At 47.1% G+C, this 63,053-nt stretch overlaps 1 protein-coding gene across 1 annotated transcript; it reads left to right on the forward strand.

Moving 5' to 3' along the window:
* The first annotated feature begins 18,455 nt into the window (after window positions 1-18,455).
* Window positions 18,456-52,386, forward strand: LOC142572722 (uncharacterized). The gene is made up of 5 exons (XM_075682025.1): window positions 18,456-18,968; window positions 22,545-22,684; window positions 31,391-31,817; window positions 37,868-38,238; window positions 52,076-52,386. Exons 1-5 carry the CDS (start codon window positions 18,531-18,533, stop codon window positions 52,164-52,166), a joined length of 1,467 nt encoding a protein of 488 aa, XP_075538140.1. The 5' UTR covers window positions 18,456-18,530; the 3' UTR covers window positions 52,167-52,386.
* Window positions 52,387-63,053: the final 10,667 nt, after the last annotated feature.

A 63,053-nucleotide genomic window follows, 5' to 3' on the forward strand; every position in this document is an offset into this window, starting at 1 on the left:
GATGAGAATAAAGTCAGCACGGCGCTAGAAACAGGTTGCTGCTCTTATGAAACTCGACGTTCCCAAAGCCTATGGCAGTGTAGTGTAGGTAATTTTATTGGACATAGATTAGACAATCTGGAATTTCTAAATTATCTTCTAACATAGTTGCGCGAATTTTTTAAGCGGGGAAGAATTTAGTGCTCTCTAAGGAGCTTTTCTTCGGGCATACGTAGGTAATCATGGGGTGTTCCTCAAAGAGCGGTCGCTTCGCATTATGATTTAATAGCCTGATGAGTTCCATTCATCGTCATCAAGAAGTACATACGTATGCATACGCCGATTGATATTGCGCTTTTCATGTCAGACAGTGATATTCACTTCCGGTATAATCTATAGATTATTACAAAGCTATCCTGTACACCCATAGTATCCAGGTTTGTAGATATTCGTTTCTTTCTTAACGTTAGAAAATGCTCGACATTGGTTTTTCATCTTGATAATCCTGTTAACATGTCGTTCTGCTACCGTCTCGAGGCTATTCTTCAAGTGAAATCAGGGAAACATTTGGGCGTAGTCTATGACGTTTCCCTCAGCTGGCTTGAGCATAATAACCATGCAGTAAAAAGAATGAGCGAGAGCTGTCGGTACGCTACGTAAACTATGCAAGTCTGTCGGAGATGCGAACATATACTTATTTAATGGTCTACATAGTGTAAGCGGGCCCCGTCTCAGAATTTTTCTGGTCCGCCATATTATAATTACACCCTAGCTGGAACGGGGGGTCTGGCGATTGTACTGCTGGTTACCAAAATTTATATATATATATATATATATATATATATATATATATATATATATATATAAATATATAAATATAATATATATATATATATATATATATATAAATATATATCTATATATATATATATTTATATATATATATATATATATATATATATATATATATATATATATATATATATATATATATATATATATATATATATATATATATATATATATATATATATATATATATTTATATATATATATTCCTGTGCTCTATACAGCTTTGCAGTAGCAACAACTTGGTTTGGCTTAGTTGGTTGTTAATATACTAGTCCTTTCGCGCAGCTTCAAGTTATATACATCCTTGTTACAGCCACTGCAATTCATTTGTCCATTGTCCACTCATGACCTCTTGCTTGGCGCTCTACGGCTAGACCTGGTCATTGCGCTACTAAACTATACCCATTATAGTTTGGTTTGGTTTGGTTTACCTTCTTCTTCTTCTCCTTCTTTTCTTTCTTTTTCATGAAAGCATCTCCTCGCGTTTATTTCCTCTGGCATAAAAAATAATGGTGTGGGGGAACGGCGATTGTGAGAGGGTACAGAGCGCGGATGTGCAAGAACTAACAAGGCGACGCCATTGTCAAAGACCATTGTCGCCGGTACTATGGCAGACACGCCGCGGAGCCTTAGCGAGCAAGGTCTGTGCGACAGGGTTACGGTTTTTTTTATTTGTGTCTTTTTTTTTAACGCAGACCTGCAAGGAACTGCAACCTGCAAGGTAAAGGTTCGTGTGCGTCAACACACCACTGCTATCACTTTCAACAAATTCTCGAAGAGTGCTAGCACGTACGAAGGCGCACACGCCCTGTGCAGTGAAAGATAATAAAATTATCCGAAAGAAACAAAATTTCTCGCGTGATTTATGCCCAGGCATTCCTTCGCGCTCTTCGTAAGCGTTTGCTGCCCAGAAAGCAGCACAGATGATGTCAACGATAGTCCTGCGATCTCGTTCTCTGCATAACGTGAAGCCTTCAGTTATGGACTCAAAAAACCGGCTGCTTGCACGTTTCCAAAGTTTGCGAGCCAGGAAACCTCACAGTATGTAGTTTTCAGAAACGATACACGCGGCGCTGCTCAGCCGAGGCGCATTCGTTTTGCCGAAATATAACCTGCGGCGTGGCACCTGAACGGGCCCAAGTGCGACGGGCAGCCCGAGCGCAGAGCCAGGCTGGAACCCTGGCACGAGTCATACCACCACTTCTCCCTCTGACCCAGAACACGGTCGTTCACGGGGTCGGTCGTAAGCGCGTCCAATGAAGGTACGAATAAAACACGTTTTCGAGGAAAAAAAGCCTAAGTAACGTGTACAGCTTTAGTCTCACGCGTTTCATTTGAGACAGTTGAGACGGTTTTGTACCTTGCAATATACAACAAAAATTGTCTAGCAACCTTGTTTGAGTCACCCACTTTGTGTACAACAAAATGAGTAAAATTCCTACTTGTCATCTTTCTTTCTGCGTGTGTATACTTTTCGTAACAAAGAAAAATCTGGTATTAGTAGCTATAGCATATCGAAACATTAAAATCATCACGTTGGGAGGTCAAGAACTTCGATGCTTGTTGTACGTAGTGAAGAAAATGAAGCACGTTTTGTAGGGCCATCAATGCGAATCACCCCCTACCATCCAGGAATTTTTGACGAAGGAGTGTTGATAACGGCCTCCATATACGCGCTATTAAAAAGCAGCAAAGTGTAATTAAAGGTTCAATGAAATTAGCAGCGCCGCTCACCTAAATAACACCTTCATACCCAGTAATTATGAAAGTGTCTTGCATATGTATATACTAAATACAAAATCATTCGTGTCAGAGGCATCGCGAAAATAATTGTGGGGTGTTACTAGCCTTTCGAAACGTCGAAAACAGCCCATGCGCGTACCTCCATCGCAGGCAGTGCCGAGCTAGAATACCACCTCGTGCAACTTTCTTCTATATAGTATATAAGATGCAAACGCACTCTTTTCCAGGGGCACCGCATCAAACAATCCGGCGTTACAACACAGTGCGTACCTCAGTGGCAGCGAAGAGCGCAACCCCGATTCTTGCAGAGGCAGCAACGACCGCAGGAGCTGACCGCAACTCTTCGGCGCAATGTCACGATGTGCGTCCGGGCGCCTTCTCAAATTTGCTCCTCGACAGAAGGCCACCACTCCACGAATGAGATGCATCGCGACCTCGTCCAGTTGCACACGCGCGCGCGCGTGTGTGCGAGCTATAAAAGTGAGGAGACAGCTCCTACGCGAAAACCGCGCTTCCCTTTGTTGTTCGCAAGCCGAGTGCTCGGAGTGGCCTCGAGGGCGTGCCATCCGAATCAGCATTTGGCGCCCCGAGTGCGTATAAAACGCTTCGTCAGGGCAACGCGCCTGCATACAGCGGTCGTGGGAGGGAAGGCAAATGCAATCATCTCTCCCTCGAGGCTATAGAGTGCAAGACTTACTTTGGATTAATTCTGCACAACGAACCAGCCTCGCTCGACGAAAAAAAAAAAGCAGACTCTGCCGGCCGGCATGAGGGCGCGAAACGGTGATAACTCGACCGGTGCATGGTCGCGGTGTTCAAGCGCAGGCACAGTTGTGGTTTGTAAGACTCGCTTTGCGAAGCTTCCGGACTGTATAAGACGCAGCCGGTGAACCCCGATATGGAAGGCACCCTCGCAGACGTACGCCCCCGCGCTGCAATCGTCCAGCCCTCTCTACCCCCGCCGTCTCATCTGACTATATGCAAAGTGGAAAGCTCTGGGGCCACGTCGCTGGGACGAACTGCGAGCCTTTTGTGACTGCTAATGATATCCCTCTTTCACGCTTGTTGTTATACGCGAGTGAGTTATAAAAAGGCGGCCTCGTTTTACAAAGGCACAACTACATGCGCCGCTTAGCATGTCGTTGCAGAAATGGACGCGAAAGCGTGGGCGGGAACAGAAAAAACAACACGGCGAGGTGGAATATAGGATTTTCGTCGAAGAGTTCCCCATGCGGCTATTTTCGGTACGTTGTCGTAAAGCAAGGAATTCGAGCAGCCTATGAGAGTTCTAAATTGGAATCAGACTGACGAATGTTGGTTTGGCTACGGAAATGTCGTCTCGGATTCAATCTCATGTATTCTTATCGGCCAGTCCTGTGGACAAGCCCACCTACGACATGCTGCGACTAAAGAGTATACGGTCTATAGACCGTATTATGTTTTCTTGCAGAAACCCCGCTGCGGAGAAAGGTTAGTGTCTATACGAAGGCTGGAAGGTGACTCGGATGTAGGATCCTTCATTTAAAACTTACGGTATACCTGCAGTATGGTATGAAACAAGGCTATAGTTGGCGTACGAAATCAGACAAAGAATGCAAAGTGCTCTAGCGGTTAAGCAGGGTCGGGTTCACTGGGTCAGATATTTAAGAGAAGAATCAGTAGAATTCAGCTATTTTATGCAGCTATGAACCAATTTATCGCGACAGTAGCACGTTCTCAAAGCGAACACCACCATCTTCTCAAGTACAACTTGTTTGCGATACACACGGCGTCGTTTACGTCTGCTAGAGTATCGCCCCTCAGGACCCCCGAAATTATAAACACACAAACATAAAATTATGAAATTCCAGAATATATACAAATACAAATTATCAAGAACCTATAAAAGCGCCACATTGGGTAGGGTGGAACTATTCCAAGAATTATCAAATCTCAGGAAAACTAAAATTTCTTACCGTTTCCGATATCAACCGCCATACTACGTTCCCTTCTCGAGCACCCATTATGGGAAAGAACGACTTGACTACGCACTGACAACTACTCCAAATGAACTAGACCGGAAAAATGTGGACGTTCTGACCATTACTAACAAAACCTTATTTGACCTGTTTGTTTGACTGTATTGAAACTGCTTATGTTTCTAATTGTTCATTGAAATATGTATGCTGTGTAATTGTTCTTGTAGCTGCCATTTGTGATGGAAGTGTCTGATCGTTTCTTTATTGCTGATGTTTATATAACTGAATCCATATAACAAGTCATCGTGTCACTGCAGCTGTACGGGTGGCTAGAGCTTAGTCAAGCTGCACAGATGCAGCTTTTTTTCTCTGGCCCCCTATTTTCGCAGTAACAATGTATCGTCTGTGGCGAAAATAAAAATTGATTGATTGATTGATTGATTGATTGATTGATTGATTGATTGATTGATTGATTGATTGATTGATTGATTGATTGATTGATTGATTGATTGATTGATTGATTGAAATACGTGCAAGAACGACGAAGCTCTCGAGAGTGTTCGAGCCGCATAAAGCCCAGAACCAATTTTTAAAGGTGGAAAGCAACGTGATGCAGCGTAGTGGTTGGCGCTCTTGGCCGGCTCTCAACTGCGCGTTGCCGCAGGATCATGAGTGGCATCCACAGTGGGTGGGTGTGTAGCGAGCAAAGTTTTCTTTTTCTGCGCCACGTGGCGAGAGTGAAGCCGAGTGTGAGAAAGCGACGTCGATAGCAGGACTCGAGCGCAACGGAAACAACGGACGGAATCCGCGTTTCGAGCTTTTTAGCTGCAGTTGCAGTAAACGGATTATTTTGCTCACCCTACTTCGGCGCAATTGTCAAGTGCGCGGAGATGTACGCGTTTCTCGCTGAGTGTAAAATTTCCACCCGACTGAATTCGCCGCACAAGTGATAGGTAATCTTGGTAGGCAGTATGCAATGCCGAGCCAAAAAAAGAAAAAAAAAAACACGGGGTTTCGGTTGACGAAACGATGCAGTGGGTTATGACTCATGAATAACACACAACGGAGGGATCCAGGTTAACTTCGACTGCACCATGTGCACTCAAAACGTGGCACACAAGTGTTCTTTTTTTTTCACTCCTGCCTTAACGGAATGCGCCCGCCACGGCCGGGGATCGAACCAGTGGCCTGCTGCTCCACAAGCTAAACGCCATAGCCGCTAAGCCACCGCGGCGGGCGGGTGCAATGCCGAGCTGCAGCGCAGTAAAATAACTCAAGAAATCAAAGGACCAATACCGTTAACGTGGCCTATTACTGCGTACATTGCACACTAAGGCAAGTTAATATTTACCGCACACCGTAATAAACATACCACGCAAGTGCTGCAGAACGTGTGGTATAATGTACTCTTAAGCTGCTATGTTATTCTTGAAAAAAAAAAAATGGCGACAACGAATTGGAAGCGAAAAGTATAGGGAAAGGACACTGCAGTCGAAGCTTCTAGAATTAAAATATTGCAGCCTTCGACTACCGATTCATTTCCCCGTTCTCTACCACCGCTGGGGTGCCGGACGTCGCGGTGTAACACACGTCGCGCGTATAATATTGATTTACTTGCGGCCGTGAAATGGCGTCGATATCTTCGCGAACCGGTTCCGTTCCAGGTGGCCCCTTGACCGTGGCTATACGATTGCGTCCAAGAAAAAAAAAACGCGAGAAAATAAACTTGGATATAAAATACCCATTGCAAGATGCAAGCTCATTTGTGATCGCTTACTCGGTCGTCTCGACCAAGTGCTTTTTTTATGCGGAAGCAAACATATAAATAGCGGAATGGCTCGCTACTTGCGCCTCAAGTTGGCTGCTGACTGGCGTCTCAGTTTGGCCGTCTTTTTATCGCGAAGCTACCGTCGCGGTTCGAGCAGTAGATCAGCAGCAGAGATGGTGTAGAAGCGACCGAGATCACAGTTTAGATTTTGTAGAACCAGCGCTTTAGACGGAAGCTTGTCCGTTTAAACGATGGTGCTGACTTTGAACCTGCGGCCGCATAGCAACTGTTCCCTTTCACGCAGGTTCACCTTCTTTTTGACGTCCCTCCTAAACCATTTGTTATTTTATTCCCTCGGGTTTTAGGGGAGGAGACGTCGCGGTGTCTCCACTTCGTGCTTCAACAAGCAAAGCCATAATTATGGCCGTCTCTGTCATTGATGTTATAATGACTGACTTCGCCATCTTGGTTGCTGCAAAAGTCCCTGGTAAATAAAAATGAAAGAGTCCCAGCTAAATTTGAATCTTTCTCACAATCCATCGTATCTTTGTAGCGCTGTTAATTTTTCTTCTCTTACTTTATTTATTCCTTTTTTCTCTCTCTCAAACGTTCTAGCTTTATCTCTTTCTATGGGTGAATTGTGAAACTGAGACAATGGCAGATACCTGGCGCTTCGAACCAGACCAACTGCGCGGCAAACTTGGAAATGAAGAAAACGCAAACCATCAGTGTTCGACTGCGCACAGAGCAATTCGAAGCAAAAATTGTGCGAACACCTTTTTTGGCTTATAATCTAGCAGGAAGAACGTGGAAAAACGTCGATGTTAGACTGCTAGAAAACTTATCTTTAAATAGGCGAAGGCGGTATATATGCCCGTTTTACACCTCGCTATATACAAGGCGATCATTTAGGTTTTAGAGAATTCTTTTTTTTAATTCACCCGTTGCAGATAACATAATTCTAGTCCTTCAGCTTATTTAGTCAGAAAGGCGGACATTACTCACACGAGAAATCGAATTAGTCAACTAATTGCCTTCCAAATTAATTACTTTACAAAAAGTGTGGCAATTTACTAATTGTAGCCTGTGAGCTTCCAAGGCATATCCACTTGAAGTTAAAGGGGCGGATACATGAAAAATTTCGTTCATGCGTTCTTCACTTCAAGCGTTGCGTACTGCTTCAGGAAGCACGATACACACCGCGGGATTCACATATACCCGATAAATAATTTAATAATAGCATTATTATACCGAGCGATTTCGGTTTCGATTTCTGGGCTCCGGGTGATTCTATGACGTCATAGGAGAGGGAACGCAACACGGCTTGGTCACGTGGGTCACAAAAATAGTGACGTAAAACTATGCTGTGTCGTCTTCTCGCACGCGTGCTCCGCCAGCAGAGGTCAACAACTGGCGATTCGAAGTGCATGTCGCGATTATTATAATTATTGCGAAGAGCGACAACAACGGTAAGAAAATATTGCGGCTTGTGCGAGTCGGTAATTCATTCCGAAGCGCCGTAAGCTTTAGCTTTGAAGTGAACTGGAAAAGGCCTAATGACGATATCGGCGGCGCTGAACGATCAGAGGCGGTGAGGCTGCCGTCGGTGCCAGAGTGACCACTCCTCGGTCGCTGATTGGCCGGTTCGCCGTACGGCTGCCGCACAAATTGTTGGAATCGCACCGCTGGCACGAGTTGTTGGGAACTCGGCGCTGACGCCCGTTGTTGCACCTGGGTCGCAAGCCCCAAGGGTAGCGTTGGCCTGGCGGCCTGGGGTACAACTGGAAGCATCCGAAGGTCCCGGCAAAGCATGAGTCGACTGGTAACAACAAAACAACTTGTTTATTCTAACATCGCAAAGAGTTGGCGGTCAGGTTGACCGAAGTAGAGAGACGGGAGTGCACGTTACTCAACAGAAGAAATCGGAGCCTCCTCTTGGCGTCCGGGGGCAGCTGCTTTTATACTCTCGCAGTTGAGGGCAAGAAGGAACCCCTCTATAGACGAGCACGTGACTGTGCCGCTCGGGAACAATGGGATAAGGTGGCGCAGCCGTCGTACCGGCGCCGCTGGGGCACAATGGGAAGAGAAGGTGGCTCATACGTCGTGTCGGCGCCGGTCAGACCCCCTCGCTTCACAGTTGGGGGGAGCTCCTCTCCCCGGCTGCCGCGCTTCGACAAGCGTGGGCACCAACATGCACATACACACACACACGCACCTGAAGACACGTGGCATTAGAACAGGCCTGGACGCGCTTGGCGGGGAGGCGTAGCGGCGGCGCCGAACGGGCCAAAATGTCTGCCGCTTTGAACGAAGCCCCGGCGTCCGTTGCATCCGCGCCGGCTTTACCGCGCGTCGTAGGCGAAACGTAACAGACCGCCCCGCCGGGGGAAGGAGATCCCGATGGTCAGGGGACTGCATCCGCTGTCCGGAGGGATGTCGCTCGATGATGCTCATAACCGAAGTCGGGCGTCCCTCGACGTTTCTTGAGCGCAGCGCACAGAGAAGGCCTCGTTCTCTCGTTCAGGTTCGCACGGGACACTGCAAAGTGACTTCGGGAGAGTTCACATTTTTGTTCTCGTTCCCGGCAAGCGTTAGAACTACGCTGAAACTCAACCGCTCAGTCAGCAAGCACGGCACAACCCTCACTAAGCCCTGCCAGGCTCTTTCCCCTTCTATACCACTGCCTAGTTCCTTACAGTAGTCTAGCAGCACTCAGAACGCGTCCACAAATTGGAAAATTGCACTAGAAAGCATGTCATCACTTTGAAACACTAAACAAAAGCAATATGTTAAAAATCCTGCCTCAGGAAGAAAAACATCAGTAACAAACAATTTTGAGGCTGATTCCTACGTTAGGGGCTTCGACTTAAGCCATCGGCGTTACCGTTGAGACTCCCCTTTTTGTAACGCACCTCAAAGGAATATTGTTGCAAAGCGAGGCTCCAGCGCAGGAGGCGGCCATTTTTGGGAGAGATGGTCTGCAGCCATTGGAGAGGGCAGTGATCCGTCTCAATGATAAACCTTGAGCCGGCTAGATAGCATGACAATTTCTGAACGGCCCACACGAGACATGCACACTCTTTCTCGGTGGCGCTGTACGCCTGCTCACGACTGGTCAGCTTACGACTAGCATACAGGACGGGGTGTTCTACTTCTCCATTTTCCCGTTGGCACAGTACAACGCCCATGCCTCGCTCACTAGCATCGCACTGAACAACGAACCCTTTTGTATAGTCTGGTGATCGTAGCACAGGCTGGCTTGTTAGGGCACTCTTTAGGGCGCTAAAAGCTCTTTCCTTTGTCTCGTCCCATACGACTGTTTGGGGCTCTGTTTTTCTTAGAGCATCCGTCAGGGGAGCCGCGATATCAGAGTACCTGGGGATGTACCTCTGATAGTAGCCGGCGACACCTAAGAACGACCGAATATCGGTCTTCGTGCGCGGTTGCGGGAAGTCTCGCACAGCGGCCACCTTTATTTCAGAGGGGCGGCGACGACCCTGACCAATCACGTGACCGAGGTAGACAACCTCGGCCTGTGCTAACTGGCACTTAGGAGCCTTGACTGTCAAGCCCGCTTCGCGCAGGCGGGTTAGCACTGGCCGCAAGTGTGCCATATGCTCAGACCAGGATGCGGAGAATATCGCTACGTCGTCTAAATACGGTAAAGCGAATTCTTGCTGTCCCCGCAACACTTTATCCATGAGGCTTGAAAAACAGTATGGCGCGTTCTTCAAACCAAAACTCAACACTTTAGGACGGAATGTTCCCATTGGTGAAATGAACGCCGCATACCTACTAGCCTCTTCTGTAAGTGGAACCTGCCAATAACCCCTGACAAGATCTAGGGTGGAAATAAACTGAGCGCTACTAACTTTCTCAAGGCGCTCCTCGATGTTAGGGATCGGATAAATTTGATCCTTAGTGATGGAATTAAGCCTGCGGTAGTCGACGCAAGGACGAGGTTCCTTGCCCGGTACCTCAACTAAAATCAAAGGGGAGGTATAATCACTCTCACCTGCCTCAATAACACCGAGCTGTAGCATTTTCTTTACCTCAGCCTCCATAATATCGCTCTGGCGGGGTGACACCCGATACGCCTTGGATCGTACTGGCTCTGGGGAGGTAAGTTTTATATCATGAGTAAGGACAGAAGTCCTACCAGGCCTCTCAGAGAATAGACCTTGAAACTCTTGTAAGAGCTGGTGTAGTTCGGTTTTCTGCTCAGGCGACAGCGGTGCTTTACTGATAAGGTCACTAATGACTTGACCGGTGTCTTCCCTGTTCGCCACTGAGCCTAGTCCCGGAAGCTCGACCGGAAGCTCTTCAGGAACGTTTACCATCATGCACACCACTGCTTCCCTTTGTCTATAAGGTTTGAGCAGATTACAGTGGTAAACTTGCTGTGCTTTCCGCTTTCCTGGCAGACCCACCACGTAGTTAACGTCCGACAGTTTCTGAACAATTCGTGCTGGGCCCTCCCACTGCACGTCTAGTTTGTTGTTTAGCGATGTGCGCAATATCATGACCTCATCGCCCACCTCAAAACGACGGGCCCTGGCTGTCCGATCATAATAAACCTTGGCCCTCTGCTGGGCCTTTGCCATTGCTTCACCTGACAACTCCTGTGCCCTTCTTAAGCGTTGGAGGAGCTTGAGCACGTACTCCACCACGACTGGGTCGTCGCCCCTGCCTTCCCACGATTCTCGAAGCATGCGAAGCGGAGATCGCAGCAAGCGACCGTACACCAGCTCAGCTGGCGAAAACCCCGTAGCCGCATGCGGCGCGGTCCTTAATGCAAACATCACCCCAGGCAGACACAGCTCCCAGTCAGTTTGATGTTCAAAACATAATGCTCTCAACACGCGCTTCATGACGGAGTGGAGCTTCTCAACGGAATTCGACTGTGGGTGGTACACTGAGCTGTGTAGCAGCTTTACCCCACACCTTTCGAGAAAAGTTGTCGTCAAAGCGCTAGTAAACACTGTGCCCTGATCTGATTGGATTTCCGCAGGAAAACCAACTCGCGCAAATATGGACAGTAGGTCATTGACTATCTCCACTGAGCTGAGTTCTTTAAGCGGCACTGCTTCAGGGAACTTTGTCGCTGGGCAGATCACAGTCAAAATGTGTCTGTACCCCGTGGCTGTTACCGGCAGAGGTCCCACTGTATCAATAACGAGCCGTCTAAAAGGCTCCGTAATGATAGGTACCAATCTCAACGGCGCCCTCGATTTGTCCCCTGGTTTGCCCACCCGCTGACAGGTGTCACATGTCCTCACGAAATGGTCTGCGTCCCGAAAACACCCTGGCCAATAGTACTCTTGCAAGAGACGATCCTTAGTTTTCTTAACTCCTAGGTGTCCGGACCACGAACCCCCCCGCGACAAGCGCATCATATCCTCACGATAGCATTGAGGCACGATCAGCTGATCGAACTCCACTCCCCTGCGGTCTAGATACTTCCGGTACAGGACCCCACCTCTTTCCACAAAGCGAGCATTTTTCTTGGCGATACCTTCCTTGACAATGCAGCGTATGTTTTCTAGGCTGCCATCCTTTTTTTGCTCGGCTATCAAAGCCGACCGGCTGACTTTTAGCAACCTATTAAGTCCGTCTGACGTAGGCGCGATGAGCAAATCTGCAGATAGCTCTTCTAACTTTCCCGCATCGGGAATTTCCTCTCCAGTATCTGGTGCCTTTAACGTTACAGACTCAAGTTTATTCAGTTCGGGCGTGCTCTGAATATCAGCTTGCTGCGCCTCTGACCCTTTCTCATTGTTCGATAACGTCGGCCCCGCAACTACCGCCTTTGCAGCGAGCTCCCGAACCTTCGATCTGGTTAAGGCCTGAACGCTAGCCTCACCAAACAAAAGCCCCTTCTCGCGAAGGAGGTGATCGGACCTGTTCGAAAATAGGTACGGGTACTGGGGGGGCAGCATAGATGACACTGCGGCCTCCGTCTCAAGCGCTCCGAAAGGTCCTTCAATAAGCACTTTTGCTATCGGCAGACACACGTTATGAGCTTCCACGGCTTGCTTGATCCATGCGCACTCGCCCGTGAACATATGGGGTTCTACGTAAGAGGGGTGAACTACATCCATTGTAGCTGCGGAATCGCGAAGCACTCGGCACTCTTTCCCGTTCACGAGGAGGTCTCGCATGTAAGGCTCGAGAAGCTTCATGTTCTCGTCAGTGCTGCATAATGACAAAAACACAACTTTTGGTGTTGTTTCCGGACACTGCGCCGCAAAGTGACCCGGCTTCTGGCACGTATAACAAACGCGCGCTTGCCTCGTCTCGAACCGCTTTCTGCGTTCGGCTTCGGCTGCCGCCGTCTCCTTAGGTTCGGTCGCACTGCTTTCACTCGCATCCGCACTACGTGTGTTCCCCTTGGCTCTCATGGGTGTGAACTTCGGCCTCTCAAACTTCGAGCCAAATTCACCCTTTTGTCCGTCCTTAGCTCCGCGAGCCCGACGCGTCACAAACTCCTCGGCTAGCTCAGCGGCTTTAGCCACTGTACAAACGTCTGGCCTATCCAAGACCCAGTACCGCACGTTCTCAGGTAACCGACTATAAAACTGTTCTAGCCCGAAACACTGCAGAACTTTCTCGTGGTCACCAAACGCTTTCTCTTCTTTGAGCCACTCCTGCATGTTTGACATAAGCCTGTACGCAAACTCTGTGTATGACTCACTTCTGCCTTTCTCATTTTCCCGAAACTTCCGACGGAACGCCTCCGCTGACAGCCTGTACTTTTTTAGCAGACTCGATTTCACTTTGTCGAAATCCTCTGCCTCCTCTCTATCCAAGCGAGCGACTACGTCGGCCGCCTCGCCGGGTAACAAAGTGAGCAAGCGCTGTGGCCACGTTTCCCGAGAGAACCCCTGCTTCTCGCACGTTCGCTCAAAGTTAACCAGGAACAAACCAATGTCCTCTCCAAGCTTAAACGGCCGCATCAGGTCAGTCATATTGAACAATACGCGTTCTCCTGCACCGTGTGCCTGACTTCCATTACGAGCGCGTTCCATCTCTACCTCGAGACGCTTCATTTCCAAAGCGTGTTGACGCTCTTCTTTTTCTTTCTGCTCTTTAAGTTCGCGCTCCTGTCTCTCTTTTTGCTCTTTAAGTTCGCACTCATGTCTTTTTGACCTCTCCTCAATAGTCTCAAGGCATTCCGACAGCTCGTCATCCTCAGCTTCTAACTCAAGAATAGCCCTTAGCAGTTCAGGTTTTCTGAGTTTGTCTGAGACATCCAGACCCAACTCTCTTGCAAGCTCCAGCAATTTCGGTTTGCGCAACGACTTCAAATCCATGGCTGCTCTGAATGCTGCTTTCTCTACTGCCTATTATTGTCTTGCCGCAATCTAACCCGGCAGCAACGATAACCACAATTACCAGCTCTGTTTCTGACACTAACAAAAGCCTGGCAAAGCTCAGAAGAAGAAAGTCCCGCACTCACCAAACCTCGCAGCCAAGAATTCAGCGCAGTCGTTCCGCTGCAGGCAACCAGTCATCACACAGGGCTCGTTGCACTGCTCCCGGATGGTCGTTGTGCTGCTCAGCATACAGTCAACTGCATATCTTCGCTGCTGGCCTCCGTTGTCGCGATCTCACCGCTGGCAGACAGTTGTTGGAATCGCACCGCTGGCACGAGTTGTTGGGAACTCGGCGCTGACGCCCGTTGTTGCACCTGGGTCGCAAGCCCCAAGGGTAGCGTTGGCCTGGCGGCCTGGGGTACAACTGGAAGCATCCGAAGGTCCCGGCAAAGCATGAGTCGACTCGTAACAACAAAACAACTTGTTTATTCTAACATCGCAAAGAGTTGGCGGTCAGGTTGACCGAAGTAGAGAGACGGGAGTGCACGTTACTCAACAGAAGAAATCGGAGCCTCCTCTTGGCGTCCGGGGGCAGCTGCTTTTATACTCTCGCAGTTGAGGGCAAGAAGGAACCCCTCTATAGACGAGCACGTGACTGTGCCGCTCGGGCACAATGGGATAAGGTGGCGCAGCCGTCGTACCGGCGCCGCTGGGGCACAATGGGAAGAGAAGGTGGCTCATACGTCGTGTCGGCGCCGGTCAGACCCCCTCGCTTCACAGTTGGGGGGAGCTCCTCTCCCCGGCTGCCGCGCTTCGACAAGCGTGGGCACCAACATGCACATACACACACACACGCACCTGAAGGCACGTGGCATTAGAACAGGCCTGGACGCGCTTGGCGGGGAGGCGTAGCGGCGGCGCCGAACGGGCCAAAATGTCTGCCGCTTTGAACGAAGCCCCGGCGTCCGTTGCATCCGCGCCGGCTTTACCGCGCGTCGTAGGCGAAACGTAACAAAATGGATCCCGGGCCCGTCCTCTCTACGGGAAGGAAATCTCGCCGTTCGCGAGCAAAACCACCGTCGCACGGGGGCCCGCGAACGGCAAACGGCGTGCGGCGAGTTTCCGTGCCGGTAACGTGGACGGGCCCTCACATTGAGAAAGGCCAAGCGAACGAGAGACCGCTCCGAGCTGTCGAACTATATGCGACTATGCGAGGAGAGAAGCGGACAACACGAACGCCGCATAAAGGCCTGTCCGCATGCAGTTTGCCGTTCGCGGGCCGTGTTGTCCACTTCTCTCCTCTTGTGTCCGTGTCTGCACGCCTTACCCCTTCTTTGCATTAAGAAAGGATTTCTATATGCCTGTAGCTCGGTCATAGCGGAGGCTATGCTCGGTCGCTCGGCTCAGCAGGCTCCGTAATCGGCATTTCATCGCTACTCATCAAACGTCACGTTTTCTGCTAGCGTGCTATGACGTCAATATTTTCGTTCCTCCTCTGTGACGTATACCGCGCTAGCGATGGGTCTCGACCACGATAAGGAGTTTTTAATGACTTTTTGGAGCTGAATTAAAATTATTTTGAAATGTTCGCAGCGTCCAGTACCTCGTTCTGGGTGTCCTTGAATATGGAAGCAGCCTACAACATGCTTTTTTTTGGTGTCCCAACCCCTCTAATTTCAAGAATGACACCATGTTCGGAGATACGCGCTATCGAACTCGCCGTAAGAATGCACTGCTGTTGCACTTACTTTTTTAACAGGACGCTCTTTCTTGCATTGAAGCACGAAAGTAACTGGAACGCCCGTGTATTTCGTTCCACGTCCTGAAATCTCACCGGCTACAATTCGTAAATTGCATCATGTCCTGTAATCTAAATAATTAAAATAAGTAATTAGAGCATTTTCGTCAATTAGTTGAATGTGTATTTGCGATTTCTCGTGCTATTAACGTCCGCCTCTTGGAATAATTCAGCTCAACGACAATATTTATGCTTTAGCATAAATACTGGATAATAAATAAGAACGATCGCCTTTGGCAGACATAACTGCCACCAGACTATATTTAAAAATTCCGTAAAATTCAAAAGTGATCACCCCGTGTATTCTTACTGGCCGCAAACGCCTGGCAGCGGAAACTAGCTGTTTCGTCGGGCGTTTACGAAACGGGCACCCTCACCCAAGGGTCAGTTCGGACATCGTAAAGAGCGTGGACCACGTGAATTCCGTTCTTTCTTTCTTTTTCCCCATGCATGGGAAATCGACAGACCGATGCAACGCCGTTGCATGTGAGCCAACGTAGTCCTTGTTGCCTCCCCACCATCAGCAGTGGTGGGCGCCATGCTGGACAATAATGACTACTGTTCGCTTTGTTTCTCAAGCCATAGGTGGTCCTTTACATGCAGCCTTTATCCTTTTTCTTTCGCGAAATTCCGTACATCTGTGTCCGTCGTGTGATAGAACGGCTGTGTGTGAAATGTGAAAAAAGAAAGAGAATTCGGGTGGGGGTGGGGGGGGGGGGCGCTGTGCCGAGGACGCAGCCGCATGTGGGGTACGAAAAACGTCTTGTGCGTGGTGCTGAGGATGTGTGGGCACTATACAGGGTACCGAAATGATGCAACCAAATACGCAAGCGACATCTATTCACGCATTAGAAAGGCTACATGCTTAACTCGTCATACAGCTAGTGGTGGTCCTACAGTCTAATCTTGCATTCCTTCTCGATGCCTTTTCGTAGAGGGCCCGCCGTGGTCAAAGTTGGTGGGCGCGGATTGGCATCCTTCCGTGCCCAAGCCTCTTCACGCCATTTATGGACCCTGCGTGTCGGACGAGGGGGCGCCATATAGCCGAGCAAGCGCCAAATTCCTGCAACAAATTGCCCACTTGTAAGCCGCATGTAACTCCTGATGAACACGGGTTTCAGTTTGATGCATTATCTACTATGTATGGGCTGACTGAGCTTCCTCAGACGCGACCACTCCCGCTGGGATCCACAGACTTACTGCCGAGCTGTGCCGCTTTGTCTCCCTGAACGCTGAGCGAGAGGGTAAATTTAACTCGCACTGCGTCATGCGCGACACGACAAGGATGCCCTCTGTGCACGCGACTGAAGCTAGTCTAATACACCCTGCCCATGCATGGTCGAGTAGCGATATCTTGCCTCTGCACAAGTAAGGCGGTGTAGCAAGCGGCCCCTTATATGCTGAACGAACTGAACTGAAAGACGTTGTATGTAAAAAAAAAAAAAAAGAAGGGGGGGGGGGGATACAGCTTAACGCTGACGCTGTTATCTGTGTGCTGCTGAGCGTCATTTTGTCATCTTTCTGTTTCATTCATTTCAGTTTCCTTCTCCTTGCGTTAGCTGAGCGTTTCAGGTTGTTTTTAAGTTCAAGCGGATTGCCACGCGTATATTGTAATTATATCAGCAGCAGCCCATCCTAAAAAGCCACTGAAGCACTTTTTGAAGTTGTAAGGTAACGTTCGCGGTCTCTCATGGACCGTCATGTCTGTCATAAATGCTGCCATGAACATGCAAGCTAAAAGCTAAAACTTCACGCAGCTGGAATATGCATGACGCGTTGACATACCATGGGCGCTAAAACTTAAAGCTATTACCGAACTTTTATATTCTAAACTTTTATATTACAATTCTGCAATCAGTCCTCGAAGACTGCTCAAAAAATTTGCGGGCCACACCCCCCCCCCCCCCCACCCTTTGCCTGCCTGTCACGCGACGTCACGAAAACCGCGAGACGTCCCATCTGATATGATATGTGCACACTAATTACGCATGACTAGACCTAACGAAAAAATAATAATTTCTGAATAGACGCATTTTTCGCTATTAGCTAAAATGGCGTCATTTGAGCAATGCCTATTGGTCAAACGTTTTCTGGGAGCGCCCACTTTTTGTGACGTCGCGCGGGCGCGACGTCACAAAACTGCGAAAACTCACCGCGTCAAAGCGACGTGTACGCGTTAAAGACGCATTATTATGCCGAACAAAACAATTTTTTTCTGAATAGCCAGAGACTGCCCCGTTCCGAAAGGAATAGAAGATTCTACATCAGTCGAGGCAGGGAATATATATATATATATATATATATATATATATATATATATATATATATATATATATAGTTGGAACTCCATCTTCTGCGAAGGAATCGTACACTCTCATGCCAGATTCACAAACCCGTCATCCGTATACCTTCCCGTCACCGGGACGGCAGCGGTTTCTGCCCCGAGAGCGAGTTTTCTGACCGGTTTCTCCTCAGAATACTCCCTTCTCTGCATGCAAGAACTTTGGGTCGGGATGGGAGTAAATTTTTCACTCCGACGGTTACGGACTATAAAGAACCCAGAAAGAAAAGTGCGATACTGGACGAGCGGAGGAGTAGAATTTAATGAAGCGAAAGGAGGAGAAGTCGGCCTGGAGAATGTGTCTCTGGTTTGCATGCTGCTGCTGACTGGGGTAACAAGAAGTGAGAGCGGATTTTTTCAGCAGTGTACAGCCGCTTCGCAGCTGCGCCGTAGGAAAGACGGCGGATAGATTGAAATACGGCAGAACGATATGCACTATGATTATCTCTTATGCTTCAATAAGAGTCTTTTGAATAATCTCCGCAGCCTCACTTTTTGTTTGTTATAATAAACGCACTGTCGCCATAGTAAAACACGTTAGCTTATTTTGAAGGTATGACCAGCATGGTGCCGTTACGTGGTCCTGTCTTGTCTTGTCTTGTCTTGTCTTGTGTCCACAACAGTGGCGCGTACCCACTATATGGGGGATTGGCCAAGAAGCAGGCGGTTTTCCGTATGGTTAGAAGTAGAGAGAAACTAGATTTGTATAGTGTTCTAAATTGCCAGAAAGGCATCCCTGTGGCTGGATCCCAGTGAAGTCGCCCCAAAAGAAAGAATGCTCGGCGTGTCACGCAGAGAGACGAACAAGAGGATAAAGAAGCAGCTCGTTCCACCTCACGCGCCTCACGGGGTACGTGGAACGAGCCGTTCGCGAAGCGCGTTCGACTCGGTGCTATCTCCAGCGTCTCGCCCAACCTCACTGACCGCCAATCCGAGGGGCCTTCTCGCGGCCATGTCGACGGCCAGCGACACGTCTTCGAAAGGCCGCTCTTCGTCGGACTCGCAGAAGACCGAGCCGGCCGCTGCGGAAAGCGTAACCGCCGCGGAAGTCCCAGTCTCTGCCAGCGCACTGCCGACCACTGAGAGCAAGCCCGCCGGCGGCGGGAAGAAGCGCAAGCAGCGGAGTGCCGGCCCACGACGGTTAAAGCGCACCAAGTCCAAGAAGCAACCGCGGGATGGCACCGGCGCTGACGCCGGGTCCGCGCAGTCCCAGGTACGTTGCGTCCTGTGCCAGCGTCGCTGCGACGCTCTACTGTCCCCGTTACTCCCAGAAAACCACGGTATACGCGTGCAGCCGTATACATAACGTCTTATCAGCGCTAATCGCCAGAATCAAAGATGCCGGATTTACAGAGGGCTTTTACGCTACACTTGTTCGTAAGAGAAAGTTTCAGCCAATTCCGATGCCGGACATGTCATTCGCTATAAGGCGACCGGCCAATGGCAAAGAGTACTTGCGAACGAAAAGCTTTGCGAATATGGCCCCAGATTATTCTGTACTCTGCCTTCCTAATGGCTCTTTCGAGATGGTGAAAGCAACACTAAAAATTTGGAGGACGCTTAAGTTTCGCATTTAGAAGTGGAGCGCGATAGCATTCAAAGATCCCTGGCTGCTTCTAACGTTTCCCAGCAACGGGAGCGTATGTAACCGTAATGTTTAGTGGAAAACGCTGGCCGCAAACGCTATGCACGAAGGCGAGCTTTCTGATAGAAACGCGGCCTCTTGCGCGGGCCGCGATGCGGAGGAGGCGAGCGCTATCTGTAGGTGTTGCAAGGAACCGGGCGCGCCCCTTTATGGCCTTTGAGATTTGCGCGTGCCGACGCGCGCGAATGTCGGATGCCATGGCCGCTCTATGAATGATAGAAACGCTGGAAAAAGGGTTTGTGTTTTGAGTTTCCGCGAAACAGAATTATGTTTCCTCGTATATTCAAATTACATTCCGACGCTATCATGTCTGTAGGTTATGTGTAAGTGGTACTCTACCATATTTCTGACGTATTTTACCTTGATAAACTCAATTAGTTCAGTAACTTTCTTGTGCTATATGGAGGGCCTGCGTGGTTTGATATTATATTAGCGATGGTCGACGCCGGACGCCGGGTTTTGTGCGACACGGCGCCCTTAACACTTTCGCGTTAATATCAGCTTTGAACGTGCTTTTGTGCGCCAGTCTTGGTGCTGTGCGCCAGCCTTGGTGCTGCCGCCAAGAGTTTCGCGAGCCCACTCTCTTGCAGCAGAATTCAGGATGCCCGTGCACACCGGCCGGCTACTATAGTGCACGCCACGAGACAGCAGGCTGCGAGTTCGGTCCCAACTTATTTATTACGTCCCAACGCACGCGCGGAACCAATTTCATGCGCTATATAACAGACGTGGATCTGTTCCCTGACGTTGAAATTCACTGTTGCAGAGGAGATTATGCGTTTGTCCTCTTCGGTGGCTATTCAGCGTATCTGACGCGACCGAGTGCGAATGTCACTGTCAACTCGGTGAAGTAAACAAAGCACGTTTATATTTGGTTTATAGAGGAATTATGTTGATGGTCGTAATGTACATGTATAATGTTTTAATTGTTTAAATTAATTAGCATTTCGTTCAGATTACTCGTACAAGCGTCCCATTGCTTAACGAGCGTATTTTACCAACCCTAAAGGAATTTTGTGCGTTTGTGTGCGTGTCCTGAAATAAGTCGACGTGCAAAAAAGCTAATTTTGAGGGAATTGGGATCATTTCATGGGCTTTTGTTTGGGCAAAGTTTCATCAGCATAACTTAATTGAACGATTTGCAAGAAAAAATATCATTGTGCTCTTTATGCATATCTTTCCCTGTTTGATTCCTACACACATTTAATTTCGCATGGAAATCAGCCGTAATATTCCGCAATTTTCACTTAATTTATTCCTGCTCACCTATCCTTGCCACATCATTTCTCTGTACTGCACTCTTAAGCAAAATTACACCCTTTTGCCACACGACGGTAATCGTCATCTGTCTTTTCCGCATTTTCTTTCTTTAACGCGGCGAGCCCGGTACTTTCCAGTAACGAACGGCATGCGCGTTATCAGCGTGGCATAGCATTCCCGACAAGAAAGTAGCGGGCGCGGCGTTTTCAAGAAAGGAAACGCAACCAAGGTAGATGACGATTATTGTTGTGTGGCAGAGATACACCCCAAAGGGTGTAACTTTGACTAAGAGTGTAGGACGAAACCATCATTTGCGTCATTAAAAACCACAAAGCTTGATTTGTCTACAGGAACGTTAAAACCTGGAGCCTTAATTGTCCCCCTCGGTACAAGTGTTTGCGGTGCAAGCTTAATTTCGAACGCAGTCTAAAGGCCAACGAGTGTTTAGTGAACCCGAGACTCTTGGAAGTATATGTCTGTAATGGTAGCTTATATTGACTTCTAGCATTTGCGTGTCTGCTTTGAGATAACATTTTTAAGAGAAAAGCTATTTGAATTGAATTTGAAAAGCTATGGAAATTGAATTGAGCTATCATTTTTAAGAGAAAAGCTATTTGAATTTCTTGAGCTAACATTTTTAAGAGAAAAGCTATTTGAATTGTATTAGTAAATTACGCATCTACAATGCCAAAGACAACACTGCTCTTACCATACGAGGACACCTTATAGGCCAGAAATAAGCGCAAGTGACACGTAGCCACGCCGCTTCTGAGTTCTCGCACCAGGCCGCAGTGAAGTGGCAGATTTTGAGTGCATATGCTGCGGCGTATAGTTAATTATTGTGGGTAACGGTTGACCGAACTGCATTCCAGAAGGGCCACAGACTGAACTTAGCGAGTTTCAAGGAAACTTACTGGCCACAATGACCGAAACGCGAAAAAGAAAACATTTTGAAATCCGTGACGTCACACCGACGCATTGGCTCGAGCGTTTCGGCGCGAAATATCTGGCCTCCATTTTTTTTCTCCGAATAATCAACCGACTACCGCAAAATAAGCGACAGAAGAGTTTTGAGAGAATACTTTTTATTAGTTATTGATCCGGTGTTTTTGATTAAGTGGAAGCTTTAGCTCAATTCCGACTCCGATGCCGCCTATTCAAATGCATGTACAACGCCGAAACGCTTTTGTGAGACAAGCCCTGGAACAATTTGGATGAAATTTGTTGCATTTGAGAAAAAAAAGGGTAATTTCAAGCAGCTCTAGGAACTAGAATTTTGATTTAGGAGATTAAACATTTTGACAAGGTTGCCGAAAATTGGTAAGTTTAAAAATAATGGCAGCACGAAGTTTACAAATCCGCAACTCTGCAGCAAAAAGATACCGCAAATCTGTTATCTGCATCTAAAGCGGACAAACATGATGTGCTAATTTATAGCTTACGCAAATCTTAGAATGTTTACAAGTGTTAAAACTCCTACTCACATATTAGTGGCATATTCCAGAGCGCTGTATAATACATCAACCTTGTCCGCCTTAGATGCACTATAATATGCAGTTTGCAGGATCGCGATACCCTTTTACATTGCTGAATTATAAAGTTAATAGTTTCGTTTGCGGAATCTTACCAATTTTAGGCAATTCTTATACAAACATTCACGGCCTACATCAAGATACTGCCTTCTATAGAGTCACTAGTTTTAACTCGCTCTCTTCAAATGCAACAAACCTCTTAAAATTCAGTGCCGCGGTTGCCGAGAGAAGCAATTTCTCAGTTCCCAATGCATTTAGATATAGGAGCCCCCAAGTCAAAAGCTTCCTGCTAAATCCCCCTTCCCCTTTGCCGGGGCTGTCATAATCTCCCTGCCTCGACTTGGCTTTGCAGGCGGCGCAGCGGCAAGCTGGCGATCTCGCTTTGCAATCTTTAGCGCTCACTCCGCTGTCGGTGTTAACCGCCAGCGACGACCCTACCGCGCAGCTACGGACCAGCGACTGCAGTTCCGTCCAGAAGGAGCTCTCCAAAAGGTGAACCTCGCTGCGGCAAAGAACTACGTGCCTGTCACGTGTGCACGTATAGTGCACGGCATCGTAGTCCTCGGGTACGATTCGTTGACTCAGGATGATCCTTTCAAACGAGCCAACGGTGCTCGCGGATTTGGTCGACCTATGTCCATTGGTTTCATCGATAGTCTGAAACACACTTTGCCGAGTTGATATTCGGGTTTCGCTTTGAAGGAAAGCTCCTTGACGATACATACCAGGGGTCTGTTTTGGGCAAGCTTTCGTGTGGTGGCGTTTCCGCGCTCGCGTCGTCGTCTTTGCTATTGAACGTCATTTAGCGCATGCTATAAGTTGGACGCAAAATTCCGCAAGCATGCAGGCTTTTTAACGCGCGCCTAACACGCTCTAACCAACATGGCCGACCTGCCTCTAGTAAGCAGATGGTGCGAGGAACGAAGCACACCAGGGTTGGCAGCACCAGGGCGAACGCTGACACCTTACTTACGATTCTACTCTTATGTCCGCCATCTTATTGAGGTCATACAACACGTGCGAAGAAGTATACGCTTGCACATTTGCCTGTCGTCTATTACTACAGCACGCCCTCGCGGCCATCGCTTTCTTTTATTTCCGTCATAGCGGCGTGCGAAAACGGACGCAAATGAGGGGGAGGTGGGAGAGGGGGGAGTTAACATTTCTTGAGCCGCAGGCTGGCGCCTGACTTTGACCTCGCTAGGCTTCTTGCATATTGGAGTACATGAGCCGCAGCTGACCGCTGACCGCCATCTTATAGCTGCCTGAAAAATTTGCTTTCGCTTACTCTTTTCGGTTAAAACAGCATTCCATAAAAAAGATTAGGCATACTTATCGCACTTTTATTTTTATTTTTTTACACCGAGAACTCGGGATCCTGCTTATAGTGAATTCCACGGCAAGCGATCGATTCGTATTTCACTGCTCAACTGCGGCGGGTTCGCGCGTGGCAGTCTCGATCGAGCCAACTGGATTCGCCGTCGCCGCAGGGGTTCGACTGGAAATTCAAGGGCACCTCGCGTCACACCGTCTGTCCAGCAGGGAAGAAGTGTTCAGGTTATTTCAATCGACAGAAACGGCTTCTCTCTAAAGAAGAGTATTCTCGCTGGTAATAGTCGGTAATACCAAAGGCTTACGCTACGCGCATATGTTCGTTGACTGAGGTAAGGCGTGTGATTGTTTAAATTGTACACTGTATTACGGGGAACATTACCTGGCTACGGTGTTCAATGGTACGGAGTGCGATGGGTTGATATATAATACATCCGCCGAGTGCAATGTGTATTTTATGCTGATGACATCAGCCTTCTCTGACCATGATGTTAAAGATGTCGCACAGAAAGTCGACACTGCACGTTGCGAGTTCTTCAGTTTGGTCTGGTGCCAAAATATATCGTAACAAATATAAAGCCACGCTGTCCGAAGCCAGAGGCAAACGGTGCCCGTTTAGAACAATAGTTGTTTTTTAGACGGTGTGCTCATTTAGGCGGTCTTTTTTTTTTAAGTTTTATCTGTGGCCTAATGTTAACATTAATTGCAACGCTATGCAGTGCTTCGCGTGGTGCCTTCATTACCTTGCTAATCTGAAGCTCCGTCAACCAATCGGGCACTATCGGTCCAGAACGACAGACGCCCAGTCGAATTCAGCTTCTTAGAAATTCTGAACACAGCCCCAGAAACACCACTGCGTGCCCCTTAAACAGCTATGTGCACTGCATGATGACTGAGCGAACTTGAGGTAATCAGTCAATTCAGTTTGATCCATTCAATCAATTTTTATGACCCACTCCTGCCTTAAAGGGAAGCTGAAAGGTTTTCCAGAAAAAATGAGTGAAGATGTGTACATAATGGTTTTCAACCCTCCGAATTCGAATATCGTATCGAAATTGAGCGAAAGAAAGCGCAAATATATTTTATTTCGACGAAAAGTGCAGCAGCGGACACGCCCAGCTCGCGCGTCTCGTTTCCACCTGTGATTGGTCGGGCGCCTCGTGACGTCAACTCTAGTGACCGACCGCTGCCGCTACACATGAAGCGTGGTGCCAGGTAGTTTGGTGCTGTAATGGAAAATTAAGAGGTAATGGAAAATTTAGAGAGACTGCGTTTTTCTGAGGAGTTCGGCGTTACTCCCTACATGTACGAGCCGATTGCGAAGAGCCGGCCTCTCGAAGAAGCAAACGATGCTGGTGCGAGCATTGCTTACCACGCGAACGAAAGCGAAGTCTTGGGATCTCCTTGTGTTGGAAATGCTCTTTGGTGAGTATGTTTTTTGCAAAGCGATCTAGTGATCTCGCCGACCTTTCGCCGATCTAGTGAGTTAGTTTCCGGTCAAACAACTGTAGTGTTGTGTACCTGCATGCATCCTCGTGGAACGTAAGCGGGGATGCGATCGTCGACGTTTGTGCGCTGTCCAAAGCTGTCGGCAATCTAAAAAGACGGTTTAAACGCGTGAAAAGCTTCCCGGTGTGCCATCCGCACACTACTCGTAACCGAAGTCGTAAAGGCGGCGAATTTCGTCGGCTACGTGAGACGGTCGGTTTCTCGCTGTGCGCGAGAGAAGAGGGGAGCGTAGCGTCCTGGCGTGCGCCGGCTTTCCAGCACATGCAAACTCTACATTTGCACTGCGTTATGGTAGCTGCATGCAGGCTGTTTTACAACACACGTGCAAATAGAAAATTCGCGGCGCTTTGCGACGAAACCTGCGTCAAGGGCGGGAGATAAACATGCACCGTCCGTTCAGCGTGCTAACACGAAGGAGCTCGCAGTAAATCAAAATCCAGGTTTGGGCGAGTTCGTGTGTAAGCTCTTTGTGTACGCGAACACTGACGGCACTGCGCCGGGCCTTAGACGAGCCGACTTGACTGGCAAACCCAACGCACGGTTTAATGATAAATTCTCGTGATAATCGTCGTCACGGAAGTGGTTGGAGCACAGCACTGTTGTTTTTGAGGGCTTGAAATTCTTTCGCTTCACAGCAGCCTCCCACTTCGTTAAGAGCTTGTTGTCTTGTGGGAAGCAATGGAAGACATCGTCGCAGCCGCTGGTGCTCGTGCAACCGTAGGCTGCACAGAAAGCTGGCATGATCGGCCCACCACTTCAGTTGATGCTGGGTACGTTGACTACCACTCTACATACACGCAGACGCACCAACAAAGGAATGCAGGGTCGATCGAAGCAGATTACGATGGCACGCACGCAGAAACAAGCACGGTCAGGCACGGTCGCGCAGGCTGCGAAGGGACAAAATACTAGAGTTGACGTCACAACACCGCGGTTTCCGGTCTCCGCTCGCATCGTAAGCGTCAGCAGCAGCGCGCGGCATTCGACGGGGGGCGGAGCTACAGCGCAATTTTAACCGACGATTACGTCGCTCCTAATTGAAAAAAAAAACCAAATTTTACCTACATGGTTCATAAGGTTCCCGCATCCGTATATGAGCGTCTTATTGAATTCGACAGACTCTTCAGCGTCCCTTTAAGGCCTCGCGTATAGCAAAGGTCGGCAGTATTTCTGAAATGAATAAAATCAATCAATCAATCGGTCAATCTTTATTTCCGCTTCTATCAGCGGAGAGCTATACAGGAGAAAAAGCCATAGCATCACTGGCGCCTAAGCCCTGCACGATTCGATAGCGATGTGATCGTGGCAATTAATGGCAAGGAAACTGACCACAATCAAAATTACATGCTGGCTACTGGCTTGTCAAAACTATGCATAACAATATCGCTTAGCAAGAAGAGAACTTGCCTTAACACCCCCCGCAAATATATATATATATATATAGCCTCTCTACCAACAGGACTGCTGAAGCCGCCGATTTCTTTCTATGCAAAATTTTTCTTACGCCATGGCGCTCCTCGCATTCTCCTTAGCGAGTGCGGCAGTCTTCCTCTCTTCTATCCTTAACGAAGTTCTGCCCGCCTCAAGCAACGCTTGTAAGGAACCGCTTTATTACAGACGAGCTCATTCTGCCACCACGAGGACGAAGCTGTGCACCTGATGATGATGATATATACAGATGAAGATTATGTACAATGGATGCTGATATGTAGAGATGATGAAGTTGAAAGTCCGGCATGTGTTGCGCTGAAACTATATATACATATATATTAGTGGCATAGCCAGGAGGGGGGGGGGGCTTATGGGGCTTCAGCACCCCCCTCCCCCCGAAATTTTTTCGTGCTGTCCATGCACCGCCGACAAAAGCAACCCCCGGCGCCGGAAATCATTCTGGATTTTGTCTAGAGCGTCTTTTTCCCGCTCGAAAAGCCATTTCACTGCGAAAATTGCGAACTCGGGCTGAATTTCGCGGCAACACCCATGCACCGGGAGTCACGTAACGCAAGCAGCCCCATCCGAGCACAAAGTTTCAAGGATGTTTTCATGGCGAACGGGCTCGCCGCGGCATCTCGCGGAGGCCGCGGAATCTGCACTCTATCATGTAATTTACAGAGCGCGTGAATATCAATTCCGAAACTTTATGGGTATAAAGTTCTCATAAACTTTTGATGTGAAAGGTGCATTGACATTTCCAAACGTGTGCTTTAGATTTTCAATTGCGGAACTTTGTAAGTTTAATGCTCTCATAAATATTTGACGCCAAAGGTGCGTTGACTTTTCCAAAGTCGCACATCGGGCCATAGAACGAGACAAGCCAAATCAACACGCTATCAGACAAGTTGACAAAGCCCACAGCGAGGCCCGATGAGACGAAGCGTTGTGGTGGTTCATTCGTGCCATCATGTCACATAAAAAAAATATCAACATTTTTTTTCACCTGCGCCAAAGCATCCAGTGATGACACTAAAGCCAGCCAAGGCAACTACGTTCTTATTTATTTTTTCTACTTTGACTTTTAATCGCGAAGACACATTCAGCCTCTTCAATTTTTTTTTTCCTCGCTCCCCTACCCGCGCGCTGCCAGAGCCAGCCAGAGCGCATGCGTTTTTCTCGCGTTGCCCCGACCACCGCGCGACGCACTTCGGTGCGCGTTCGGTTTTCTCTGGCCGAGTACATTTTCGCCTGGCAGAGTTTTGGACGCTTTCTAGCCAGCAGACGAGAAAAAGAAACAATGGTCGCTCGCCGCCATCACTGTGGGGACTCGACGGATTGCACCGCGTTCGCTTGAGCGCAACCTCTGCAGCAAGTCTTGTCTCGCCGGTGTAGGATACCAAGCAGTATTCGCATAGTTCTTGGTGGACCAAGCGTCACGTGTTTTCTTCGATATTCCTTTAATAGCCTTATTAGTTGCCCAAAGTAGGCATTCGATTGTGACCAGCATACTTGTGACAACAAGTATGTTGTGACAACAACATACTTGTTGGTTGTGACAACAACAAAAGAAGCGTTGTTGTGGTGCAGCGAATTGTCGCATGGTGAAAGTGGTATTTTGTTACTTCTTTTGCGGAAAGTAATGGACCATGGGACGCTTCAGCTGCCGGATACTCTTATTATATTATTGCGATAGCAATTATATGGACACTCTAGGCGCATTCCTGCCGTCGCCGTCGCCCTCATGTTCCGCATAAAGTCCAAGTGCGATAATATCGTGACCCCGCACCGCATGCTGTATGTGCTAGTGAAAGCGTGTGGGGGGTGGGGGGGGGCGGCGATAGTGGCTCAGTCTTGTGTGCGCAAGGGAGAAAAGTGAGGAGCAAGCGCGCCGCCTTCCGTCGCGCGCGATACATCGGGGGGAGTGGATGGAATGGGGACAGGATCTAGGATTCTGTGAATCTGTGATTGCGCAACATGTTTATTTGCCTTGTTTGACGCATTATTTACCGTGACTTTTTCTTAGATACGTAGATTTATTGGAGACTTACTTATACGTATTTTTAAATATCTTGTTGCGAGGTTTTGTGTATACGTGCAGTGAACGTTTCCAGTGGCACTTTCTTGCCCTTTATCAAGCTGTATCTTCGCATTTGTATATTCCATTGTATATTCGCAATTCTAATGTACGAAGGCGAGCCAAATGAAAGTGAGCCTACTCCCGCTTCCCCCCCCCCCCCCCCCGCGCAATTATGGTTCTGTTCATTATCTGCAAGCCCTGCGCGTAGCACAGCGGCATCTCTCATTTACAAAAGTGACACGCAGGTGTGAGGATAAATGTTCTTTAATGCCCTCATACACTGGGTTGAACATGGTTGCGTGCCGTAATGGACTCTCCAGAAGTTGAGCAGCGTGGTGCCGTCAGGTTTTTGACAGGTGATGGTGTTTCCCAAAAAGGAATTAGTCGCCGTATGGCTGTCATGTACATGGAACATTTCATTTCATTGGCCAGTGTGAAGCGTTGGAACAAACGGTTCAAAGAAGGACGTGAAAGTTGCAAAAACGATCCCAGACCGGACCAAAGCCATCGTGCACCCCTAACAATATTGCAAAGGTTGATAAGCTGATGAGACAAAAACGGAGGATAAGCATCGATGAACTGGCAGAGTGTGTGAACGTCAGTCACGGTTCGGTTCACGCCGTAATTCATGAACATCTCGGTTATCGGCTCTTGTGTGCGCAATGGATGCGCAAGATTTTGAACCACCGCCAGAATAAGGAGAAGATCGGCGCTGCCTTTACTCATCTGATCCGATATCACAATAAAGGTGACGATTTTTTGTCTGCAATTGTGATCGGAGACGAACCACCATGTCACTACTACGAGCCTGAAACACGACGGCAAAGCTTACAATGGAAACATTCAAATTCACCTCCCCCAAAGAAAGCAAAGGCCGTCATTTCCGCCAGAAAGGTGTTGTTGACTTTTATTTTTTGATCGTCAGGGGCCATTACTGATAGAATTTGCTAAATCTTGAGAGACTATCAATTGACTCCGATATTGTGAAACGCCGCATCGGCTGCGTGTCGCAATCAAGAACAAACTACGTGGAAAATTGACGAATGGGGTCATCTTGTTCCACGACAATGCCCGTTCCCACGTCGCTGATGTGGTTAATACAAAGCTGGCAAAGTTCAAGCGGGAAACGCTGCAACATCCGCCACACAGCTCAGACCTGTCGCCTTGCGACTTCCATATTTTGGGGCAACCGAAAAAACAGCTGAAGGGAAACAGATTCGTCTCGGACGATGTCGTGAAAGTCAGTTGCAGAAGTTTTGAAGCAGCAAGCTTTATGAGACGGGAATTGCGCGACTGTTTAGTCGATGGGACAAATGTCTAAATGCTCATGGGGGCTACTTTTAATTAAAGTACCCCGTTTGTTATATATTCGCATTGGCTCACTTTCATTTGACTCGCCCTCGTATATTATGGAGAACTCCTGCTTTTTATACGTGGTCTTTGTTGCGACTATAATTTCGGTGCAATTACTCACGATACACGACCGGTGACAGCTGCCGCTGCGTAATAAATTGGAACAAATGGCAGCGTCATTGAGATTTTTCACTGGCCGTTGCATATGTACAAGAATGTAAACAAGGATCTTGAATGATAAAGTGTCATTAACACATTTGTCCTCAACTTGTTCATTTCATCGCCTTTACATTTTTCAAATCAGCGGCATGCACTGCTTTGCTGGCTTCGAACTGATGTAGTTCTAAACTTCGTGTTATATATTCTTTACTTATTAAATAAACAAAATACATGGAAGCATTGACATCAATTATTTTGGGCACAATTTTTGGCACATACGAGTTTATTCTTTTATGAAAAAGTACATAGTTTACTTGTATTGACAGTGCGTAGCGCTCAACAATTCGTTTGCAGCATCTTTGGCAATGGCAATGCAGTTATTATTCGTGTATTTGATCCCTAGGCAGATACATGTAAAACGCAGAAACGGTTTTCTAAGATAACTCCGGAATCGCTTTTAATGAAATTTGTTGCATTTGAGAGAGTAAGTTATATTCTAGTGTCTGTTGGAAGCGGAATATCGATTTAGGGCCTGAACTCTGTATAAAATATTTTTTTTAAATTCCAAAGTAAAAAAATAAATAGAAGCACGAAGTTTACAAATTAATAGCTCTGCATCAAGAACAGATATCGCGGTTCTGTAAACGGCATCCATTACACCATTAAAGCGGACAAATTCGATATGTCAATTTGTATCTTACGTGAATTGGTTATGTTATGTACAAGAGTTCTGCAAAAGACGCATTTCCATAATAAATTTTTTTAGTCTCATGTGTAACATATAAATTTTGTCCGCTGTAGATGTACTATTATGTGCAATTCACATCATTGTGATATCAATTTTCATTGCTGATTTACAGAGTTGTGAACTTAATTGTTTCGTTTTCTGAAAATTTTCTATTTTTACCCCTTTTCAATAAAATATTGACGACCTAAATAGAAAATTCGAAACAAACAGTCACTAGAATCTAAGTTTTTCTTTTGAGTGCGACAAACCTCGTCAAATTTGGTGCAGTGGTTGCCGAGAAAAACGAATTCTCCTTCTACATGTATTTAGATAGGAGCATCCGACCTAATGTCTCCTCTTAAGGAGGAGGCCCAGCTGCAACGTGAGCCCCCCACCCCACCCCCCCGAACGAAAATTCTGGCTACGCCACACTGACATATATATATATATATATATATACACACACACGACTAGAAGGCCGCACAACTTATCAAAAAAAAAAGAAACAAGCAATTAAAGAGTAAAATGAAAACCAATAAAATATAGCTCCCTGCACATTCCAGAGAGTCGAGGAACAGAAGTAACCAAATAAGCAACGCGCACGCAGAGGCGACAAGCCGCCGGCTTCAGACGCGCCTTCGAGAGCCGAAGCGGGACAGTCTGAGGCGTCGACTCCAGCTGTTCGGCTTCCCGACAAGCGGCCAGAGTCGACGCCGGTTCCGGCTTCGTCGCCGGCTGCCCTCAAGGTCATGCTTCTCTATCCGGCCTCCTCGTTGGCCACTCAGGGCGACGCCGGCTGCAGGGACGCCGACGCAAGGACGGCGCGCCGCAGCGCCGAGGCTGCGTCGTCCTTTTCCGAAATCGGGAGGAGCGAATCGGCGCTCCTGAGCCGCCGGCGGGAGACGTCCCTGCCGAACCTGAAGGCGGTGCCCGGCAAGTCCGCCCTGGCTGGACGTGGCACGGGCGGCACGGCGTCGCTCTCCTCTGCGACGGACAAGCGCGCCCGCTTCCGCGATGCCCCCATCGTCGAGTTGGTGCGTCTCCACGCGGTGGCCTTATACTGTCGTATAGCTATATAATGAACACCGAGTTCGGGATATACCGGAAATGATAGTGCGTTCCGTTTTGTGGTTCGCCAGACATCTTGAAATTTTACGCGAGAGAAATCCGCGAAGCACATTCGTCGACGTCTTTTTCTCCCTTTTTTCTCTCTTCTTTTTTTTTGTCTTTCGACAAGGCGTTTTTCTTGCGTCGCGGTATATGTACCTCCAGTGGCGTGTCACTGACGACAAACGGCACCTACTGCTCGCTCCTTCTCCCAGATTGCGAGATGACATAGAACACACGCACGCGTGGGTGCACGTCGAATTCATATTCGGTGCAAATTGGGTCTTGTTAAGGCTCATATGTTTAGAAAGTGCAACGTTATTGGCTTAATTATGATCGTTGCAAGTAATTGCTCAACACCTATGTGTGCGTGCGTGCGTGCGTGCGTGCGTGCGTGCGTGCGTGCGTGCGTGTGCGTGCGTGCGTGCGTGCGTGCGTGCGTGCGTGCGTGTGTGCGTGCGTGCGTGTGTGTGTGTGTGTGTGTGTGTGTGTGTGTGTGTGTGTGTGTGTGTGTGTGTGTGTGTGTGTGTGTGTGTGTGTGTGTGTGTGTGTGTGTGTGTGTGTGTGTGTGTGTGTGTGTGTGTGTGTGTGTGTGTGTGTGTGTGTGTGTGTGTGTGTGTGTGTGTGTGTGTGTGTGTGTGTGTGTGTGTGTGTGTGTGTGTGTGTGTGTGTGTGTGTGTGTGTGTGTGTGTGTGTGTGTGTGTGTGTGTGTGTGTGTGTGTGTGTGTGTGTGTGTGTGTGTGTGTGTGTGTGTGTGTGTGTGTGTGTGTGTGTGTGTGTGTGTGTGTGTGTGTGTGTGTGTGTGTGTGTGTGTGTGTGTGTGTGTGTGTGTGTGTGTGTGTGTGTGTGTGTGTGTGTGTGTGTGTGTGTGTGTGTGTGTGTGTGTGTGTGTGTGTGTGTGTGTGTGTGTGTGTGTGTGTGTGTGTGTGTGTGTGTGTGTGTGTGTGTGTGTGTGTGTGTGTGTGTGTGTGTGTGTGTGTGTGTGTGTGTGTGTGTGTGTGTGTGTGTGTGTGTGTGTGTGTGTGTGTGTGTGTGTGTGTGTGTGTGTGTGTGTGTGTGTGTGTGTGTGTGTGTGTGTGTGTGTGTGTGTGTGTGTGTGTGTGTGTGTGTGTGTGTGTGTGTGTGTGTGTGTGTGTGTGTGTGTGTGTGTGTGTGTGTGTGTGTGTGTGTGTGTGTGTGTGTGTGTGTGTGTGTGTGTGTGTGTGTTATACGAGGTCATTTGTAAGTTGCCCTAGTGCCCCCGGTGACAAAACAGGCCACCTTGTTTATACGTGGTGAAAATAAGCGCGGAATTATAGGTGACCTGCAGGCGAAGTTCACTATGCGTGGCTTAATTAGTACCATTTGAAGTAACTAATATGTACGCGAGTTCTGCGGCGTACTGTGTGTTTTAAACACCGTAGAATTTATTCAGCGGTCCTCTGAGAACTATATATAAGTTCCCCCTAGACCGGACTCGATACGGCAAGGTGGAGTGGGAAGGGGGGGGGGGAGGGTGTAATGGTCAATATGCATGCGCAAGTGTATTTGTGTAGGTAAATTACACCCTTTACAAAAAATTTCGCCACCAAGTGGTCGAAAGCGTTACAAGACCGCTACACGCTGTTCAGTGTCCAGAGAGCACTGTTCGTCACACAGAGTTCACATCCGTTGAAAATGTGGGACAGTCAATTTTAATGCGCAGGGAAACTAAAGTTTCTGGTTTAAATATGAAATTTGCATATAATTACTGAACCCTCACTTTCTCCCAATTTCCATGCGTTATACTATATACGAGATTCGTATGGATAGGTTTAACGTTCTCCTAGTTGACATAAACGAGTTACCTTGTTTATATTATGTTTATATAGGGGCAGATTATGGGTGATCTGTAGACAAAGATAGACGTGTTCCTGTTAATTACAGTATTTGCGATAAATTGCTTAGGCAAGCGCTCCAGACCACTGGAAGTCTTTAAGAACGGCGTATAGTTTACGTAGCTACACTGGAATAACTACAGCAAGCATCGAGATCAAATTTGGTAAAAATAGGGTGGCGTTATGGCTGATGTGCATGGGAAATTACGTGCGTGTGGGTGAAGTACTGCCGTTGCTAAACACTTCTAAACAAGTGCTTGAGCACCGCCTACGCAGGCACCATTTCAAATGGCTGATTCACGCGCGGGCAACGTATTAAAATACCAACATCTGAAATTGTTAATGGAACTGATCGAATGAAACAGCTCTGTCGTAAGTATAGGGCTGTCACTCTGCAAAGCTGCGCAGCTATTATCTCTTAATTTATTGAAGAGGCGCGACGAGGCGAGACAGCTAGGAGCGTACTTGACCACTGCGAAGTGCCTGGAATGGGCCAAAGAATGCTTCGCGTTAAAAAGATTGTGGTGGCGAATTGAGCCGCGGTCCTGCCCCTACACATTTAAGTATATAGTTCCGGCATTGCTGCTCTCAGCGCATGTCGGGTGGCACCCACGTACCTCTCGCCTCCTTCCTCTCTCAGTATACCCCGCTCCGCGGAGCACACGATGCTACTCAACGGCATCCTCGGATATACAGTAAGCAACCACCCCGTCTGTATGAGCATGCATCCCGGTCTTGCTAAGGCAGGGTACGCAATTGACGGATACAAGGTCCGAATGCGAACTCCCGGGTCACTCGAAGTCGGCTCGCAACTATGTTCCGCCGTATGCATATACCGTGCATGTATATGACGGCTTGCCGTTTTCATAACACATTCTCTCACTTGAGCTTAAATACTTTAAAGGGGCCCTCACCAGGCCACTTAGCAAATTTTGGTTATGCGCTGGAAATTGTTACGTGCCTTCTAGAGAGCATTTTACCGCAAGGACTTTTCAAACTGGTTCGTAATTAGCAAAGATAGAAATGTTTGAAGTGTCGCGAACCCATTATTTCAGGCGGCGAGCTTCACTGCCAACATAGACACATTTTATTTATTTATTTATTTATTTATTTATTTATTTATTTATTTATTTATTTATTTATTAAGGAACCCACAGCGCCAAGGCATTACAGTTGGGGGGGGGGGGGGGTACAAGAAGAAATACATACGACACCTCTGCTCCTGGACAATGTTAAATGTGATAACAAAAGAGGAAAAACGACAAAAAGAGGCAAAGCCCTTAGCAATGCACATCTACAATCTACAACATCAAAAACACACATCATTTGATTCAACCCTCACAACATCACTCGACTGTCTATTCCATTCCCTAATGCTTTTAGGAAAGAAAGACATTCTAAACAATTCAGTTTCTGTCGCAAATTCACGGACCTTAAAATCATGGTCAACACGATTGGATCTATAAAAAGGCTCTTGCACAAACTTTTCGCGATCAAGCCGAACAGCTGAATAATAAATAGCATAGAAAAAGTCCAGACTCAACTTCTTACGGCGCGTGTCTATAAATTCCCAGTTGAGTGCTTCCTTCGTACGCGATGCTCTCTAGCGAGCCCCGCGTGTGCCAGATACGAAACGAGCGGCAATGTTCTGCACCCGCTCCAGCTTATCTTTATCTCTACGAGTAGGCGGGTCCCAAACCGTACACGCGTATTCCAGAATTGACCTCACACAAGTCTTGTACAAAATGTCCCGACATGACTGTGGAAAAGTGTTTGCATTTCGGCGAAATTAAAAATTAAATTATGGGGTTTTACGTGCCAGAACCACTTTCTGATTATGAGGCACGCCGTAGTGGGGGACTCCGGAAATTTCGACCACCTGGGGTTCTTTAACGTGCACCTAAATCTAAGTACACGGGCGTTTTCGCCCCTGTCGAAATGCGGCCGCCGTGGCCGGGATTCGATCCCGCGACCTCGTGCTCAACAGCCTAACACCATAGCCACTGAGCAACCACGGCGGGCATTTCGGCGAAGAGATCCCAGGGTTCTGCCTGCTTTAGCAGCGACATAATCGACTTGACGGCGCCAATTCAAAGCGGGGGTAAAATAAACACCTAAATATTTAAATTCGAATACCTGTTCCAACATCACATTCCTTATAAAATATGGTTGCATATCAAGGTTTTTCTTTCTTGTAAATTTCACATGAACAGCTTTAGACAAATTCAAATTCATATTCCATTTGACGCACCACTCTGAGATTCTGTTCAAGTCTTCCTGAAACATCTCAGCATCACGGTCACAAGTGACTACTCTATAGAGGACGCAGTCGTCCGCAAATAACCGCATTTGAGACACTATTCCGTCACTAATGTCGTTCACGTACAGTAAGAACAATAGCGGCCCCAACACGGAGCCTTGCGGAACACCGGACACAACTTGCACCTTCTGAGACTGAGTACCATTCACCACCACAAACTGCTGACGCAAACGTAGGTAATCTTTTACCCATGATATCACTTGAGGACCGATGTTGTAAAAGGCCATTTCTTTTTATTGGTAAACAGTGCGTCACGGTATCAAATGCCTTTTTGAAATCCAAAAACACACAGTCCACTCTAAGACGCCTGTCCAATGCTCCTGCCAGGTCGTGCACATATTCAGTCAACTGCCTAGTACAAGATAGGCCCCTTCGAAAACCATGCTGACGAGGATTAAGCCACTTGCCCCCGTCTAGTCTCAGCATGCAAAGTTCCTTCCCTGCCTGCCATATCGGAGCCAGAGTATCGCGTCACGTACACGTCATGAGCCCCTCCTCCTTTTTGCGTTTTTGCTGTGCGGCGCACTTCCGGTGACGGTCTAGCGTGCGAGCCCGCGAGCTGTTGCGTGTGTTTCGATCTTGGGAGCTGAGCACGAGAACATCTGCGTCGTTGTCTGCCTGCTTCTGCGAAATGGACTCCTCAGTGCGCGCACGTTTGGAGAGGCTGGCCAGGCTCACATGCTTACCGCGATAGATTGCGTCGTTATAGCGCTGGCATAGTGAGTGGTGTGTTAAGTCAGTGCCACATGAACACTGAAGTAGAGGCGAGCGGATGAAAGAGCATGATCGCGCGCTGGAACACGGTAGAAAATGACAGTTTCGTTCTCTGCGCGCGCGTCTGCACGACGTGAGAACAAGCATACGAGACAGAAGTGCATCTATTTTGCTACGGTACGAAGTAAACCACTCGCAGACATTCGGGGTGTAGGTTTTATTGTTTCTCTAAACTTAATTCGTCTATTCAAGCAACAGATCAAATAACTGATGTTACCTTAATTGAATTATTATCAAAATCAAGTCACGTGTCACTGCTAGTGACGTCACAGCACCGCGAATTACGTAGCGTACTTGTGCGAATGACGTCGACTCTCCTGCTGGGAGCGCAACGCCCGCGTGGAGAGCGCCACATGGCGTTTGGTTAGATATTTCACCTGTTTTCACGGTCTGTAGCGGCGCAACACTTAGCACACACGATCGTTAGCGCGCATTGCATGCATTGCGCTTGTCAGCTCAATATGGCCAGACCTGGTGAGGAGCCCTTTAATAGCCGAGTCTTTGCATTATCATAAAATAGGACACAGAGTTTAATGCCTTCTGGAAGTTTAAAAAATAAACGGTATATTTCGCACCTGGAGACCAAAAAAGACGTAACATGGTAATAAATATCGCGAAAATAATTTTCAATGGCTTTTTGAACACCGCTGCTAAATCTTGTAGAATTTGACTGTGTAGGCTGTGTGCAACTGCCACACCACCATTATCCGAACTACAAGGAACTGAAACCACTTAGGCTGTTGAATGCGACCTTATGTCTGCCCCCTGCAGATACATGCAGTATGGCTGAAAACAGCAAAACAAAAGCATATGCCCCACAAGTAACGGATAAGTATAAGATGGAAGTGAAGTAAGTTGGTAAGGTTGCGCCAACTTCCGTTATGCGACCCTAGCAAAGTTACCTGACATATCTACCCACCCTTTTTCTCTTACATTCGTGCGCCGTTCTGACGAACAACACCGTTGCCCACTCCGTACACCTCTTACAGGGAATGAGCTCCACGTCTTGCACACCCATGACTCGCAGGTGCTGCTGAGTCTGACGCAGCTTTCGTCCGGCAAGAGGAGCGCGGCACTGACAGTGACGGCGGCGGCCGCCGCGTCGGCAACCATGGTGCTGGCCGCCATCATAATTTACGCGCTCTTCGCGTACTCGGACGCCGAGGAAGACGCACCCGAGTCCGCGGGGTGCACTAGCGCCGACTGCCGACACCACGCTGCGCTAATCACCAATCGCCTTAACCTGAGCCTGGACCCGTGCCACGACTTCGCCGCGTTTGCCTGCTCGGCCTGGTCGCCGCTGGGGACGCGGCAGCACCGAGAGTTCCCTTCGGCGCGCGACGACGTCGTGCTCGCCTGGGCGCGCGACTTCGAGAACACTCTGGTCACGGGCTCCAGGTAGAGCGAATCCACGTGCCTCTCAAAGTGCCGATTGTTGAGGAATGAATCCCGAATAATGACTTAATAATGTAATAAATCTTATGACATTATCGTTGCGTTTTACAGTGATGGCAGTGTACAATCATTACATTCCAGTGGGACTAACATATGGGGCAGAAACTTGCAGGTGACTGAAGCAACTTGAGAAGAACTTAAGGGTCATTGAACGAGCGATGGAAAGAAATATGATAGGCGTAGCGTTATGGATACAGGAAGACAGCGGTGAGGTTGAGAGAGCAAATGGGGTAGCCGATATTCTAATTGACACTAAGAAGGATAAATTTAGCTGGATCGGCCATGTAATACACAGGGCAGATAACCGATTGTCTATTAAGTTTGCAGAATGGGTGCAAAGAGAAAAGGGGTGCAGTTTAGTACGACAGAGAATTAAGTAGTGGGATGAAATTGGGAGATTCGCAGGAATAATATGGAGCCGGTTACGCAAGAAAGGGGTCACTAGAGATCGCTGGGAGAGGCCTTCGTCCTGCGTTGGACATAAATAGGCTTATAATGAAATTTTACTGACGACGTCTGCGTTGCATGGCAGAAGCTTGTGGTCATATCCGAGAACATGGCACATCAAGGCCCTTAACTTCCTACAGTGTGCACGATAGAGCGTAGCTCAGCGAGACAGTGAAATAAAACTATAGACATAGCAAATGATATTGCTGTGTGTAAACTGAAAGTGACGTCCTTGGAGAAAAACTTACCAACAGTACTTTACCGAGTACATTCGTCTAAACCAGTGTAGGCCATTGTTACAGTGCTATATAAGAGCCATTCTCGCTAAAAACAAGTTGCCAGTGTCCATATTCCATTCATACTTGCGCGTGTCTTGCAGCTGCCGCGCGTTTTTTGAAGCAAGCACGAGTGGGCGTCTTGCGAGACCAAAGATACTAAGTGGTTGAGGTGATATACGGCTAGGTCAAACCTGCGCTAGTGGACCTATCTCATGCAATGTTACATGTGCACCAGTGAAGCCTTGCACTAGTGAATAAGCCCCCCCCCCCCCCCCAGTGCAAGCCTCACCACGAGGTTTTTGCTTACAAGATAAACGAACAAACAAGCCAGCAACTTGTTTTTGCTCACCGCTATGTACGAGCTTCAGTGCTCCTATGACGTTAGCGGTCGCATCGAGCAACGCAGAACGACGTCATCCGAGCCGCGATAACGATGGATAAAGCGTCGCGTGGTGCGTCCGCACATCGCAGATACCTCCCAACAGGCGAGATGGCTAAGCTGATGTTCCGCGCCTGCGCGTACGACTCGACATCCCAGCACGACACATCTGCTCTGCTGGAGCTGAGGCGATTCATGACCCAGCGGGGCATTCCGTGGCCCTCGAAGGTGCCCTATCCGGCAGTCAGGCCTTTGGGCGTACTCATCGACCTGGCGTTCAAGTGGCAGGTGCCTCTATGGTTTACCGTCCGTTTTGTCCGCAGAAGCGCGAAGCCGGGCAGCAGTCCGCCGGCTGTGATCATTGGGCCGAGCTCCTATACACTCGTCTGGTTCAGTCTGCACAGAGATATCGTCAGGAGGGGCGCCTTTCAACATCACTGGCGCCGGCTACACGATGCCCTGTCCGACACCTCGAACGCCAGCGAATTCAGCGTCCTACGCGCACAGAACACGGCCGATGTCGATTCGACGGTGCTGGGGGAGCTGGCCAACGCTCTGACCAATGGCAGCGGGCCCAGCGACGATATGGAGCTGCGATACGTGAGCCGAGAGTACACGCCGAGCATCAGCCACACCGAGTGGCAGCATCAGCTCCAGGAACATGTGCTGCCGAACATCGACGGCAACTACCTGCTGCGTGTTTCCAACAGCGCCATCCTCAGGGCCACCGACGTGCTCTTCTCCCGGTTCACAGAAAGCACGCTGCTCGAGAACATGGGCTGGTTCTTCGCCCGGCTGTTCGCACCGCTCGCTGACCCGTCACTGCTCCGCGACCGGCACGGTACGCCCCACACAGGGGAAGAGGAGCTCTTCTGCGCAGCTCAGGTCGAGGCGGTGTTCCGGCTGCTCGTCATCTCACTGTACACGGTCCCGCGATTCTCGCCGACGCTGCGCGAAGACATCAACCAGCTTCTTCACGCCATCCGCGTAATGGTAGCCGACAAAGTGAGCGCGCTGGCGTGGTTGGACGAGGAGTCTAAGCAACGCGCCGAAGAGAAGCTCCGCGAGATGGGCACCGTGCTGTGGCCACCCGATAACATGATGGATAATGCGGGACTCGCGGCCCTGTACTCAAAGTTCAGGCAGCCGAGCGGCCCGTCCTGGACGGTCGTGGACTCCTGGGTCCACTACAGGGAGGCGATAAACAATCTGGAACCGGAGTATCGCGATGTGGTGCTGCAGCTGCCGGCTAACATGGAGCTACCACTCGTCGAGTACGACTACCTACGCAACGAGGTGCGCGTGTCGGTGCAGGCGCTGTCGCGGCCTGTCTTCTACTTCGAGGGTACGCGTGGCATGTTCTACGGTGGTCTGGGCTTCCTATACGCCGCCGAGGTCGTCCGAGCGTTGGACGCCGATGGCGCGAGACGCGATGCCAGCGGCGTGCTGGTCACCAACGGGTCCTGGCTGTCGCCCACGTGGACCGAAGCCGTGGTGGACCGCGAAGATTGTCTACCAGAGTCCGGTGGTTACTTCCCAGAGATCCCGGCCGTCGAGGTGGCCTATGCGTCCCTTGAGAAGGCACTGGTCACCTCCGGCGAGCGGATGCGCACGGCTCGCTCAGCCTTCTCCCAGCGCCGGCTCTTCTACGTGACCTTGTGCTACTTGATGTGCGCGAACCAGACGCTCCACCCTCAAAGACGTCCGTTTGCAGGCGACTGCAACAAGGCGGTGGCCAACTTCCCGCGTTTTGCCGAAGACTTTGGGTGCAGCACGGACGCCAGAATGAGGCGCGAGAGGCCCTGCGTGTTCTTTGGGTGAACAAGTCGGGGGAGGGGGGGGGGCATATGTTTCCTCCCGACATTACAGGCGTAGGATACGGTACACTTCGGGTACGGCGGATATCCGTGTACGCCTCGTGTGTCGTACAGAACGCTAACGTCACGTTCAAAGTGCCCGAGCGTGACTTAATGAACAACAGTTATTTTCTTTGCGTTTGTTTGAGTTCGTCCTTATCGTCACTTTTTTAGCTCTCGTCGTTATATCTTTCCTTGTAATACTTGTAACTGTGGACACGTACCATGTGCAACCCTGGCTTATGCTTTGGTTTGATCGCAGATTTACTCTGTGTGTAATCTTAACATGCTGTGGATTTTAATTCGTTCCGGCTCACAGAGCATCCAGTACTTCTCCAAGCACTGTCGCGAGTGCTCCACTGTGAAGAAACGACTGAACAGTAATACATGCGAGACCGCCTTGAATAATGTATAACGAAGGAGTTTTCTTACATTATAGCTGGCACCACGGATTTGTATGCGCAAGTTGTGCAGGATACATTGAATGGGCGTCAGCCGTCAGTGCAAAACAGCTTTTGACATTGCTTTGAAATTGAGGGCTTTTAGATGCCGTATTGCCGCCTTCTCTTATATGGAGTTCTCGATAGCGAGTGAGCACCTCATTCATCACATGTTAATTCTCACGCCGTGAGCATCCAAGAGTCGTTACCATAGAAATTGCAGTGGTCCTGGTATGTATAATACCACAAGGACCTCTTCCAAAGCGTTATATAGAATAATGCGCTATGGTGTTCAATTCGTTTAAGCCTTAAACCGTATATAGGCTACGGTGACAACGTGACGCATGGCATTGTTGATACGTACCGCAGGATGCTCCAAAGTGCGGTTAGAACAGTGTTCTATACATCGATTGCGTTTGTGCGTTGGTGCACACTGGTGCGTTGAATTCACATTAAATATTGTATTAACTGTCAATGTAGTTGCGCCTGCTGTGTCGTGACGTACGCGATAGAAGCGAACTTTGTGCCAAAACACAGTTGTCCGTTGACTGCATGCGGCATAAAATGTTGTGGTAGCACAGCCTCAAGTTCGGCTGAAATCGATCGAAACGCTGAACTCTTGTTGGCACTGGTGTTATTGTGCATGACATCATATCGGCGCAGCTTTCAGTCATGTTCCAATAGCCTTTGGACGTTTACCTATGTTTACCTTTGGACGTTTCCCAAAGTTTACCTATGGTCAGAAAGCTTGGAAAAGTACCCACAGAAAACTCTGGACGTATTTTCCGGCGTTCGGCTCGATTTTTGTAGTGATTGAGTCCGTCGTCTGCGGAGTAGTGGAATAGACTGCCAAGCAATGTTATAAATACTAATACAGTCGCAAGTGTCGAGTCCTACGTCCGTTTGTTTCCAGAAAAGTGATCTCTCCAGAAAAGTGATGCCCGATTCTTATTTTGTTTTTGTATTTTAATGTTTATAGCTTATTTGACACGATATCGCGTGTGATGTGCGGGCTGACTGCTTTTGTTTTTGTTATATCTTTTGAACCTTTTGCGCTCAGGTGCGATGCTGACCGCTAGCTGGAATATCGCAGCCGGCACGCATCTCTTTGTAACGTGCTTGACAGCAGCACTTCTAGGCCACCCGAGCGGAAAGCCGGGTCCGGTTATCCTTCCTTTCGAGATGATTAGTGACGATTAGCTACCTACTTTATGATGTGTGCGTAACCGGTGAGATGTTTCATACGGTATAATAATTATGAACAACGGCGTAAACACAGGGCTAGAAAGTAACTGGTGAGATGTTTCATACGTTATAATAATTATGAACAACGGCGTAAACACAGGGCTAGAAAGCGAGCTCTTCACCCACGGGCAACGTCCACTCGCACGCATCCAAGTTGCCAAGTGACCCAAGTTGACGTCAGAGAGGTTCACTGAAGAGCGTCACATACCCAGCGGCCTAAGTTGGTATGAAAGAAAAAAAACTGTTAGAACCGGACATTGATACCGGAAAGTATGCAAAGTATCCTAGGAATGCTAATTGCATTGAAAGAGCCTCACAATAGAAAGCGCACCGCAAACAAATTGCATATCTATCGTAAGCATAGGATGGTTGTTTATAATAAAGGTGATACTATTTTATTCTTCTATGGAACTAAGGAGGATGGACTCATAAATTAGGCAAGTGAAATACTCAGCAAAATATATAACTGGTCGGTAAACTCTCTCCACGCAGTTAAACTGCCCCAAGACAAAAGCCGCCCTCTTTAGAGCGAAGTCCACGCCTCATGATCTCGCTCAGTGCCTCGCACTCAATGACACGAAAATAGAACTTTCCACTACAGCAAGAACTTTGGGTGTTATCTTTCATGAACTGATGCTATGGGACCACCACACCAATTATACTTGCGAAATAAACTTAGTAAAGCATTAGATATGTTGAGCAGATGCCAGAGGTTGCTACTAATACCACAGAAACTTATGGTTTATAACGCACTAATTGCTTCTCACCTGCGCTTGGTTGGTCAAATAGTACTAAGAGATCGTTAGGTAATTTAGTTTCACTTCAAAAGAAAGCCTTACGTGTTATTTCGGACTTGCCTTACAATGCATACATGTATCATATATTCCGGAAGATGAAAATTTTATGAGTAGAACACCTTTACGAGTATCACCTTATATGTTCTTTTAAATGTGTCATGATTAAGGGTACTAATCATATCACAAGCATTGCAAACTTGCAATGGAATCCTGCTTTCCGCCTAAACCGATACAACGAACACTGGACAGTTAGTTCCACACACTAATTATGGCCTTCAAGAACTCTCCTACGTACTGCCTTCCCTCAACACTTTACAAATACAAACTAAGTGGTATAAACATACGTCATATATCTTTACCCTTTAAAAGTTGTCATTTCTGCTTTTGCTGCGTACACCGTTTTTTCTTGGGCTCCACTATGGATGGATGGATGGGTGGATGGATGTTATGAGCGTCCCCTTTGGAACGAGCGGCGAGTTGAGCCACCAAGCTCTTGCTATTGTACTGCCTAATGACTTACCTAGGTTTAAAAAGAAATAAAGAAAAAACCAATATGAACTCCCACATCCAAATTTTCTGACCACCTGTTGCGAACTTTGCTTTTGTACGCCTCCCGTTTTCTGTAGTTTCCCTACTTCCACCAATCTTCCAATCGATTCTTACCGTGGATGGATGGATGAAAAGTAGGAGCGTCCCCTTTGAAACGGGATGATGACAGTTGCCACCATGCTCAGCTTTTTGTTTTTGTTTAACTATGTTATAAGTTATTAAAATTTGCCATTTTCTTTGAATACTTCTTCCTACACTTTTAACCTTGTCAACTCTCTGCTTTTGAGCCACCAATCTTCCAATCACTTTTTGCTGATTTCCACCACATATTTATTTACATGAATATTGTTATCTCTAAATCCTAGGGCCTCAGAAAGCTTGACTGTGCCCGCATCGACATCGGGATGGATACCATCACATTTTAGTATGAGGTGTTCTATTGTTTTTACAGGTTTACCACACACAGTGCATGTGTGTTCTTCGTTAAATTTATTTTTATAGCTGCGCGTTCTAAGACATCCTGATCTAGCTTCAAAGAGTAGGGCACTGCCTCTTGAGTTATCATAAAACGTTTCCTTCCTGATCTGCTGTTTCCAGTATCGATATAGTTCAACACTATGCTTCTTTTCCATTGAATTTATCAAATTTTTACCTTCAGCGTTTTTAACCTGTTTAATGCTCTGTCTTTCTCCGTCCTCGTGTCTGGCATACTTACTGGTTAGCTTCCTAGTTCTTTTCCGCCATTGTGAGTCAACGCTCTTTCTGTATAGATATTTAAATACCTTAGCTGCCTACCTATTATCGTCCAATTTCCTCAGGCGTTTTTCGTATAGGATTTAACTCTGAGCTTCCCGTGCTTCGAACAATGCCCAGCCCATATCCCCCTGTACTGCTTCGTTTGTGGTTTTCCCGTGGGCACCTAGTGCTAACCTTCTTACAGCTCTCTGGTTTACTTCTAGTCTCGACTGAACCTCTGCCCTTAAGCACAGGACCGCATTCCCGAAAGTAAGCCCCGGCACAGTTATTCCTTTCCAAATACCTCTCAGTATTTCATACCTGTTGTAGCCCCACAATGCCCTATGTTTCATTATCCCGGAATCTCTTCGCCCTTTTGCTATGACAGACTGTTCGTGCTTTTCCGTGTACATCTGCCCTTTGTTTATCCATACCATGGATGGATGGATGGATGGATGGATGGATGGATGGATGGATGGATGGATGGATGGATGGATGGATGGGTGAGTGGGTGGGTGGGTGGGTGGGTGGGTGGGTGGGTGGGTGGATGGATGGACGGACGGACGGACGGACGGACGGGCGGGCGGGTGGGTGGGTGGAAGCTATGAACGTCCCCTTTGGAACGGGGCGGTGGGTTGCGCCACCAAGTTCTTGATATTATTCTGCCTAATGTCCTATCTAGGTTAAACAATGAAAAAGAAGAAAGAAAACGCTATGAACTACCATACCCAAATTTTGATTTCCTATTGTGAACTGTGCTTTTGTACGTCTCCGTTTTTTGTCGTTTCCCTACTTTTGCTTTTGCATGGATGGATGGATGTTATGAGTGTCCCCTTTGGAACGGGGCGGTGGGTTGCGCCACCAAGCTCTTGCTACTATGCTACCTAATATCCTACCTAGGTTAACCAATGAAAAAAGAAAAAAAAACACTATGAACTACCACGTCCAAATTTTCTGATCCCCTATTGCGAACTGTGCTTTTGTACGTCTCCGTCTTTTGTCGTTTCCCTACTTTTCTTCCACCAATCCTCCAATCGCTTCTTAATAATGTCTATTGCGGACCTGTTTGCTTTACCACTGCTCCCGCTGAACCCAAGAGCTTCAAGGAGGCCAATGGTGCCTAAATCGACCGCTGCGTAGACGTCTTCACATTCTAATAAAATATGCTCCGTCGTTTCCCTAGCTTTACCGCAGCAAGCACATGCATCTTCCTTCTTATATCTCGCTTTATAGGTGCGTGTTCTAAGGCATCCCGATCTCGCTTCGAAAAGTAATGAGCTTCCCTTTGAGTTATCATAAATGGTTTCTTTCCTGATTTCGTTTTTTCCTCTTAAGTAGTTACTCATGGCAGGTTTCTTTTCCATTGCCGCCACCCATGAGATTAATTCAGCCTCTCTGACTTTCCGCTTGGCCTTCTTTGTTGCTGTGTTGCCCACCCCACAGGCCGCATACTTGCTGGTAAGCTTCCTAGTTCTTTTCCTCCACTGTGAATCAATGTTTTGCCTGTACAGATACCTGAACACTCTCCCAGCCCATTTACTTTCTTCCATATTCCTCAGCCGTTCTTCATACTCAATTTTACTGCAAGCTTCCCTCACTCCAAAACAAGTCCAGCCCATATCCCCTTGCACAGCTTCATTTGTAGTCTTCCCGTGAGCGCCCAATGCGAGGCGACCCACTGACCTTTGGTTCCCGTCGAGTCCTGATTGTACCCCTGATTTAAAGCAAACAACCGCATTTCCAAAAGTAAGTCCTGGAACCATTACCCCTTTCCACATACCTCGGAGGACCTCGTACCTATTGTATCCCCATAGCGCTCTGTGCTTCATTATGGCTGCATTTCTCTTCCCCTTGACTGTTATGGTTTTTTCCTGTGTTTCCATATATCCATTGCCTTCGTTTATCCATATACCAAGGTATTTATATTCTGTTACCCGAGGTATTTCTTGGCCCTGTATATCCTTTGTCTGTTCACTGTTTTTATTGAATACCATAACACCTGATTTTCTAACACTAAATTTCAAACCTAAATTGTTGCCTTCCTGTCCACAGATATTAGCCGGACGTTGCAAATCACTTTGCTTGTTAGCGAGCAACACAATGTCGTCCGCATAAAATAAACCTGGGAGTTACTGCTCTATTACTGTACTTGCCTGTTTGTATGAGTGATTAAACCCGATATTACTACCTTCTAGCGCCCTCTCCATCCTCACCATGTACATCATAAACAGCAGCGGGGATAAAGGGCACCCCTGCCTCAGTCCCTTGTTATGAACTTTCTCCGCGCTCCTCATCCCTTCCCATTCAACGCAAACGGTATTTTCTAGGTAAATCTCTCTCAAAAGCTGTAGACAATCGTTACCTAAGCCTTTCCCTTCCAGAATATCCCACAAAATGTTGCGGTCTACGTTGTCGTATGCTCCTGTAATGTCCAAAAAGGCCACATATAACGGTCTGCTTTCTGCTTTTGATATTTCAACACACTGAGTGAGAACAAACAAGTTATCATCCAAACGCCTACCTATTCTAAAGCCATTCTGAAGCTCTCCCAAAATGCCATTATTCTCTGCCCATGCTTGAAGCTTTAATTTGATTGCCTGCATTGCTAGCCTGTATATTACCGATGCAATGGTCAACGATCTATACGAGTGAATTCTGTCTTTCTCCCCCTTACCTTTATAAATTAAATTCATTCTACTTTATCGCCAACTGTCTGGTATTCGTCTATCTTTTAAAGTTTTTTCCATTGCTTTCACCAGAGCTTCCTTACTTTTTGGTCCCAGTTCATTTATCAGCCTAACGGGAACCTCGTCTAGCCCTGTGGCTGTGCGCTCAGGAATTTTCTCTTCCGCTTTCTTCCAGTCTAAATTTGTATCAGCCTAACGGGAACCTCGTCTAGCCCTGTGGCTGTGCGCTTAGGAATTTTCTCTTCCGCTTTCTTCCAGTCTAAATTTGTCAGCACCAGCTCCTTTTCCACTTGGTTCTCTTTCATGCTCTTTTTTTCTTCAAATACAACCTCGTCCTTGCCTTGGAAAGATTCGACGGTTACTTTTTGGATGTAATTTATTGCCGCTTCTCCTTCCAGACTGTTTTCATCTTCGTCTAGGATATGTTGTTGTATTGTTGTTGACTTCCTGCCTAATAATTTTATGTGATTCCAAAATATTCTAGGTGCGGCCTTCTTTTTCTCACGTATTTCTGACAACCAACGTTCACTTTCACCTTTTAATTTTGCTTGCACCAGTATTTAAACCATAGACTTTTTCTCCCGGTATATTTCCCATTTACTGGTTACTTCATCCTGTGGCAACTGCGCCTTAATTCTTTGCCTGCCTGTGCTCTCGAGATGCTTTCTGTCGTTTGGCGATCGCTTCTCGTATCTCCTTGTTCCACCAGCTTTTCGGTTTCTTTTTTCCTTTCCAACAAACATGTTGTTTCTCTTTCCGTATTTCTGTCGTTATTACACTTAGAAGCTCACCATATTCCCACTCCTTACTTGGCCACTTGCCAAGTTCTTCTTCAACTATATTTGCTATTTGTTCAGTGTTCAAATTTGGACTGGCCATTGTGCTTTCCTTGCTCTCTTTCCCAATCACATATCCCATTTTCAAAATTATACGTTTATGGTCACTCCCTATGCTGCTAAACCTTTCCTCATCGATGACCATTTCTCTCAACTTATCATGAATTCCTTCTATCATCAGACAGTAATCAATGGTCGAGTGCCGGTTTCCCACTTCCCACGTGATCTGTCCTTCACACTTCGGCCCTGTATTCACGATCACGAGGTTATGTTGCTCGCAAAGGTCTAGCATTGACTTCCCGTTATTGTCGGTATAGCCATCTAAATCCTGTATGTGGGCATTCATGTCACCTAATAGGACAATGTCAGCACCATTCCCGAAACCCTCAATATCAGCGCTTATGCATTCCACTAACTCTTTATTCTTCTTATTCTTCTCGTTATTCTATTCAGTACAGAATCTGCGTTGTGTGACCCGTGCTTTCTTGAGAACCCGGCAATGGTGACAATTGAAATATCGAAGTGGCCTAGCGCCTCAGCAGCAAAGTTCTGCGAACAGCGATGTGGCGTCGCCGTGTCCGACTTTGCTTAACGGACATCGAGGGATGTGCTGCTCGCTGCAAGTCATGTAAATGCAACTGCGTCGGCCGCCCACTGCTCAGCGCTGAATGTGTGTTTGGTGTGTTGTGCTTGAAACGAATGGTGCAGCCGTGCAGCGGGGTTGGCGGAGGAGCAGAGTGGCTTAGGGGCTCCGTTTGCGCGTTCACAGACATGTGCTCCCGTCTTGGTCTCATTAGCGGCTGTCGCGGGATTGTGGTATGCTAGCTCCTTGCCTGCCTAGTATGAAGTTTACGACACTAACACACAGCATGTTCACGTTTTTCCGCGCTATATATGTCATTTGCATGACGGCCGAGTTGAAAACGAGACGTATGTCTGTGTTCTTCGCGTTTGTGTGTTGTAAATTACTTTCTATTGTGGAAGTTCTGGGAGTCTTATTACGCAAGGAGTGCGAACGTAAACATAAACACATGTGTGTCTGAAATTTTGAATTACCCATAATACCCTTTACTACTGATAAGCGGGCTACACGGCCTGTGTGAATCAGCTACCTTATGTTGCGACGCTCTTCCGTGTGGTAGACTGATGCATGGTGCGCGTTTATTTCTGTACAGTTGTAAAACCCATTCGTTTGTTCACACAATACAAATGTACGGCTTCTTCGCCGCAGTACACTTTAGTTACGCGGTGAAGCATACTAAATGTGGGAGGGCGCCGCTATCAGCCAACATAATATGTCCACTTAGGCGACCTGAAAGGCGGCGGGTGCGCGAGTGTGTAATTAAAGAAATCTTATTATATCCAGTGACAGTGGCCCCTTTTCACTTTTAGTATGCTTCACCGCAGTACATTGCTTAGGCTTCATCGCGAAATATTAGTGTATTGCGAGAAAGATAATCGTAAAAAGCCTAATTATGCAACGTTTCTTTTGTAGCTTGCTACACCGCAATACAGTGGTGTAAATAAGCATTGTGCAGTAAAGCATACTAAGAGTAGAAAGGGCACGTAGGTTTACACTGTGCTCATTATTTTCAATTGTGACAATTAGCAAGTGCATCTGTGCTCGTGGTAAGCTTCATTGACAATTCTTTGTACATCACAAATGCATATTGCAGCGAAGCTTACTAAAGCACATTCGCCATTTTGTAACATTATTCACCTTCAATGCAGAAGCACAATGCGAATTCTTGCCCCTGCTTTTGGCTGGACTGCACATGCTCTTTGAGAATTGATTCATTTCATTGATTCATTCTTTGATTAAGCGCGAGACCTAGCAATGGGTAGCCCAAATATAGATTTGAGAAAACCAAAACGAATTGAGCAGTAAGAAGCTAAAGGGTTGTTTTGGTGTAGACCAGTGGTCAAGTCCAGATATGAAAGAGGAGGAAGAAAAGCCGAGTCTTTCCACTTCAACACTGGGAGGCACAACTCCCACAAATAAATACGACTCTTACTTATTTGACTTTTTTAAGGGGATTACCGTATTGCATTGGCAAGTGTTCACTTCAACAAACACTGTATGAAGTAAGCTTCCTGCGCATATTTCACCAGCTACTGCATCATTGCTTCACATTATAAGTGAAACTGCAATTTTCTTTATGCCACAACTTGCCCAATCTTGTGTTTTGCAGTAGCATGTTAGCAGTGCTATTAAGGCACTTAAATACTCATGAATAGTAGTAGAGAGAAAAAAATAAAAGTAAGAAAGCAGTGGCTTTTTGTGCGTAGGCTATGCATACACCTGGTGCTCTTATGGTCATTTTTTCCCTATCCTCTAAACCATTCTAAACAAGAAAAGTTTATACACAATTAGTTTATACGCAGACCATAACTAAACCACAGCGATCGTTGGTAAGCAAAGTATATTTATTTGGTTACATTTTCTGCAGCCGTGCTATTGGGCTTTCCTTCCTTCCTTTTCAGCTGTGCAGGTTCATTAAGAAGTGATGAGGCAGTTTGACAATTTTAATCGTTGAAAGACTTAGCGATACCTTTTTCGGGTTGTTTTTTCCTGGTTTCAGACTCTGCACATTGCATTTTAAGGCGTGTTTTCTGTGTTTGATGCTTTTTCTTTATGGGTAGGGCATGTCAACATTTTTTACACCATGTCAATTATGTGGTGCCATAGACTGTTTTTAGATGGAGTCTTGCCCTTTCATTCTGTACAATATGATGTCGGTTTTTTGTTTCCAAGGCTGTTTTACATTTGAGTGTGATTGTAGCATTTTGCTGTTCTGCCTTTGTCACCCAAGCTTGAAAGATTGCTACCCACTGCTGGTGGCATGATACATGTGACATTTGCAATATATGGCCACCATAAATGTAATAAATAGAAGTTAATTCAAGAATAGTGCCTTTGCAGCCATAAATTGTGGCTATAAGGGACAAGCAGTGCAGGTAGCACTGCTTGTGCAGAATATAGTGCAACTCTACTACTTTCAAACATCATTGTTCTTATCTGCATTTGTATAGATCCAGTTCTTGTGAACAACACACACCTGGTGGAAGAGTAGCTTGCACCTGTAGTTGGGGCCAATGAATAGCCAAATTTCTGCCTGTTTTCATGTTATTAGCATGTTATCAAAGGCAGTCGTTATTATAGTGACCTGTTTGCCCAGTGTAGAAGCTGCTGCAGGGAGTCAGGATCTTGTACACATCTTCAGCTTTGCAGGGGACACAGCATCTGGCACATATTTTGTCACAGGCCATGTCTTTGGGGCAAGTTGAGTTGACCCACTTGCAGAGGGAGAACCAAGCTTGTTGGATATGAAGTAAACCACCTGTACACTCAGTGCCCTTCTTTCATTTTGTGTGACATATGTGGTCATAGCGACCCTTGTTTTATGCACTTCTTGTCCGGCAGCAGTCTTTTGCACTTGAAACACTCGGCATAGCTTTCCGCAAACTGGACAGGAATAACACTGAAAAACCAGAAGATGTTAATAAATGCACTTGTTGTTGCTTCGACAGGCTCACCACAGCGATTTTCACCATCATCATGCCAAAAGATGCCACCAAGTCCCTTCCAGGAGGCCCTTGCAAAGTCTGTAGAATATGCTGAAGTGGATGTGACACCCCTGAAGGTGCAACAAACTTCAGCTGCTCATTCAAGCCAGACTTCTGTTCATTTTGTGTCTTCAGAGGATGAAGAGGATGCCTTCGAATTAAGTTCTGATGATGATGTAGTGTTTCGCAGACGTTTAAAGAAGAAAGCATTTGTGATCACTGACAGTGGTGATGAAACGCCTTGAATACCTTGTAATAAATTATTTTGCAATTGCCGTTGCTGACTGTAGCTTCTATTCCCCATTTGCGAAAATTGTAAATGCTAAAGACAAAGTTATGACAAAAATTTCCCGCCATATGCTTGTTCATTTCTGTCCATTTCAAAAATTCTGAGTGGATGCCTTGCAATAAGTAGTAGCAGTGGTTCTTAAAAACGAAAAAGCATGATACCTGCAACGGTGGACACCTCTACCATGATTTTTTGTAATTGCCGTGTGGTTAAAGTGAATATTGCTGCTCTGAAAAGATCAGAGTAATTTCTTTGTGCACTGCTGGCAGCCTTGTCATGCTATTGCTGGGAAGAGGCTTCCCCCAGCATTCTCCCAGATACACCTGTCCCACATTAGCCTCATTTCCTGGCTGGAATGGAAAAGGTGAAAATGAAGACAGACCAGGGGAAGGAGGGGAGGGGGAGGGAACGAGTGCTACAATTTGTTCCCCACTCCTCTCTATGTTCTAATGCCATCTTCGTCGCCAGTTTGTTGTAGCTTCGACGGGGCGGCCGGACGGAGGATTTACGGCATGAGGCCTAAACCGCCGGGGCGCGCAGCGTCATAAAGAGCCGGACTGTTTCAATCGAGGACCAGACAAAGACTGCTCTTTTATTTCTGCAAGGGGAAACAGCAGGCAACTTACAGCGTTTGGCGCTGAGTGGCGCCCTGACGTAAACGACCCAAAACCGAAACCAGAAGCCAACACAGGATACCACACTTATCATGCGAAGCTTCGTACAGTATGATGAGGAGGTAAATAAATGAGGGTGTTCCTCAAGGCCTTGTAGCATATGTCACGAGTTTGGAGCAACATGATGTATAGCACTTTTTTGATCGCATGCTATAGGTTTAGCAGGTGTGGCCATGGTTGAAGTGCAGTGCAAGGTCAAGAAAACATATCTATGAGCAGCACCCTGGTAAAGGAGACTTGGGAAAACTAGTGGGAAGCCTGTTGAATATCTGGTTGATCCACTTGCTGGCTCCATCAGGCAAAGTATGATAAAGAGAAGGAAGTCATCAACACATCAGAAGGTTTTTACATACACTGTGCTAAGGTCATAACGTGCCAACAAGTCTTAGTGCTCAGGCTATGCACGACCAACTACATATGCCTTCTGTTCGGACATCACTTATTGTAACTAGCCAGGATGGAGTGGACAAAAAAAAAAGGAACAGCAGCTCCATTGATTTGGTTTCACTGGTATCAACAGTATTTTGTAAGTGTACATTGCCATACTCCCCGATGCCTTCTTGGGTGACATCAGCAAGGACCAGCTTAAGGCAAGGAGACGTCTTTACAAGCTAAAAATACATGCATGCATGGAGAGTACATTGTGTCCAAAAAGTAGGCACTTCACAGGGGCACTGGAGAAGGAACACATTAACAGTGGGCAAAGACAAGCTACTAAACACCCAACACTGTTGCCATGTAACGACCTCTGAAACAATCCCTCTTAAAGAGGAAATCATCTTTGTGTATCCATAAAGAGGACAGATGGGCAAAGCCCCTTTAGTAATGCTGCCAGCTTCAAAAGCCCACTTTGCACATCCTGAATGCTTCCTTCTTACAACTTTGCTGGGTGCAAGCATTCTACTGTCCAAAAGCTGTCATTGAGAGCACTGTTGGTTTGGTGGCAATACAGTTCAGAAGCGATTGCAACAAACCTCCCTTCCTAGTTGGCCTGGATGCTCACGTACGGTGCTTATGAAGCAGCACCATGAGGCAAGCAAGGTGAACGGATGCCTCCAAGCCCTTGTTCATTTATCACACTGTTCTATTAGTAACAACCATGAGACTTGAAACCGACAAGCCCAAGTTCGGCACTCGCTTGGTTACTGCGGAGGATCCATAAAAAGCACAAAAACAGAAAACTCAAGGGAAAGGATAAAGCACCATTTAACACTTAATATTGCTGCAGCCCACCCCCTTCTTTTATTTTGTCTGGTCGTGCAACATCTTTTTACTATAGATAGGCATGAACTTAGGTGATGTTCCCAATCAGTGTCCAATCTTTATATACACTATGTGCTGGTTCAAAGAGGCTCGAAACACTGCAATGGAAGCTTCAAGTAGAAAAGGTGCCTGGAAGAAAAAAAAAGCTGTGCTGCAACCATCTCGGCAACATCTTGTCTCCTTAATAAAAATTGTGCTTCCATATCCGCTTGAGCCCTCCAGCTTAGAGTAAAGTACCAGTGCACTTATGAACAATGAATCAATTCTCAAAGAGCATGTGCAGCCCAGCCAAAAGCAGGGGCAAGAATCCGCATTGTGCTCCGGCACTAAAGGTGAGTAATGTTACAAAATGGCGAATGTGCTTTAGTAAGCTTCCCTGAAATATGAATTTGTAATGTACAAAGAATTGTCAATGAAGCTTACAACGAGCACAGATGCACTTGCAAATGATGTCACAATTGAAAATAATGAGCACAGTGTAAACCTACGTGCCCTTTCTACTCTTAGTAAGCTTTACTGCACGATGCTTATTTACACCCCTGTATTGCGGTGTAGCAAGCTACAAAAGAAACGTTGCATAATTAGGCTTTTTACGATTATCTTTCTCGCAATACACTAATATTTCGCGGTGGAGCCTAAGCAATGTACTGCGGTGAAGCATACTAAAAGTGAAAAGGGGCCACTGTCACTGGACATAATAAGATTTCTTTAATTACACACTCGCGCACCCACCGCCTCTCAGGTCGCCTAAGTGGACATATGTTGGCTGATAGCGGCCCCTCCCACTTTTAGTATGCTTCACCGCGTAACTAAAGTGTACTGCGGCGAAGAAGCCGTACATTTGTATTGATAGTGAACAAACGAATGGGTTTTACAACAGTACAGAAAAAATTGGAGGACGCTTAAGCTTCGCCTTCAAGAGTGGAACGCGACAGCGTTCCCGTCGACCCGCCAAGGGGTGTAAGACAATGGGCTACGGCGCAGTGACTACGCGCCCCGCATCGGACGCGGTGAGCGTCGAGCAACGCAGCGTTCGGCGCGACAACGAAATGTGCGCCTGAGCAAGCGACGCACGCCTGAGCCGTAGAAACAACTCGTTTCTAAGGCAACACCGCGTTCACTAGAGGCGCTTTTGTACCGCTTTGAAGCATCGAACTCGTGGCTCAGTGGTAACGTCTCCGTCTCACACTCCGGAGACCCTGGTTCGATTCCCACCCAGCCCATCTTGGAAGTTGCTTTTTATTTATGAAGTGCCTGCCGTGATTTATCGCTCACGGCCAACGCCGCGGTCGCCGACACCGACGACACCGACTTTTCTGCGACACGAGCTCCTTAACGCTATCGCGTTAATAAACGCGCACCATGCATCAGTCTACCACACGGAAGAGCGTCGCAACATACGGTAGCTGATTCACACAGGCCGTGTAGAACACTTATCAGTCGTAAAGGGTATTATGAGTAATTCAAGATTTCAGACACACGTGTTTATGTTTACGTTCGCACTCCTTACGTAATAAGACTCTCAGAACTTCCACAATAGAAAGTAATTTACAACACACAAATGCGAAGAACACAGATATACGTCTCGTTTCCAACTCAGCCGTAATGCAAATGACATATAGCGCGGAAAAAACGTGAACATGTTGTGTGTTAGCGTCGTAAACTTCATACTAGGCAAGGAGCTAGCACACCACAATCCCGCGACAGCCGCTAATGAGACCAAGACGGGAGCACATGTCTGTGAAAGCGCAAACGGAGCCCCTAAGCCACTCTGCTCCTCCGCCACCCCCGCTGCACGGCTGCACCACTCGTTTCAAGCACAGCACACCAAACACACATTCAGCGCTGAACAGTGGGCGGTCGACGCAGTTGTATTTACATGACTTGCAGCGAGCAGCACATCGCTCGATGTCCGTTAAGCAAAGTCGGACACGGCGACGCCACATCGCGGTTGGCAGAACTTCGCTGCCGAGGCGCTAGGCCACTTCGATATTCCAATCGTCACCACCGCCAGGTTCTCAAGAAAGCACGGGTCACACAACGCAGATTCTGCACTGCCAGAGCTCACCGAGGCCAAAGCCGCACTGCCGCACCGCCACTACTCACGGCTTTCCGCCCAGTAACACAGAACCTACAACCACACACAAGCAACGCACGTACAATTCAATCTGGCTATGATGCACCTGCCGGCCCAATTGGGTGCTGTTGCTGGTGTGCAGCATGCGCTCTGTGTCGACGACATCACCCTGTGGGCCACGCAGGGCTCACTCGGAGACATTGAGGCCAACCTTCAACAAGCGGCGACCATATAGTGGACCGCATGCAGGCCACTGTGGCCTGCATGCTCCCCTCAAAAATCTGAATTTGTACACATACGCCCCTCACCAAATGTACCGCCAAAATTGAGCTCTTTCTGGAGACGGGACCAATTCCTGAACACACAGAAGTCCGCGTACTGGGGTTTTTCATTGATCAGCATAGACGGTCGAACACTACCCTGGCCAAGCTCCGTAAGGTGGGGGACCAGGTGGGCCGCATGGTCCGCCAGGTTTCCAACAAACGCGGGGGGTTGCGGTGCAAAGACGCCTTGCGGCTGGCACATACATTCGTGACCAGTCGAATCTTATATTCAACTCCTTACCTCCACCTTCGGAAACAAGACGAGGATGCACTCGAGGTCACCCTCCGCAAAATTATTCAGAGAGCCCTCGATCTCCCCGTGGGCCACCTCCAACCAGCGTCTCCTGGGTCTAGGCATGGTGAACACATTCCGGGAGCTCTGAGAGGCTCACTTAACTAAACAATACACACGCCTCTCTAAGACACTGTCGAGTCGCCGCCTCCTTGCCGGCTACACATCCAACACACCACCCTTATGGAAGAGCGAGTACGACTGTGGGCCCAGTCAAGAACCGGTGCACCTGTGTGCAACAACCGCAGCTGTATATATCCTGCAGCATAACCATAGGGAACTGCTCTCACATCCGTCGTGGTCTCCCTCAAGACTCCCATTATAGCGTTTCTATCCTCTTATATATTGGATAGAAACAAATATTCGACAACTTCGAATAGTGAATTCTCGAATCGAATATGAATCAAATCAAATTTCGAATATCTTAAGCACCTCTAATAAAAATCCTTTCGAGGCCGCATATCATGCACTGGTGTGACTATTGGCATACCAATTAAGTCACTATCCCTTTGAGTATATATACACTTGATCAGCCAGTTATCTATTACACTATGTCCTCTGGTATCGATGCACTTTATACCCACAGAGAAATGCAAGCGACAACCCAAACCCCGGCGAGATATTTTAGAAGAAAGCTTCACTTTAATAAGAAATGAAAACAATTGCATAGCACACTCGTTTGCAACAGCCGTCTGTATACATGAAGCAAAAGGCAATGAAGCTTTATGTCTGTAAGCTTCATATTGTATTCACTAAAATCGAGACTCTTGGTTGCCCCTATTCTCTTCGCTCAACCTGGATTGGAGTAGCGCCAAAGAGCGATTCACTAAAGCTCAGCACCATGGCGGCCAGTTGAATTACGGTTCTAGCGAACACTGTAACTGTAGGTCGCAGGTTTGACTCCCGTAGAGGCTGCGTCTCGATTGTGGGGGTATTCAAATGCGCTCATGCACTCGCCATGCGTCTTACAGAACTATAAGTGGTCACATAATTAATTCTGGGTGCCCTCCTCACTCCAGTGTTCACCGTGTGCAACACGTGGACGTAAAACTCTGCCAGTTATTCAAATCTACAAATCTGTGCGCTTCGCACAAAAGCAGCACACGCATCATCTAAAACATTTCGAGTCATTTTCTTGTTTTATGTGGGGTTTAACGTACGCATGCAGGTAGAGTCACTGTATAGGCTACCTTTGGGCACCCTAAAGGGAGCCTACAACCGCTACATGTGATGATCATGATGTGTTATTATTATTTATTTGCATCCCCTTTCAAACGGTGCGGTGACAAATGGTCACCTAGCCTGCTTGAGTTAATCAGCTATGCTATACAGGGTGTCCCATGAAAATTGAGCCAAAAATTAAAAGTATGCAAGTGCCATGTAGCGGGACAGAACCAAGGGAATGTTGTTTAGATACTAAGATTATTTTTTTCAGTCTGCCTAATTTGAAAATTAGTCTTAATTAATTAATCAACTTCTCAAATATTATGATTAGATGAAAAGCGTCAATGAGGAAATTGTAGAGTAACATGAAAAACTCCTGATACAGCTCCTGCAGTCTGCACAGTGGCCTAGACTCCCAATTTACACACACCATGATTGGTGCTCCCCGTTCCATCCTTTCCTGCAGTAGCCGTGGGTGAATTGTGCTTGTGGCCTTCCTTGGCCGCGATTTAGCGTGAGCGGGGACCAGCCTACATGCTCACATGGTCCGACGTGCATGAAGTTGATAGCCACTTGGGTGGAAAGGCCTGCAAAAATGGCTGCTGAAAGTGATGCCCATGAAACCGATTTGTCCGTATTGAGACAAAGTGGGGTACCAAGTGTGAGCCGCACATTAGCAGCCACTGAAAGAAATGGGCAGGTTGAGAAGGATTTAATGCTAAAATGTTGGGTAGTCCATTTTGCTATGTTGGCTATGGCAGCAGACGCCTGCACCAGCTGATTGCTTCACAATGCAAGCTTATCTTCAACGGTGGCTGTCAGCTCAAATAAGTGGGACACGCTACCCAACCTGTTTGCACTGCAGGTTGTTAATCGTTACCAGATCACAATGTGTGATGATGAAGGTGAGTGATTTAGGAGCTTGCGTTAATGATTCCAGCGTATCTCGACACGCAAATTTTATTTCTGCTATTGTACGAGAAGGTGCACTGCTTGTCTTCTTCCAATGAAGTTGCCCGTTCTGTTCACTCACTTCTGGCTTGTTTGTATAGGTGTGAGTAGAGGCTCTTTGGTCTCCTGGCAATTAGAATGCACCAGTTACGCAGCAGGCAAGGCACTGAGGTATGCTGCAAAGCCAGCAGGGCGAGCACGGCACTCACCAGAGTACGCTGCCGGTCAAAAGGGGCCATATTAGATTTTGCTGTAAAAAAAAGTTCATTTCTGCTTCCTGGTTGAGCAGCGCCACCTGCCGTACACATACGTAAGTCCCATACACTTTCGCTGCTTGTTTTCGTACTACCGTGGAAAGTATAGTTTTCCTTCTCCAAAGCTGGTTCTTTATTCTATGACAGAACTTTGCTCTTTCCAAATACACCGGCGCAGCCGCGTGGATTCTTTCCGGAGCTGTAGAAAGGTGATGGGAGTGATGGGTTCTTGACTCGCAGCGTTACAATCTGCAGCACTCTTCGGTATCACGACAAACTATCCACGTATGAAAAATAACCTGATTCGTTGTGCCAAAGTACAAAAATCATGGAATATCGGTGAAAATAAGCCCGCACCAGGTTAAGAAACGAACGAAGTTGTGTGCCATAAAGCTCCAAATTGGGAAGTATGTGAATACGGAAATAGTTATGCACACGAGTACTTTCAAGAAAATTTCTTTTGGGGCCACCTTGGTTAGTGTATTGAATGTTGTGCCACATTCGGTGTTTCCACATTAATTTTTTTAGGAGTAGCGATACAATATTTTGAAAGCTCGTGTCCTCGTGAATGCAGCTGAAGAGTAATGTTGCTCCTTCAAAAATACACAGTTTAGCTGGGATATATTTGTTACAAGATGTGATTCTAGAGGGACGCTTTTTGCAAAATCACCGTATAACCAGCTGTCGTGGCATGGTGGCTTTGGCATTGCACAGCTCTAGAGTGCAGATTTAAATCCCGGTCAGCGTAGCCACATTTCGATGGGGGTGAAATGCAAAAACGCCCATGTACTGTTCATTGGGTGCACAATAAAGAACAACAGGTGGCCAAAATTAATCTGCAGTGCCTTGCTACGGCTTGCCTCATAATAATGTGTTTTTGGCATATAAAAAACTAAATCTAATTTTTGATATCACCGTATGTCATGCAAAAGTACAAATGGTATGGAAGATTGTTACAACACCTTTATTTGCAAGCAAAGAGACTGAACACGTACTACAGTGCTTGCGGTCTCCCTAATTCCGATATACGTACCGTGGCTGACAATTATGCCGCATCACATTCTATGAGACCGCTTTGCATTTATTCAGAAAGGCCAGACTAGTAAGCCACCTGCCACTAGTGACAAGCATGTTTCCTCGACCCCTCCATCAATTCTATCCCTGCCATCTTGAACTTTCGCTGTGTCATCTGGGAAATGCAAATAGTTTGCAACAGGCATTGCTGCAGTGCTTTTTGTGGCGACAAAATACAGTGGCTGCTCCCCACATTAACAAATGCTTGCAGTAATGTGTAAGGGCCGGCGAATGCCACGGTTGTCTTTATATTTTGTTGGCAGTGTTAGGCTAAGGTCTTTTTTTTTGTTATCTATTAGATGCCTGAACTGTGGATTGCAACTGCACTTGTTGCATGCAGAACGCCGAGATCATGGGCAGTTACTGTGCAGTGCTGTGGCCAAGCTAAAGTAAGCAACGCTATACCAGTTCATTCCGTTTTTTGCTCCTAGCACAGAAGTAGTATAAGCAGTGGTAAGTAAAAACTGAAGCTTTTTGTCATATGCGTGTGCTGTCCCTATGTCTTTCATCACCTTTCTTGTTAGGAATTGTGCATGTACCAAGATGATCGTCTAATGACTGGCCTCCTTCACAGTCTTGCCAGTACTGACAACTGCAGGACCTTGTTCATCCTTAGTTTCTCCAAGGTAGTGAAATCTCCTCACCTTCTTTTTTCTTTTTTTGGCAGCCCTTCTCTATGCTGTCATCATCAATAAGAGGTAGGCAGCTGTTTAAACCAGCAGCTGGTGTTGTCTAGTTGTGTTACGCCAGAAGGAGGCATTGGTCATGCAGTATGCATGCATGACCAATTAACCAGGAGGCTGGCAGATTGCAGAACAAGGCTGAAATTAATAAACTGCTCAAAGCAAAGGGACACTGACTATGGCAAAATAGTTCTGTGGAAGCCCTTAAGATAAAGAAAGGTCCACCTAACTGTAGTACAAAGTTACAAAGGAAGCCCACATGAGCTTCTCAGAAAGAAAGCTTCGCAATTGAAGAAAAATTCACCTTAGTCTGGTGATCGAACCTGAGACCAGCATCTCTTCGCGGTGGTTGCTCTACCATCTGAGCTATTCAGGAGGCTAACTCATAGCAGAGCAAGACCGAATTAATTGACAACTCAAAGCAAGGCAACACTGAATATGGCAAATCAGTTCTGCAGAAGCATTGCAAGGCGGAGGAATATTAATGAAAGGGAGAAATTGTTATATGCCTGACTGTGGCACAAAGCTAGAAAATAGTTACAAATTTGGCCTCACTTTGGAATCTGCCAGCTAAGCATACATGTTTACTGGTGTAATACACCACAATTCACTTTTAAGAGTCCTTGGGGAAGCGATATGGCACAGCACCAATGCCGTCAACACTCTGGCACCTTGCTACACACCACAGCTTCTCATGGCACACAGCAGTGGTCAAGAAGAGCATCAAGTTGAAGGAAGAATGAGCATGCTGCCTGCTTTACAAAAAGAAAGAAAGAAATATGATGCTGGAGTAGACTAATTTGAAGCCAGGTGAGAGAAGCAAGAATGGCAAAACCCAGAGAAAAATCAGGAACAAGAATGAACCAAACCAGTAACCACTTACACTTAACCTTTCCATGACCCAGGCGAGGCCCAGAGAATAAGTAGCTCAGCAAGCAGACGCATGTATCAATGTGTGCTTGGACTCAAATTACAAATCTATAAATACAAATTGTTTCTTCATTGAACAAATTCACATTAAATACAGTTAGATCATTAATAACTTATATATTAAAATTTATTCATTCCTAACATTACAGCATAATTAGTTTTTCACAATACTGTATGGCCTTGCAACCCACAGTTGTGCTCCAATTGCACAACCTTCATAATGTTGCTGGAAGCTAACTTTCAGCTAAATTTAAGCCCCACTTTTGCAACCCATGTGAGTTGGTCACAGTGGAACATGCTGCGAAGCCTCTGTGGCTCTGCCCTTTGTTGTGGCTGCCAGCTGTCTAGCCTCCATGCATTTCCATTGGTTATATGCATGGCCATCATCAAAGACACACTGAAGGCAAAATCACTAGTACAGTGATTTTTACGAAGCATCTTTAAGTAAATCATGGTTCCAATTATTGGAAGTGTTCCTGCATTGTGCAGAGCAAGCATCTAACCAAACGTGAATGGAGCTGCAGGTTCATATGATGTACTGGCTTGGAAGAATTCATACTTCCACGATAAGCAGCCGGTGGAAATGAGAATTTCGCTCTACATAATTATCTCATGCCTTTATGTTTCGAATACCAAGATTTCTTTCTAAATTTAAATATCTTGCCCCACGACAGGATCCAAAATGCTGTTCAAGTTATCTGTTTGTTCAAACTATGGGAGTTATAATTATATCTACTTCACTGTACCTGGTAAACACTAGAAGGCAGAGCACAACAATCTCTTGTGCTCTCTGATTTACTATTTATGACTGAAGGAGTTAATACAAAAACTGAGATCACTTGGGTTTCTCCAGATGTGGAGTGTTCTGCTTCAAATAAACTGCTCCAAATTCTAAATATTCTGCTCCAAAACAAAGCTTTTTCTGTTCCAAAATTGCTCCTGCTGTCCCACCCTTGCTAGACTAAACT

Source organism: Dermacentor variabilis, chromosome 2, assembly GCF_050947875.1.
Source record: "Dermacentor variabilis isolate Ectoservices chromosome 2, ASM5094787v1, whole genome shotgun sequence".
In the NCBI taxonomy this organism is placed as follows: Eukaryota; Metazoa; Arthropoda; class Arachnida; order Ixodida; family Ixodidae; genus Dermacentor; species Dermacentor variabilis.

Bases quoted from the DNA above. Each gene is read 5' to 3' on its own strand.
- LOC142572722 (XM_075682025.1), top strand. From the start codon at position 18,531: ATGCTCGGCGTGTCACGCAGAGAGACGAACAAGAGGATAAAGAAGCAG. The intron at 18,969-22,544 runs GTACGTTGCGTC...TTGGCTTTGCAG, and splicing joins CCGGGTCCGCGCAGTCCCAG to GCGGCGCAGCGGCAAGCTGG. The intron at 38,239-52,075 runs GTAGAGCGAATC...TTGCTTCGACAG, and splicing joins ACTCTGGTCACGGGCTCCAG to GCTCACCACAGCGATTTTCA.